Source organism: Scyliorhinus torazame, chromosome 18 (genome assembly GCF_047496885.1).
Source record: "Scyliorhinus torazame isolate Kashiwa2021f chromosome 18, sScyTor2.1, whole genome shotgun sequence".
In the NCBI taxonomy this organism is placed as follows: Eukaryota; Metazoa; Chordata; class Chondrichthyes; order Carcharhiniformes; family Scyliorhinidae; genus Scyliorhinus; species Scyliorhinus torazame.
The window spans coordinates 100,390,274-100,462,362 of record NC_092724.1 but is presented as its reverse complement, the minus strand read 5'-3'; the positions used below and the strand labels follow the sequence as shown (position 1 = coordinate 100,462,362).

Below are 72,089 nucleotides of genomic sequence, written 5' to 3'. Positions count from 1 at the left end.
ATTTTGGCGGCCCAGGCGATTCTCCCAACCGGCGTGGGAGTGGAGAATCGCGCCCTGTGGCGGCCCAGGCAATTCTCCCAACCGGCGTGGGAATGGAGAATCGTGCCCCCGATCTCGGGTTTGACGCCCATTCTCCGCCCCCGCGCCGATCGTGGGGCGAAATTCTCCTACCCGCCCCTCCACATTTCTGCCCCGACCGGCCGGCGGGAGTCTCCGTAACACCGGCCGGTCAATGGGGTTTCCCATTGTGGGGCATCCCCACGCCGTCGGGAAACCCCCGGGCGCTGGCAAAACGGAGACTCCCGCCGGCGGAGAATGACGCCCGTGATTTCGGCACGGAGGCTCGGAGAATCCTGCCCAGGGTCTTGGAGGAGGTCCAAGCCATATTACCAATTACAATATTCAAAACTTGTGATCTTTCCTTTTGATCTTTAGCTACATTCAAGAGGCCAAAGTGTACATTTTGCTTGTGCTAAAGTAGATAGTGGGGTCATAAATTTCATTGAAAAATCAACTTGTGAATTATTGTTTTTCCAACAGCAGTCAATTAATATACGGGGTAATGCATATTGTATACTGCACCACAGAGCAAAGTTATGTCTTATGGAAATGTATGAGATAAATCTCAACAACATACAATGAATTTCTCTGCAGAATTTCTGTTGCAAATGCAGATTCTGGGAGAAGGTGGATATCAATATTTCCCTCATAATCATGGACATAAATCCATGTAGGATGTACATGGACATGGGGTGGCACGGTATCACAGTGGTTAGCACTGTTGCTTCACAGCGCCAGGGACCTGGGTTTGATTCCCGGCTTGGGTGACTGCCTGTGCAGAGTCTGCACGTTCTCCCAGTGTCTGCATGGGTTTCTTCCATGTGCTCCGGTTTCCTCCCACAATTCCCGAAAGACATCCTGTTAGGTGAATTGGACATTCTGAATTCTCCCTCGGTATACCCGAACAGGCACTGTAGTGTGGCGACAATAGAATTTTCACGGTAACTTCATTGCAGTGTTAATGTATGCCTACTTGTGACACTAATAAAGATTATTATTTTAAAAATCAGTCAGTATAAAACCTACTCACAATAAGTCAAATGAGGTTTATTTGACAGTGATGGCATCAAGGCAAAGTGTTTTCAACAGTCAACTGAAGGAATCTTCCAATCAGCAATTCCTTCTTTCAAACAATCTTAAAGCTGTTCGACGTAAATCAGCATGTCGTCAAAGTTGAGTGAAGTGTTCTGCTGCAGTGAAGTCAGTCCCGTCATTTTCAAAAGAAGCATAACCTCATGGTGCTGTGGCATTTAGGCCGGGAATTCTCTCTGACAGGCTCCCTCTCCAGTGTGGTTCCCTCTCCAGTGCCCAACCTTCACTAAAAGAACATCGAAAACTTGGGCCTGGATCTTCCAAGCAGCAGTAATGATTGCCAGATTGACACCACGATTAAATATTCCCTGACTTGATGCTGCTGGGCATTTTAACTGGGGTCTTAGGAATCTGATTTAAATGCACAACGCAATGGCCTTTGAGGATCTCTGTCAGAGCAGAGTAGAGTTGGGGAAAGATAGGACACACCCTCTTATGGCACTTGCTGCCATATGGTGTGTTTAAAGGACCAGTTTGAATGTAAGTGAACATATGATTATTTGAATGTTGAATGAATGGATGTGCGAGTGAATGAATGGGTGAATGACTGAGTGAGTGAATGGTTAGGTAGTTGAGGTGGCAAGTGAGTAAATGCGTAGAGATACGGGTGGGTTAGGTGGTAAGTGTGGAGGAGTAGGTGAATGAGGTGGCTAGGGGTTGAGGTGAGCAAGTGGGTAAAGTGGGTTAGTGAGTGAACTGGATAAATGAGGTAGGTGAGGTGGGTAAGTGTGTAAGGTGTATGTGGATACGGTGGGTAAGTGGGTGAAGTGTGTAGATGAGGTGGATAGCTGGGTAAGGTGTGTAGGAGTTTGAAGTGCGTAAGCAGGCGGGTGAGGTGGTTGGTGGGTGAGGTGGGTTGGGGGTGATTAGGTAGCCGGGTCGAGGAGGTAATTGGGTGATGGTTGGGTCGGGGGCAGTCGGATGGTCAAGGATAGTTCGGTTAGGAGGATAGTCGGATGTTGATTTGGATCTGGAGGGTGTTGGGTCTGTTCCAGTGGGTTACTGAGATTGTTGGGGGGGCTAGGCCGGTTGCGGGGAGAAGGTGCATCATTAAGAGTAGCTGCATTAAGTTGGGAGGAATAGTCGGGTAAGGTTGGGTGGGTAGGTGGGTCAGGTGGGGGCAGTCGGTCATGTTAGGGAGGTAATCGTGTGGTATGGATGGGGAGCTTGCCGGCGGGGGTGGGGGGGGGGGTGGGGGGGCGGGGGTGCAGTGGATGGGGTAGCTGACTGGGGGTTAATGGTGCAGTTACCTAGATATTAGACTAGAATTTACTTTGTCTACATTTCTTGGGTAATATCCAGGTAACTACCACGGAACTGTCCGAATTCTCTGGGTTAGTATCAGAGATATTCTCGGAGGGTTCCGGGAATAGAGGACTTGACCATCAGAAGTGGAAAACTCTGACAATTCCTATATTGGGAACACCACCCAGACTTTGATGATCCAGAGAACTGGAAGATTTGCCCAATGCCATTTTCAGTCAACTGGTGGCACCTGATGGGGCAACAGTTCCCAGGAAAGTCCAATCCTTGGTTTGCGTAAGCTTCGTGTAGAAGTCAGTGTGCGATTCACCACAACATTTGTGAGATATAGGACATAATTCCACCCAAAAATTCATAAATGCGGTCTCTGGCAGGAAACGAGGTGCAATCCCTGCCAGGTGGGTTGGCACGGTCTACATCACACGCACACTTAGAAATTCTTTGGAGTCAGAGTTGGTTCGTGCTGTAGGACTTGAAGAATTTGGCATGGCCAGATTATCAGCGATTGGGCTTAGTTTTAAAGGGCATCCCTATCTCAGAATAAGCCTACAGCCCTCTTCAATCATTGGTAAGTCACCCCACAAGTGAGGGACACCCTTCTATGGATTAACCAAAAGCCCTCGCCTTTCAGGACACCCATTCCAGGCCCCCCCATCAGATCCCCCATTAGGCCCTGCCCCTTTGCAGTGTCATATTGGCACTACCAGGATGCCCTACAGGGGCCCGTGCAGAATGAAGAAGTGCCCCCATGAAATAGGCCCACCCGCAGATCGGTGGACCCTGATTGCGGGCCAGGCCACCGTGAGGGTTGCCCCGGGGTTGGATCCCCCCGCGCCCCCCCCCCGAGGACCTCCCCCGCCGACTACCTGCCAGGTCCCGCCGTGTGGGACCATGCGTAACCCATGCCAGCGGGACTGGCAAAAATGGACGGGCGCTCGGCCCATGGGGCCCGGTGAATCACCGGGGGGGGCCACTGCCAACGGCCCCCGACCAGCGTGGCGTGGATCCCGCCCCCACCCAAAAAACGCATGGGGGAATACGGCGGCCGGCATCGGGGCAGCGGGGCGGGATTCGCACCACCCCCCGGGAATTCTCTGACCCGACGGGGGAAATCAGAGAATCCCGCCGGGTCAGAAGGACTTCAGAACAAAGAAAAAGCCTCTATGAAAAAATTGTTGTTGGCCACACTTAGTCAAAAGAGAAATTATTTCGGAGGCAATGGATTGTGAAGAGCTATAAAAACCAACAAAGCTAATATTCTTCTTTTAAAAAGCCTGGAGCAGTAAATCAAGAGGATTGGAAAAGGTAATGGACTGTGAAATTGAATGTGAACAATGCAGTTCAAAGCTTTTAGGCTTCTCAGCAGACTCAGAGTCTTGAAAAGGTTAAAGGTGAATGACATTGACTGTGAAAATAGCTCTTCATATTTTCCCCACACATCAGAGGGAAGATTTTTACCTTCACCTGACAGGTCTTTGAACTTAACATGTTCGGAAAGACATAAAAGGTTTTCAAGACTACAGATGGAAGACTTAGATCTTAGATCTCAAAATGGTAGAATATCTGCCCAACATTTTGAGTCTGCATGACTCTTCCAAAAGAAGAGTTAGGTTAAGTGGATTGGCCATGATAAATTGCCCTTAGTGACCAAAAAGGTTAGGAGGGATTATTGGGTTACGGGGATAGGTTGGAATTGAGGGCTTAAGTAGGCCGGTTCAGACTCAATGGGTCGAATGGCCTCCTTCTGCACTGTATGCTCTTTGTTTGTTCAGAACCAAAACTTTGCATTCTTGCTGCAGTTCAGACTCCTCTTAATTAGATGCACAGCATCTTCGCTAATCTACCTTGAGCACAAAGTTGAATGTGCAGTCATCTGTGAAATATGAAACTCACTTTAATTACAATTCACCTTGATTCTCACATGGTCACTGCAAATGTGCAACACTTTGTTGGTCAAAAATAGAGTTCAACCATTCTCTAATTAGCAAACGTATAATGGCAGTGGTGCACATGAACATTATGAACATCCCTATATTAGTGCATCAGCCATCTTATTATTCCACAGCTGTGGCCTCAACCTTACTGGCATTTTTTAATAAGAGAATATGGCAATTGTTCATATTGAATTTGCCAAATTTTGCCTTGTGGACACTGTCAATGGGATTTGGTTTCCTAAAAGCAGTCACTTTAGTTCCTCAACCACATGGCCATTTTTTATAAGTGAGACTATATTGTGATTATCAACATGAATTTCACTTTTGTGAGGTTAAGGTTGACCATGTCACCAGCAGCACAGTGGCTCAGTGGTTAGCACTGTTATCTCACAGCGCTAGGGACCCGGGGTTTATTCCAGCCTTGGGTGGCTGTGTGGAGTTTGCACCTTCTCCCCGTGTCTGTGTGGGTTTCCTCCGGGTGCTCCGGTTTCCTCCCACAGGTCCAAATATGTGCAAATTAGGTGGATTGGCCATGCTAAATTACTCCTTAATGTAAAGGATGTGCAAGTTAGGTAGGGTTATGAGGATAGGGTGAGGGAGTGGACCTAGGTAGGGTCCTCTTTTGGCGGGTCAGTGCAGACTCGATTGGCCAAATGCCCACACTGATTCTAATAAAAAAACATGTCCTCTCTCTACATCTATACATAGGCCCTTCCCAGCATATGTCATGGGATAGAGATTGGAAACAGGAATTGAAACAATGGCCCAATTTCCCTATCCTTTTTTTCTAGCTTGAGCAATTTGTAGCCTCATTGCATTGCGCTAAATCAATCCAGACTTTGGATTGAAGCTGCATCCTCCTGATCTCACATGAGAATCACAATTGGCAATATATTTATTTGCTAGCCACCTTTGCATGCACAATGAAGAATCAGACCTACATACTACAGTGGACCGTGAAATGTCTTGCTGTGGGAAATAATTGAGATAGCATCATGGTAACTCTGAACAGGAAGAAAGAAACACTTAATGCAAAGGGAGATACTGGTCTTTGAGGGGTAAGGCTGGACAATTTGATTTTTAAAACATTGGTCCAACCAGATGCCAGCTGAAATGATTTGAGCAGCCCCTTTCTATGAAATAAAAATCCATGGTTCACTGCATTCCACAGTGTTCTCAACTAGCTTGCACTGTTCTTTGTGAAATAGAAATCAACCCTCTCTTAAAAACATTAATTTGAAATGTACTTCATATCATTCTCAATTGCAGCATGTGATCGCTTACTTTTAAATGGAAACCTAAAAGCTAATGACGCCTGTCTGCAAATTTACTAAAGTGTACCCACTGAGAATGATGTTTGGAAATACTGCCTGCCTTTCATAGAAAAACTAATTTGTGTCCTCAGTACTAAAATTTAAAAAGAAAATTCCTTGCCGCAAGACTATTTGTTTTTAAATGAACGAGGCTTTGGATTGGCTGCATATTTCTGATTGCTTTCTGAAACACAAAAGGGCAAAAACTAACATTTGTTCTTCTTCCAAGCTAGCAGCATGGATTTGGAGGTACATTAGAGAACCAGCCGCAACTATTTTTTCTAAAAGGTCCATCCGTTTTGAAGAGAATCCAACCCTTTGTTGAACAAAATATCCAACTGTTCACCAAAGATGGACTAAAATATCCAGCCCCATTATCACTGGGGAGACAGCAAGCTCTCAATCTCTCTCTCTCGCTGTATCAAAAGCTGATGGTTTTGTTCATGTGGTGATTTTCTCTAATCTATGTATGGTTCCTGTAGTGCAGACGATAAAATATTCACTGACCTTTGTTCTCATATGAACACGTTCTACTATCTTACCTTTATGCCACTATAAACAGTTCTTCAGTCCATAATGCCACCGTTAACAATTCCTTTATCTTGTGCCCATGACATCTTTGTCAATCTCTCCTCAGTCCTGCCCTATCCCTGACCTTCTATTTTGCCCCACCTCCTCCACCCCCTTCCTCGACTACACAATTCATCACATTTCTACCCCTCTTCAGTTCTGAAGAAGAATCATATGGACTCGAAATGTTAACTCTGTTTCTCTCTCTACAGAAGCTGCCAGACCTGTTGAGTTTAACCAGAATTTTCTGCTTTTATACAAGTATCCATAATGGAAGAGGCGAAAAGGGAATCGCTACTTTATTCAGTACGGAGATACTACACAAATAAAAAGATGCATTACTTAACTGAGGGTTTTTCAAAATGCAGGTCGTGGGTGGGTGTTGGGACAGTCACGGAGCAATCAGTTGCACCGTTCCTTTGGTGGTCCCAATCGCGGGCAATGCGCCCAACAGCTGCCATCAACTTTTACATCGAGAACGATGGGCGCTGCCGCCTATAAATGGAAATAGATGAGGCTGTGTGTAGTCTTCTGACAAGAAGCAGCAGCAGAGAGCAGGCCATGCACCCTGCACACACACTTGACGTCAAGTGCCCTCCAGGTATGTGCACCAAATTAAATGACTATGCTGCTGTAGCTGACCTGTAACCACATTAAAAACATGCCAAAAGCCCTTGAGGCTGTTAGCATTCTGATATAGCATCTTGCAGAAGTATCCAGTGCTGAGTAAAACAGGCACTTTGCATCAGTATTCACCAAAGAGAAGGACTTGGTGGACGGTGAGTCTGGGGAAGGGTGCAGAGATAGTCTGAGTCAAATCAGGATCATCTTGAAAAATATTAAGGTAGATAAGTCCCCAGGGCCTGATGAGATCTACCCCAGAATACTGAGGGAGAAAAGAGAGGGAATTGCTGGGGCCTTGACAGAAATCTTTGAATCCTCATTGGCTGAAGCTGAGGTTCCAGAGGACTGGAGAATAGCTAATGTTGTTCCTTTGTTTAAGAAGCATAATCTAGGAAATTGCAGGCCGGTGAGCCTTACGTCATGGTAGGGAAACTATTGGAGAGGATTCTTCGAGACAGAATTTTTTCCCATTTGGAAGCAAATGGACGTATTAGCGAGAGGCAGCAAGGTTTTGTGAAGGGGAGGTCGTGTCTCACTAACTTGATCGAGTTTTTCAAGGAAGTGATGAAAATGATTAATGAAGGTAGGGCAGTGGATGTTGTCTTCATGGACTTCCACCTTTGACAAGGTCCCTCATGGCAGATTGGTACAGAAGGTGAAGTCACACAGGATCCAAGATGAGCTGGCAGGATGGATACAGAAGTAACTCAGTTATAGGCCCTTATGACAGCGGACGACGTCAAATCGTGCAGGCATATGACCTCTGGGTAGTTGGAGAAGCAGTCAACGACGATGACATAGTCCCTGCCGAGCGCGTGAAAGAGGTCCACACCCACCTTCGCCCAGGGGGACGTCACCAGCTCATGGGGCAGAAGCGTTTCAGGACGTTGCGCCGGCTGAAACCTTTGGCAGGTTGGGCAGTTGGCACCATATTGGCAATATCATCACTGATGCCTGGCCAGTATACCGCCTCTCGGGTCCTCCTTCTGCACTTCTCGACCCCAGGTGGTGTTCGTGTAGTTGGTCGAGAACCAGCTTGTGCATGTTGTGCGGAATCACAATCCGGTCCAGCTTCAGAAGGACACCATGAATGACGGCCAAGTCGTCTCGGACATTGTAGAACTGCGGGCACTGCCCTTTGAGTCACCCTCCCGTCATGTGGCGCATCACATGTTGTAGAAGGGGGTCGGCCGCAGTCTCTCGGCGAATATGGGCCAGACTGAAGTCGTCCGCTGGCAGATTTGCCGATGTGAAGGCCACCTGCGCCTCGACCTGACATACGAACCCCTCCGAATCTGGCGGCGTGCTCACTGCTCTCGATAGGGCATCCGCAATGATAAGGTCCTTCCCTGGGGTGTAAACCAGTTGGAGGTCATACCTCCTGAGTTTAAGTAGGATGCGCTGGCGGCGAGGGGTCATCTCGTTCAGGTCCTTGTTTATGATGCTGACCAGGGGGCGGTGGTCAGTGTCAACAGTGAACCGGGGAAGACCATACACATTATCATGGAACTTGTCTAAACCGGTTAGCAAGCCCAGGCACTCCTTTTCGATCTGCGCGTAGCACTGCTCTGTGGGGGTCATGGCCCGCGAGGCATTGGTGACCGGGGCCCATGACGCAGTGTCATCCCGCTGCAGGAGCACTGCCCCAATGCCGGACTGGTTGGCATCAGTCGAGATTTTAGTGGCCCGAGACGTGTCGAAAAACGCCAGTACCGGTGCAGTGGTGAGCTTGAGTTTGAGCTCCTCCCATTCCAGCTGGTGTGTGTGTTCTGCCACTGGAACTCCGTGGACTTTTTGACGAAGTGGGGCAGAGCTGTCGTGTGGGAGGCAAGGTTGGGAATGAACTTCCCCAGGAAGTTGACCATGCCTAGGAAGCGTAGCACTGCTTTCTTGTCTGCCGGCTGCGGCATGGCTGTGATGGCGCTCACCTTGTCTGCATCCGGACGGACCCCTGACCGGGAAATGTGGTCCCCCAGGAACTTCAGCTCGGTTTGGCCGAAAGAACACTTGGCTCGGTTGAGGCGCAAGCCGTTTTCACGTATGCGTGCAAAGACGCATTGGAGACGATAGATGTGCTCCTGTGGTGTGGTGGACCAGATGATGACGTCGTCCACGTAGACGCGCGTCCCTTCGATGCCTTCCATATTTGCTCCATGATCCTATGAAAGACCTCGGATGCCGAGATGATGCCAAATGGCATTCGGTTGTAGTAGAACCTGCCGAAAGGGGTGTTGAAGGTGCACAGCTTTCGGCTGGACGGATCCACTTGGATCTGCCAAAAGCCTTTAGAGCATCCAGTTTGGTAAATATGTTCGCCTGGGCCGTTTCACTCGTGATCTCTTCCCGTTTGGGTATGGGGTAATGTTCCCTCATAATATTGTTATTGAGGTCTTTTGGATCAATACAGATCCGGAGCTCGCCGGAGGGCTTCTTGACACACACCATGGAGCTGACCCACGACGTGGGCTCCGTGACCCTGGATAGCACCCCTTGGTCCTGGAGATCCTGTAGCTGCTGCTTGAGGCGGTCTTTGAGTGGCGCAGGGACCCTGCGAGGTGCGTGAATGACCGGGGTGGCGTCCGGTTTGAGCCGAATTCTATAGGTGTATGGCAGTGTTCCCATGCCCTCGAATGCCTCCTGGTTGTGGGCGAGGAGCGATTGGAGCTGTGCGTTAAACTCTGCATCCAGGAAGTCAGACGTTTCATCTGGAGAGAGAGAGTGGACTCGTTGCACGAGGTGGAGAGCCTTGCATGCCTGTGCGCCTAGCAGGGAGTCCTTCGATGAGCCGACTATCTCGAATGAGAGTGTGGTCGTGTGTGTGTTGTGTGTCACCTGGAGCTGGCAGGATCCCATAGCCGGGATAACATTCCCGTTGTCGTCGACCATCCTGCACCGGGACGGCCGAATTGGTGGTCTGACCTTCATGGCGTAGAAGGCTGACCATGCTATGAGGTTGGCGGAGGTGCCAGTGTCCAGGCGGAAAGTTATCGGCGATCGGTTGACCATCAGGGTGGCACACCATTCATCACCCGGATTGATCGTGTTAACTCGGTTCCCATCAATGACCGCAACACGGAAGGCGTCTCGGTCATCTGTATCACCGGTCTGGATGTCGTCTGGGCAAGATTCGTAATGGGGAGGCTGAATGGTCCGCACGTCCCTGCGAGGTTGTCGGAGTTGTGGAAGATTGACAGGTTGAGCTGCTCGACAGTAAGCAGCGAGTGGCCCACCTTGCCACAGCGTAGGCATTGTCAGGTTCTTGCGGGACATTGCCGCTTTAAATGTGCAGCTCCACAGTTGCCGCACGTCGTGATGTCATGACGTTCGTTGCGCCACTGCGCATGCGCAGTTCGGTCTTGCGTCGAGCGTGCCTGCGCATCACGTCCGTCAGTGTTGCCGTAGGCTTTGGCGCGCACAAGCGCGGGAGGCCCCGAAAAGCGCACGAAATGGCCGACGTCGTTCGGGCCGCGGGCCGGGAGGAACTCGATCGCCTGGACCCGTTCGGCCTCGTGGGGTACCTGGCTCGCCGATCCGGCCGCGTAGGACCCCCGCCGCACCGAGTCGGTCGCCTGAAATTGTGCATAGCGGCTAGTCGCGTTTTCGTGCAGGACACAGGCTTCGATTGAGGAGGCTAAGGTGAGGCCTTTTATTTTTAAAAGCTGCTGGCGTAGGGTGCCCGAGGCGACCCCAGAAATGATTTGGTCCCGATTCATGGAGTCTGAGGTGGTGTTGTAACCGCAGGACTGCGCGAGGATGCGGAGATGGGTAAGGAATGACTGAAAGGGTTCATCCTTACCTTGCAGGCGCTGCTGGAAGCCATACCTCTCGAAGCTCTCGTTGACCTCGACGTTGAAGTGTTGGTCGAGCTTGAGAAGGACCGTCTTGTATTTGGATTTGTCCTCGCCTTCCGCAAACACCAGGGAGTTGTAGACATGGATGGCGTGCTGCCCTGCGGTGGTGAGGAGGATGGCGATCTTTCTGGTGTCCGAGGCGCTCCCTCTTTCATGGCTTCCAGAAAGAGCTGGAAGCGCTGCTTGAACAACTTCCAATTTACGCCGAGGTTCCCAGCGACTTGCAGCGGCTGCGGTGTGTTGACGGTGTCCATGGCGCAGGATGGCAGATTTGTGGGTAGGTGTCAAATCACTCCTGGTATCATGAAGTGTTGGGTACTCTGACACACAGACGAACCAACACGGTTGCGAATGGTACAATGCAGTTTTATTTCAATTAACTATTAACATATTAAACTCTGGTATTCAGCACATGGTGAACCTCTGAGTGGCTGGCAATGAGGTCTGTGCCCTGAGCCCTCTCCTGCTCGAGTGTCCAGGAAGTGTAGTGTTCCCTGCTTTGTACTGTGTATGCTCTTGTCCGTGATTGGCTGTCGTGTTATGTGTGTTGATTGGTCCGTTGATCTGTCCATCATTATGTGTGTATGTATGTGCTGTGATGTTCACCTGAATATCATGACAGTGGGTGCCTGGAACTCACTGCCGGAGGAGGTGGTGGAAGCAGGGACGATAGTGACGTTTAAGGGCATCTTATCAAATCCACGAATAGGGTGGGAATAGAAGGATATGGACACCAGAAGTATAGAAGGTTTTAAGTTAGACGGGCAGCATGGTCAGCGCAGCCTTGGAGGGCCAAAGGGCCTGTTCCTGTGCTGTACTATTCTTTGTTATTTGTTTATTGCTATTGTCCTTCATGACGACCTACATGTGCGAGATTGGATTTCTGTTTTCACAAAAACAAAGACGGCACAAACGAATTGGCTGAAGTTTGCACCTGATATGCGCATTACCCTCTCCTCCTTTGAACCTGATTCAAGTGAGATCCTGAGGACCAAGCAGGCTTCCCTTTCACTTTAAAGATAAGCAAAGGTGGCGTGTGAAGGTAGGTCAGTGTGGCCTGCGAAACTTGGCCAGCGAGGGTCCCAAAATTTGGCTGCTTGGCAAAAGTGGGTCCTGGGAAAAAATGTTTACGAAACATTGACTTAACTCATTGCAGTAATTTTCTACCAAAAACTGCAAGATTTTTATTATTTAGCTGCACTATGAAGTGGTCATTCATGTAATATGCTTTTAAATGATAGCAGCGAGCCATTGTAGCATAAGGGTGTTCAGCAGAGCGAGGGTTAATGTGTGACTGGAAAAAAGTGCCATTCATGGTGCGATGTAGAGAATCATGTGATCATAGACTGTATATTGTTGAGTCTGGAAGGAACCTGCATAGAAAGAGTACCCATGCATGGTAGTAACTTGGATAAGTACATGGTATGGGTTACTGATAAACCAAACGATCCTAACAACAGTAATTATCAACAATTTAATGGCATTTCCTATACAGTCTTAGACAAGTCACTTCTTCAAGAAAATTAGCAATGGCCCATGTCTACCGACCCAGATTTGAATGATCAAAGTCAGCACTTGTCAGTTTTTCATGATCCAAATCAATCAAACCACATTGGAACTTGACCAGGGATCAAATTCAACCGTAGTTCAGAATATACAATGCTATTTCTTTGGGTTTGGTATTGAATGTGTTTTAATAGTGAATGTCAATGATTTATTGGTTGATTCAAAATGAAGGGGCCAATGTGATAATACTTGATTGAAAGAACTGCACAGCTTCATTCTCAATTGAACAAATTTAATGCCCCACCCAGTGGTGGGCTGGGATGTGCGGGGGAGAGGTGAGTGGGAGTGGTATTTAATTAGGCAGGAAAATGTGGGGTGAGAGTCTATCACCTTCCCAACTCCATCTGATTACGGGCAGAGATCCCTAGGTCCCCGAGCCACTCCTTGGACAATTAAGGGCCGCTGAGGGAGGGGAGAATGCACATGCCAGGTGGTGAGGCTGCCAGGCATTAGCAGGCCCGCCTGCAGGCTAGGTTTGGGCAGCTCTCCTGTTTGGATACACTTTGCCCAACAGTGGGCTTTGCCAATGGCATTGGCAATGGTCGACCCTGAGACAAAACTCTCCTCCACAATGATCCCACTGTCCCCAATATGCCACCAATAACATAATGTATGCGCAGTGATCAGTATAACAAAATACATTATTTAGCCTGTATCTATTTGACATTATTGTACTGGGCTTTGTGGCAGCTACTGAGTCAGAAGTTTGTGTATTCAAGCACTACTCTTCAAAGGCTGATCCTTTGAACTAATGATTAACTTTTACCAGTCCAGCAAACTGAAGCCGTGTTTATGTGTTCATGGTCAACGTGTAAAGTCCCATGGTGTTACCTGAACAGCATAAAAGCAGAAGTAGGCACATCAGGCATTCAAACTGTTCTGTAACCCAATTAGATCAGAAATGATCCCCACTTCAACTACATCCAGCTGTCTTGCCTGGCAGTATTAGGAGCAGAAATTCTTCACAGCATCACTGCTCAGAACTGTGGGCTGCGGATTTCTACTGAATAATTATTTCAGGTACATGAATGGAGTTGTCTTTCCCTTATGTCGCTGCACAAGTGTTTGGAACAGATGATATTGCCACTATATTATAAATTTCTGAAAAGAACTGGGGCCCCTAAGACTAATGAATGCACAGATAGCATAATAAGGATTGAATAAGAGTGGGATTACATTTTTACCTCTTTTCAAAGATCGTTGACTTATTATTGAATTTTCCAATGATTTTCACAGCAGTGTGAATGGTTGAATTTATGAAAATGGAATCTGTACAATTCAAAATGAATGAAGAATATCTCTAATTCCTTTTCAAATTTCTGAAGTTAATTAAATCTTATTTTAATCTTATTTTTTAAAGAAGTTAGAAAATCTGATTAATTTAGCAAAGTCTATGAATTTATGAGCCATTGACCTCAAGGCCAGCAAAAGTACTCCTTTCAGTGAGGTGGAAAACACCAGCTCCCGGTTACTCAGTTCATCCCCTGCACTCTGGTCAGAATGGGAAATATTTGCAACTTCAAAAGAATTCAGTCTCTATTTCACTCAAGAAATTCTTTAACATTACTACTCATTCAAAAACCAACACAGTGATACATAAATCGAGGCGATGACAGCAGACCTGATGGACCGAATGGCCTCCTCTGCAGTGTGGGAATTATGTGGTTCGATGGACAGCGACTCTGGGATGAATCGAGAAAGATTGGTCCTGTTGTCCTCTTTCCCGAGGGAAAGCCACACCCGGAGGAAGTAAGAACAGAGAACTGGAGCTACATCCAAGTCACACTTCCAGAAAGCGGGAATGTACCCGTTTGAAACGTGAGGTTACAAAATAACATCTCTAATGTTGTTAAAATGCTTATGCTCCAATTACAGAGTTATTAGTATTGATATGTTAGCCAGAATACTTCCAATATGCATTCACATAAATGCTTATCCATTTATTCTAGCAGACTGTTACTTTGACTTTAACTTACGGAGACAGATTTACATGTAGGGTCGTAAGGTTTCTGGATTCTGAAACGTGAGCCCACCTCTGAATGCCATCCTCTCCATAATTTTGTCTCTGATTGGGAGGGGAGTGGTCGGGTTTTGGGGACGCTAGATGCAGTGTAGAAAGGATGTGGGTATGGAGTAGGCTGGTTAGAAGGCCTGTCTCAATTCTTGAGCAAAGCAGCTCCCAATATCTTATACGCCTAAATCTCACCCCTCACCCCCCACCCACCCCTATGCCCCCTCTATGCCTCTTCATACGCCCCATTCTGCCTCCATGCTCCCAATTAGATCCAATGACCCCCTCCATGACCAACCATACCACCATAACCCCACTATGCCCCTATGCCAACTCATACTCATGCCCCTACATGTTACCCATGTATCCTCCATAGCCATTCACCCAGTATCCAATATGGGCAGAATTTAGATTGTCTTTGAAGTGAAAATTAAAATAAAATAACCTTCGAACAATCTATTAAAGCTTTCATTCAACCATACGTCATAATGAAAAAGAAACTAATTCATAAAACAAAAATCATAAATGAATTCCTCTCAGGTAGTCAATAAAACAAACATTTATTCACTCACCACATCAAAACAAATAGTTCTTTAATAATCTCTTAAAACAGTCAATCAAAATGTAGACATAAGCCCCTATTGTTAGAAGTGGTTCTATAGCTTTTGAAACCCAGGGATATTTACAGTATCTTTATCTATCAGATCAGTCCCAAGCAGTGTTCTCAGTTTTAAATACATAGAGAGCACTCTCCAGGGGACAAGTACTCAAATTCATGTCAACACTGTAATACAGTGACCAGAACTGTGTGTAATTTTCTCGCTGTGATTTAACTTATGCTTTACTGGATTAGCATCTCTGTTGTTATATTCTGTGGGGGCGATTTTGCTCTCCTTTTCTTTTGAGATGACTTTGGCAACGGGAGAGCAATGTCTCGGGTTAGGCACAAATCGCATTTCACGCTGAGGTTAAAGCGTGACGCAATTGCCACCGCCCCCACCCTCTGCCAGTGACGCCACGGGATAATTCTTTGCCTTGAAAGACCAACAATTTTCGGACAGGCCAAAGAGCGTATTTCACCCAGTTGATGATAAATACTACCACATGTCTTCTTAATCAGTTTATCTCCCTGTCCTGTTACATTCAGAGATCTGGGGCGTCATTCTCCGACCCCCCAGAGGGTCGGAGAATGACCGTTGGCCGCCGTGAATCCCGCCCCCGCCCCCGCCGAAGTCTCCGAAGGGAGAAAAGTCGGCGGGGCGTTAATGGCGCCGCTGCCGCGGACAATGTCACGGGTCTGCGCAAGGCAGCCGATTTTCGGCCTGCCGATATTCTCCCTCCCGGATGGGCCGAAGTCCCGTCGACGTGATGACCATTCACGTCGACGTGAATCAAACCTCCTTTTCATCGGCGTGACCCGGTGCTCCAGGCTCACGCCGACCAGCGAGGAGGTGAGTGACGGCCTGGGGGGTTGGCTCTGGGCAGGAAATGGCGTGGCCGCAGACTGATTGCGTGAGGAGAGGTGTGTCTCGGCTTGTGTGTGTGTGTGCGGCGGGGGGGGGGGGGGGTGGTTAGAGTAGGCTGGGCTCCGGGGGAGTGCCGGGAGGGGGTCCGTGCCAGGGTGGAGGTTGGGGGTTGGGGGGGGGTCCGTGCCGGGGTGGAGGTTGGGGGTTGGGGGGGGTCCGTGCTGGGGTGGAGGTTGGGGGTTGGGGGGGGTCCGTGCTGGGGTGGAGGTTGGGGTGGGGGTCCGTGCTGGGGTGGAGGTTGGGGAGGGAGTCCGTGCCGAGGAGGGTGATGGGAGGGCAAATGAGTTGGTCCACCTGGCCAGGTGCCAGCCTCCAACAGTTGGACCCATGCGGTCCATGCCACCTGGCTGGGGGGAGGAGGGGATATGGGCAATGATGACATGTCGTCGTTCCCCTCCCCCCCACCAGGCCGTCATGTTTTCAGATCATCCAGCGATGTTGGCCGCCGTGGTGGCAGCCGCTCATGTCTATGTTGCCCTGGAGGAGGAGGAGGAGGAGGAGGAGGAGGAGGAGCATGCCAGAGAGGCGGCGCAGGCTGCCGCAGAGGGGCAGGCGGCAGCCGCCCAGGCTGGAGGGACACCTGACCAACAGGACGAGGAGGGGGAGGAGGACGTCGCGGCCCCACGGCAACGGAGGCACCCGAGGGCTCCCCGTGTGTACCGGCCCCGGCAGTCATACCAGGACCTCACGGACCGGGAATGCAGGAGGAGACTCCGGATGAGCCGGGAAACCGTGGCACACATCTGCCACCTGCTGGCACACCTGTCACCGCGTGGCACTGGCGGGGGACACCCTCTCCCCGTGTCCGTCAAGGTTACGGTGGCCCTGAACTTTTATGCAACGGGGTCATTCCAGGCACCGAGTGGGGACCTGTCCGGCATATCGCAGACATCGGTGCACCGGTGCATCCGGGCAGTGATAGATGCCCTTTATGCCATGGCGCACCGCTACATCCGCTTTACCGTGGACCGGGCCAGCCAAGATGCCCGGGCCGTGGGCTTCTCTGCCGTGGCCGGGTTCCCCATGGTCCAGGGCGCGATCGATGGGATGCACGTCGCCGTGCGGCCACCTGCAGATAACAGGGCCGTGTTCACTAATAGGAAGGGGACCTATTCGATGAACGTACAGGTGGTCTGCGACCACCGCATGATGATCCTGCAAGTCTGCGCCCGTCACCCAGGCAATGTACACGACTCATTCGTGTTGTCGCGGTCATCCATCCCCGGCATGTACGAGGGACGCCATCCCGGGCTGAGGGGCTGGTTGCTGGGCGACAGGGGCTACCCATTGCGATCGTGGCTGATGATGCCTATACGGAGGCCACGCAATGAGGCGGAGAACCGCTACAATGATGCCCATGTAGCGACAAGGGGAGTGATCGAGAGGTGCTTTGGCGTGCTGAAGATGCGTTTCAGGTGCCTGGACCTCTCTGGGGGCGCCCTCCAGTATCGGTCAGGTCGGGTCGGCCGCATCATTGTGGTGTGCTGCGTCCTGCACAACATAGCCCAGCAGAGGGGCGATGTGCCGCAGGCAGAGGAGGGCGGAGTGGAGGAGCAGCAGGAAGAGGCACAGTCCTCCCCAGATGAGGGGGATGGGGGCAATGGTCAGGGCAGACGGGGTAGACACAGGCGGGTGGCTGTCCACCGTTACTGGCTGGCCCAGCGGGCACGGGACAGACTGATAGACGCTGGGCGTGAGATGGGCGTGGGAATCGGGTAGTATGGCCACAGACCACACACCATGGCAACAGCCGACCACCCACACCCTACACCCATCCACCCACCCAGCACCCTCACCCCCCTCCCCAACCCCACACACCCCACCCGCATGCACACCACCACCCCACCCCCCCATTGCCGATCCACCGGCGGCACAACGGGCCGGGCTCACACAGTTGCGGGTGGACGCGTGTCTATCGCAGGCCATGGAGGATGATGACAACCCGCCCTGCGATGAGCTCCTGGCTCTACATCGTTGGACTATGTCTGACCCATGGCCACAGTACCACCATCCACCCGGACCATCCCTGCATGCGGCTGTGACACTGCAGCGCACGGTCCCGTCCTCTGCCCGGGGGATGTTGATGGCGGCCCAGGGGGAAGGGGGCAGACTCACCTGGGGCTGAGGTAAGACCACCCGTCACACACACACTTGCGCTCAATGTACATGACACGCCCGCACACTTTGGACAGAGCACAAAGGCAGCTTCGGAAGGTGTAACATTGACTTTAATAACCAAAGGAGTTCATGCACGTGCCCTAGCCCCTAAAACTCATCGGTGCCCTGCACCTGTGCCAACTTACTCAGTGTCTAATTGTTTGGCCTTACGGGCCCTTTGACTACGTCTAAGTGGTTCCCCAGACGGTACAGCAGAACTGGAGGTGGACTCCTGTGATTCCTGCCCTCTGACACTGGATCCCTTTGGCGGCCGTTTCCTGGGGCGTCCTGGCCTAGATGGGCCAGGCTGCGGCCCGGGCGACTGGGATGGCGAGCTGCCAGCCTGTCCTGCCCGTTGCCCACCCGATGCACCTGGGACGGAAGGGGGGGAGTCCGAGGTGTCGCGGTGTACCGGGTCCTCCCCTACAGAGGGAGCCGGGACGGACCACACCACCTCCTCCTCCCTCGGGGTGCCCGATGGCCCCCAGGCCTCTACATGGGTGGGGGATGCGAACGGACTAGCCATCCGACGCCCCCCCGACATCTGGCGCTGCCAGTCCTGGAGGCCCGTGCTGGTATCGACAGGGGTCTGCAGGTTTGCAGCCATGGAGCCCAGGGTGTTGGCCAACCCTGTCTGTGACAGTGCGACGCCGGCTCGCACATGGCCACTGGCGCCGATGCCCTCAGCGATGGCCTGCTGAGACTGGGCCATGGCCTGCAGAGACTGGGCCATGGCCTGCTGAGACTTGGCCATGGCCTGCAGAGACTGGGCTATGGCGTTGAGCGCCTCTGCCATCTGGCGCTGGCACTGGCTCATGGCCTCCTGTGAGAGGGCAGCCATTTCCTGGGCCACAGACGCCGCCTGCACGGAATGCCCCAGGCCTCGCAAACCGTTCCCCATGTCTGACACCGTCGCAACCATTGCCTCCACCGCGGACGCCACCCGTGCGGTGTCAGCCTGGGTGGCACGCATGACCGGGACCACTCCCAGCTCTTGGACGCGGGTGGACTCCTCCATCTGCGACCGCAGCCGCCCGTCACCCTCTTCGCTCGTCTCCGGGTCGGTGATTGCATCGGATCTATGTGTGGGTGTGGTAACTGCAGGAACCCGGGATCCATCTGGACGGCAGATGTTCGCTTGGCCTGGGCTGCCCTCCGACCGCCCGGTCCCTCTGCTGCTCCTACCTCCACCTGCTGTACCGGGACGGCTGTGTTGTGCGCACCAGTGAGTGTACCAGGCGCCTCATCACTAAAGTGCCCAACCGTGGTGAGTGTTTCTGCGATGGTGGAGGGTGTTGGTGACAGCAGTGGCGTTGTGTCGTGCTCTTCTCCCACTCTGACTCCATGGCACTTTGGGGTGGGGGTTCGTCTCCACCCATCCACTCTGAGTCACTGTCCGGTATTTCGTCTTCCCGGGTAGGGGTGTCCTGGGTAGTGCTGTCCCGGGTAGGGGTGTCCTGGGTAGTGCTGTCCCGGGTAGGGGTGTCCTGGGTAGTGGTGTCCCGGGTAGGGGTGTCCTGGGTAGTGGTGTCCTGGGTAGTGGTGTCCTGGGTAGTGGTGTCCTGGGTAGTGGTGTCCTGGCTCGGATGTGACGGGGGCCTGTGGCTGCCCCCCTCATCGCTGGGTGGTCGCTCCCGCACGTGACGGGGGTGTCGTCTCCCTTTTGCTCCAGGTCTCTCCGTCTCCCGTGGTGTGCGAGGGGCATCCTGCGGGCGTCGCATGCTGGAGGGTCCGGGTCTCTCCGTCTCCCGTGGTCTCCGAGGGGCATCCTGCGGGCGTCGCGTGCTGGAGGGTCCGGGTCTCTCCGTCTCCCGTGGTCTCCGAGGGGCATCTTGCGGGCGTCGCATGCTGGAGGGTCCGGGTCTCTCCGTCTCCCGTGGTGTGCGAGGGGCATCCTGCGGGCGTCGCATGCTGGAGGGTCCAGGTATCTTCGTCTCCCGTGGTCTCCGAGGGGCATCCTGCGGGCGTCGCATGCTGGAGGGTCCGGGTCTCTCCGTCTCCCGTGGTGTGCGAGGGGCATCCTGCGGGCGTCGCATGCTGGAGGGTCCGGGTCTCTCCGTCTCCCGTAGTCTCCGAGGGGCATCCTGCGGGCGTCGCATGCTGGAGGGTGCGGGTTTCTCCGTCTCCTGTGGTCTCCGAGGGACATCCTGCGGGCGGTGTGTTTCTGCGGGGATGGGTGCCTGGACGTTTGGTCCTGCGATACACAATGAAGCATGCATGGTTAGACATCAGGCAGTGATCAGGTGATACAGGGGAGGGGGATATAGGGGAGGGGGGATATGGGGACGGGCTGTCGGTGGCTCACTTGCTGGTGGGCCCCCGACCTCTGCATCAGCAACCTCCCGGTCCTCAGGTCCGCCAGCCAGTTCCAGGGCCCTTTCCTCGTGTATGGTCAGTAGCCTCTCATCAGCGGGCCCTCCTCCAGTCCTCACATGCTCCCTATTGTTGTGTGCGCGCTTCTCCTGTGGGGCGGGGGGGGTGGTGGCAGGGGTAAAAGGCAACAGTGTTAGGCAGGTATATGAATGCACGCCATCGGTTGCGCGTGCATTGCAGAGGTTAAGGTTAGGGCTGGATTCACCTGGGGATATGGGGATATGGGGGAGGGTGGATATGGGGGATATGGGGGAGGGGGGATATGGGGGAGGGGGATATGGGAGATATGGGGGAGAGGGGATATGGGGGATATGGGGGAGGGGGGATATGGGGGATATGGGGGATATGGGAGAGGGGGGATATGGGGAGGGGGGATATGGGGGAGGGGGGATATGGGGGATATGGGGGAGGGGGGATATGGGGGATATGGGGGATATGGGGAGGTGGGATATGGGGGATATGGGGGATATGGGGAGGGGGGATATGGGGGATATGGGGGAGGGGGGATATGGGGGATATGGGGGAGGGGGATATGGGGGATATGGGGGAGGGGGATATGGGGGAGGGGGGATATGGGGAGGGGGAATATGGGGATATGGGGGAGGGGGGATATGGGGGAGGGGGGATATGAGGATATGGGGATATGGGGGAGGGGGGATATGGGGATATGGGGGAGGGGGGATATGGGGGAGGGGGAGATGGGGGATATGGGGAGGGGTGGATATGGTGGAGGGGGGATATGGGGGATATGGGGGAGGGGGGATATGGGGGAGGGGGGATATGGGGAGGGGTGATATGGGGGAAGGGGGGATATGGGGGAGGGGGGTATGGGGGCGGGGGGGATATGGGGGAGGGGGGGATATGGGGGAGGGGGGATATGGGGGATATGGGGGAGGGGGGATATGGGGAGGGGGGATATGGGGGAGGGGGGATATGGGTTTAGGGGGGGATATGGAGAGGGGGGATATGGGGAGGGGGGGATATGGGGAGGGAGGATATGGGGAGGCTCACCCTGCCTGCTCTGATGAGGTTGTTCACCTTCTTGTGGCACTGGGTGCCTGTCCGTGGTGTCAGGGCCACAGCGGTGACGGCCTCTGCCACTTCCCTCCACAGACGCCGGCTGTGGCGTGGGCCAACTCTGCGGCCGTGCCCGGGATACAGGGCGTCCCTCCTCTGCTCCACCGCGTCCAGGAGCGCCTCCACATCGCGTGACTCGAACCTCAGGGCTGAGCGACGGCCAGCCATCCAGTCGGGTGTTGCGGTCGGGTGTTCCGGTCGGGTGGGGGGGAGCTGCGCGGCCTTATGAGCCGTCACGCCGTGCAGCGCGTATGACGCTGCACGGCGTGAACCACTGCGCAAGCGCGGATCCCGTTACGTCGCTGCTAGCCCATTTCGGGCCGGAGACTATCGTCCCATTTTTATGACGTGACGCAAGTGGGATTTGCGCCCTTTTTGGCGCCGATCGGCGAACTTTCCGCCGATAACGGAGAATTTCGCCCCTGTTCTCTCCAAGGTCCCTCCATGCCTCGACACATCTCAATATGTAGGGAATTCTCTTTGTCACTTAGAAACCCGCTACACTGAAGTTCGTGATGCCAGAAAAACAAATGAGTGATTTGGACAAATGACCAACTGGACAAGTTACGATCACTTCATTGAACGATCCGCAATATCTAATTACATTCAGCAATCACAAGTTGCAGTTGAGCTACAATTATGTCACCCAGGACCCTGTCCTGTTAGACCGCCCCTTCCCCCCACTATTCCTAACTTAACTTCCTAATTTAATACTTACAGTCACCCATTCAGATCTTCCTGCAGTCTACTGCTTTATTCAACATTCAATCACACGGTCAATCTTCCAATGGTGTCTATCGATCACTCAGTGGAGCTGACCAAGCTTTACCGTCTTCCTTAACTGTCTGCGGGGACCACAATGTACTCTGATTTCAATTTGTGTTTGTACAATTTCTTTCCACTGGTTTGGCCATCTTTGTCTCCAGATTTGGTAATGTTCCAAACGTTTAGTTCTGATTGGCAAGTTATGTCCTCATTATTGATATCCATTTATTTTTAGATCTTCTGCAAAAGGCACGATAATCGCCTATCTTTTGCTGATGATTGATTTCAGGAAGGCTGGTCTTTCACAATTCTCCTGTAGTTAACATAGTACTTGAGCAAATCTCCTCCCATTGTCCGGCAGCAACTGTGGAGAGAGAAACAGAGTTAACATTACGGATCCAAATGACCCTTCTTCAAAAAATGCCTTCAAAAATGCTGGGTGGGAGGGTGCATAAAATCGAGCTTGATGTGTTCTTCAAACCCTTTTATTATTGAGCTGAATGACATCTTGTGGGGTAATGTGATTAGGTGAAACATGTGTAATAGCAAAACTTCAACAGGTAAATATCAGTATTACGGATAATTCATAAGATGTGTTGTTACCAAGTCTGTCAACCAATTGTTTACTAGATAATCAAAGCATTAGTAAAGGGTGATTACCATTTTTTGAAAGAGCTGCTTTGGGCTGGGTGGTGTCAAACTTCAAGTATTGTTGGAGCTGCACTCACCTCGGGAAGTGGAGCATATTCCATCACACCCCTGACTTGTGCCTTGGGGGAGGGGAGGGCGTTAGGAGGTGCTTTATTCATCACAGAATGCTCAGATTCTGACCTAATTTTGTAGCCACAGTATTTTTATGGATGGTGAAGTTAGATTTCTGGTCGATTGTGACCCCCAGGATTTTGATGATGGGGGCTTCCATGATGGTCTTCCATTGAATGTTAAGATATGGTGATTAGGCTCTCTCTTGTCAGAGATGGTCACTCCCTGGAACATAAGTGCCATAAATGTTACATGTTCCTTAGCCACCAAAGTCTTGATACCTATAGATGAGGACTTCATCATTATCTGTAGAGTTACTAGTGAATACTGTCCAATTATCAATGATCATCCCAACTCCTGGCCTTATGATGGAAGGAAGGCCATTAATGAAGCAGCTGAAGATGGTTGGACCTCGGAAGCTACCCTGAGGAACTCCTGCAACAGTGTCCTCAGGCTGAGATGATTTGGCCTCCAACAACCACTGCCCAATTCCTTTGTTCTGGGTATGATTCAAGTCTGTGGAGGGTTTCCCCCTGATTTCCCTCAGATTTTCTCCTCTTGGCTCTGATATCAGCAATATACAATCTAAACTTGAATATTTATATGGGCCAGTAGGTTCCACAAAGCTGCCTCTGCTCCACTGATATAATTTTACCATAAGTGCAGAAACCCCAGCTGGAAACTTCCAGCCTTTGGGATTCGCTTTTCCCGTTGGCTGTGCCACCCCGCCCAAGGATTTCCTGGCGACGAGGGGTGGCTTCAATGGGTAATCCCATTGACAAGCAGCGGCAGTAGAGAATCCCGCCACGTGGCTGAGGGACTGGAGAATCCCGCCCCCACCCCCCCCTTCTCCCACTTACACCAGAGCTGCAATGCTGGTGGGAGTCATAATTAATGTGAACATTTTACTTAGGCAACGTTTGTTACAGGCATGGATTTAGAAATCTATGAAAGCTGGCATAAGAGTTGGGTCAGAAATATGAGTTTTCATATCTTACAGATGACACACTGTATTATGTGGAATTGTGTGCATCTCCGCTTCTCTATATAGAAGTAAAACATCTGGATATAGTACAGTGACTTTCACCTCCCCAAAGCATGATGACCAACACTAACTAGCTGCGTCTGGTATAATTTTTAAATTCATCTTCATTAGTGAGCTGATTTGCATATTGGTATTCTGTCTGTGAGACGAAGAGTCGGTGTAAAGTTCAGTGCACGCCTTACCATAATGGGAATTAATTAGACTCGGGCAGTGTTATCTCTGCCAGAGCAACATTTATAAAAGAAAGTGCACTTCTCGATGGCAGCAGACACAATCCCAGCACATGGGGATGACTGTCTGAGGGTAATGATCTCAGAACACAACATGATTTCTGGACATACTTCTCTCTAACCAGCCAGTCATGATGTGTTGGGTGTTCTGGATCACATACAGGTCACCAACACTTGAAGTAGTGCAACACTATTTTATTAAAAGGTTAACTATTTAAACATACATGAACTGTGGGTAAATACGATACCAGCTTTAACTAAAGACCTTTGCCTTGTCCTAACCAGTTGATGCACTCAGCACATGGTGAATGTCTGTGTTGCAGGCTGTGAGCTCTGTGCTCCTAGCTAGCTGCTACTCGAATCAGCGGGAACTCTGATGTCCCCTGTCTTTGTAGTGCGTGTGCTCTCACTGGTGATTGGCTGCGGTGTTGTGTATGCTGATTGGTCCCACTGTGTGTCCATCAGTGTGTGTCTGCACCATGATATACTGGTGTATATTATGACAAGTCACTCTAATGAATAGAAAATTAAAATATTGTACCAGAGACAGTCTGTGAACTATTCCTCTTCATTTCGGACAGAGCCCTTTCTAATTTACTAAATCCTCATACTTCTGGCCTCTGGACCTTCTTGCACATTTGAAATAACAAAGTGTTGAAATCGCTGCACTATTAGTTTAAAGATTATAACCTAGTTTTTGTGGACACAAAACTTCATTGTCACAGTGAAAGTCTAGCAAGATCCCAATATTGTAGATGGATGACCCTTTGAGCTCGGGATAACATGCCTTCCAGTTTACACTAAGTGACAATAAGATGGGTTTTAAAAATCCATGATAAACCGCAAATTATATCATGAACAAATGCAATCTTCATCAATTATTAACTATGGCAATATAGGATAAGGTCATTCAGCACATCCACATGCAATACAAATCCTGCATAACATACTGCTTGTCATATGAGGAGCGGGTGAGGACTCTGCGCCTGTACTCGATGGACTTTAGAAGGATGAGGGGTCTTATTGAAACTTACAGGATACTGAAGACCTAGATAGAGTGGATGTGGCGAAGACATGGGTGACGGCTTTGGTCACTGTCTGTGCGGAGTCTGTACGTTCTCCCCGTGTCTGCATGGGTTTCCTCCGGGTGCTCCGGTTTCTCCTACAGTCCAAAGATGTGCAGGTTAGGTGGATTGGCCATGATAAATTGCCCTTAGTGTTCAAAAAAAAAGGTTAGGTGGGGTTACGGGGATGGAGTGGAGGCGTGGGCTTAAGTAGGGTGCTCTTTCCAAGGGCCGGTGCAGACTCGATGGGTCAAATAACCTTTTGCACTATAAAATTCTATGATTCTATGACATGGGGGCACAGTGGTTAGCACTGCTGCCTCACAGCACTAGAGACCGGGGTTCAATTCCAGCCCTGAGTCACTGTCTGTGTGGAGTTTGCACACTCACCCCATGTCTGCATTGGTTTCCTTGGTTCCCTTTCACAGTCCAAAGATGTTCAGGTTAGGTGGATTGGCCATGATAAATTACCCCTTAGTGTCCAAAATGATTGGGTGGGGTTATTGGGTTACAGGGATAGGGGTGGGGGCATGAACTTAGGTAGGGTGCTCTTGCAGAGGGTCGGTGCAGACTCCTTTTGCACTGTAGTGATTCTATGATTCGCTGATTCTAAGATCTTTCCACTCATGGCAGAGACTAGAACATGGACTCAGACTGAAGAGACGATACATTAAAACTGAGATGAGGAGGAATTTCTTCAGCCAGAGGGTGGTGAATCTGTGGAACTCTTTTCGCAGAAGGCTGTGGAGGCCATATCACTGAGTGTCGTTAATACAGCAATAGATAGGTTCTTGATTAATAAGGGAATCAGGAATTATGGGGAGAAGGCAGGAGAATGAGGATGAGAACCATATCAGCCATGGTAAATGGTGGAGCAGCCTCGTTGGGCCAAATGGCCTAATTCTGCTCTTATAGTTTATGGTCTTATATGAACATTGTCTCATATAATAATTTTACAGTAGAGAGGACAACAATATTATACACAGGGGACAATATTACTCAGTCTTCTTATTGTACATTGAATTTATTGTACAAATAATCAATAGAGCTAAGCTATGAAAAAAGATCCTACATCTCAGAGTTCGGCTTCCCCTTATAAATAATGGGCAACATCTTGTGCTGTATTTATGAGTCAATTTACTAATTGACATTGTGGAAGTAAAATACTGCACCAGCATTGTGAACAAAAAAAAAGAAAGGTCTGCTCTGAACTTTATTCCTTCAGTGTATATAGAATCTAGATGCTTTACTGTGCCTTAAGTACTGAATGCAAACTCACAAGCCTCCAGCAAGGTTACACATTATTATTTTTTAGCCCCCAGAAAAAAAGTTTGGACAGAAGAAACTCCCAAAAGAAGGTATTTTTCCCAGGGTCAAAGAGAAGAATTAAAACCAAAATTCAAGTGAAAGGTCAGTGACTGCATTGGAAGTCTAATCCAAGCAGTAGGGGGGGCGCAGAGGTGAGGGAGGACGTACAGCTTAAAACGAGCGTACTCGGCGCCCTGCATCACGAGGTTAGCAATACAGTACCCCGGATCTGAACCGAATGGGATCCGGAGGCAAGGGAGATTGTTTGGGATGCGGGGTAGATGTGAAGGGAGCAGCGCCTTACCGTGTCAGGGTGAACAAAGCTCTCCGTGCTCCCGGAGTCGAAAAGACAGGGGGTCTCATGCCCGTTGACCCGGACGACCATCGTGGAATTTTTCAGGTGCTTTGGCTGCAACTGGTCGAGGGTGACTGCGCCAAGCTGCAGGTAGCCTGTGTGGTCGGCGGTATCACAAAATTGCGGCCCCCATGAGTTGCACGTGTCGGGCTGGGTCGAAGATGGTGACCAAGATGGCTTCCCCCATCGGTCGCACGTGTTGGCCGGTGCCGGAGCCGTCAGCCAAGATGGCGGCCCCCATGAGTCGCATGTGTTGGTCGGTGTTGGAGCCGGCGGCCAAGATAGCGGCCCCACGAGTCGCACGAGACTGATGACGGGTCTGAAGGGGGCGTTCCCGGCTGGCACTTAGCCACATTGCGGGGTCTGCGGGCCTGTGAGTCCATGGATCGGGCCTGGTGAGTTTTCGACTTCTGGGCTTTAGGTCGGCCCAGACAGACTCTGCGAAGCGGCCCTTTTTCCCACAGTCGCTGCACGTCGCTGTGTGGGCTGGGCAACGCTGCCGGGTGTGTTGACCCTGGCCGCAGAAGTAGCACTGTCAGGTCCAATGGGGGCCACGACGATGGTGAGAAGTAAGATTGAGATGTGACGGAAATACTTTTGTGTTTTTTTAAAGGGAAGATCAACGAACGCCTTCAGGCTAAACGGGTCATTGAATAGGAACCGCAGATCAGAACCTGGACTACAATGCTCCATGGGAACAGATGATTAACCCTGTAATACTTTATAAGGTAAGGCATCAACTGGTGGTTTGAAAGCATGTCCATGAAAAAATAAACATACAATGGCTCCAAACTGGTGGAGCAGCATGGCTGGATGACATTTATTTGTTAACTTCTCCTTTGAGGAAAAGAGCACTAAATTAATATTAATTTGATTATTTAAATATATCTCTAGTGTGTTATAAATCAGCATGATTTTGCAGTTTTTCCCATTTGTCAAGAGGCAGCTTCATGGCTGAGAGCATTGCCCTTGAGTGGCACTTGACAATTTCACGGGCCGTTTCCTTCACAGTCAAAATAAAAATAAATGCTTATTGCATTTGGGCTGGTAGGCAATGTCGTGTTGGGTGTTCCGATACACAAACGAATCAACACGGTTGTAGATGGTACAACTCTGTTTTATTATTCTGTACAATAATAACTATTAACTTCTGGCTGTGGTTCGTACTTCACCAGCTAACCTGTGGACCCAGCCCTAGCACTATCTGTGAGGCACTCAGAACATGGTGTATGTCTGAGTGGCACGCTGTGAGCTCTGTGCTCTGAGCTATCTCCTGGTAGAATGAGCGGGAACTGTGATGTTCCCTATTTTATAGTGCGTGCGCTCTCACTGGTGATTGGTTGTGATCTTGTGTGTGTGTTGGTTAGTCCATCTACCTGTCCATCAGTGTGTGTGTGTGATTGCACCATGATATGTTAATGTGGATATCATGACATCCCCCCTTTTCACAAGGATATGTGCCTACATGCTAATAAATATTGGTGTGTACTGAATGCATCTGAGTATGTGTGTGTCATATTTACAACATGTACATGAGGCTAAAGTATATACATTGGAAGGTGTCAGGTGCAACAGAGCAACGAGGTTGTGCCACAAACAAAACAAGTGCAATCATCAAATATCGAAAGAGAACCCCTGGAACGACAAGAAAGAAACATGTTAACAGTATTGCAAAACAATTCAGTGAGTCCAATGTGCAAACAGGCTCATAAGTCCAGTCTATTAGGTGGGCGACAAATTTGGGTTGAGTTAGGGTGGCACACCAGTCATCGCCCGGATTAATGCCATGCACTGGCATCGGCTGGTGGGTCCTACTTGGGGACATCTGGTTCCTGTCTATTACCGCAACGCGGAAGGGTTCCCAGTCATCGGTATCACCGGTCTGCACGTCGTCAGGTTATGACTCGGTGTATGGGGGCTGAATGGCCCGCACGTCCCTGCGAGGCTGGCAGAATTGCGGAGAGTTGGCAGGTTGAGCTGCTCGACAGCAGGCAGCGTAGTGGCTCATCCTGCCACAGCGGAGGCATTGTCGCGTTTTGGCTGGACATTGCCGTTTTAAGTGTGCGGATCCACAGTTGCCGCACGTCGTGACGTCATGGCGTTCGTTGCGCCACCGCGCATGCGCGGTGCGGTCCTGCGTAGAGCGCACCTGCGCATCACGTCCCTCTGCGTCGATGTCCCCTCTTTTGGCGCGTACAAGCGCGGGAGGCCTCAGAAAGCGCGCGAAATGGCCCCCCTTGTCCGGGCCGCGGGCCGAGAGGAACTCGATCGACTGGACCTGCTTGGACTCGTAGGACCCCTGCTGTGCCGATTCGGCCGCCTGGAATTGGGAGTACCGGCTGGTCGCGTTTTCGTGGAGGACGCATGTTTCGATGGCAGTCGCTAGGGTGAGGCGCTTTAGTTTGAGGAGCTGCTGGCGTAGGGTGTCCGAGGTAACCCCAAAAACTATCTGATCCCGAATCATGGAGTCGGACGTGGCCTCATAGCACGACTGCACGAGGATACGGAGGTGTGTCAAATAAGATTGAAAAGGCTCATCCTTACACTGCAGGCGCTGCTGGAAGAGGTACCTCTCGAAACTCTCATTAACTTCCACGCTGAATTGTTCCTCAATTTTTAGAAGGACCGTCTTGTACTTCGTCTTGTCCTCACCTTCCGCGAACGCCAGGGAGTTGTATATGTGGATGGCGTGTTGCCCCGCCGTGGAGAGGAGGAGGGCAATCTTTCTGGTGTCCGATGCATTCTCCCTGTCTGTGGCTTCTAGGAAGAGCTGGAAGCGCTGTTTAAACAGCTTCCAGTTGACGCCGAGAGTTCCAGCGATTTGGAGTGGCTGCGGCGGGCTGATGGTGTCCATGGCGCAGGATAGCGGATCTCTGAAGAGGTGCAGGTAGGTCTCAGGACTCAGGCGAGTTTCCAGGACTGGTATCATGTCGTGTTGGGTGTTCCGATACACAAACGAACCAACACGGTTGTAGATGGTGCAACTCTGATTTATTATTCTGTACGATAATAACTGTTAACTTCTGGCTGTGGTTCGTACTTCACCAGCTAACCTGTGGACCCAGCCCTAGCACTATCTTAGTGAGGCACTCAGCACATGGTCTATGTCTGAGTAGCAGGCTGTGAGCCATCTCCTGGTAGAATGAGCAGGAACTGTGGTGTTCCCTGTTTTATAGTGCATGTGCTCTCACTGGTGATTGGCTGTGATGTTGTGTGTATGTTGGTTGGTCCATCTACCTGTCCATCAGTGTGTGTGTGTGATTGCACCATGATATGTTAATGTGGATATCATGACAGGCAAGTTAGATTTTTATGAAGGAGTATGAAAGGGCAAAGTTATTCTAACTTAATTTTGCTTTGCTCTTCCATACAGCATTAGAATTGCATCACATTAACAAGTGTACATGAGCACATTAATACAATTAACTTCAGAGAGCACTAGATAAATGCCACGGGAGAATGAAGTGGCAAAGGTGTTGCTGGATAAGGACACCTGAATTTGTAAAGTTTAAAACATTATTTCATGGGATGTGGGCGCCGCTGACTTGAGTCCACATTTACTGGACCATTCTTCATTGCCCTTCATTGAACCACATTGCTGTGGAACATGCAGGCCAGACCTCGTAAGTGTTCCTTATGAAATGAAAATTGCTTATTGTCACAAGTAGGCTTCAAATGAAGTTACTGTGAAAAGCCCCTAGTTGCCACATTCCGGTGCCTGTTCGGGGAGGCTGTTACGGGAGGCCTTACCTGAAGGACATGAGTGAACCAGATAATAATAATCTTTATTGTCACAAGTAGGCTTACATTAACACTGCAAAGAAGTTACTGTGAAAAGCCCCTAGTCGCCACATTCCGGCGCCTGTTCTGATACACAGAGGGAGAATTCAGAATGCCCAAATTACTTAACAGCACGTCTTTCGGTACTTGTGGGAGGAAACCGGAGCACCCGGAGGAAACCCACACAGACACAGGGAGAACATGCAGACTCTGCACAGAACAGTGACCCAAGCTGGCAATCGAACCTGGGACCCCGGAGCTGTGAAGCAACAGTGCGAACCACTGTGCTACCGTGCTTTTACGACAGTCATTTCATGGTCATCATTAAACTTCAATTCCAGTTTTTTATTCAATTCAAATGTCACCTTCTGCTGTGGTGGGATTTAAACCTGGGTCCCCAAAGCGTGACCCTGGGTCTCTGGATTGCTAGCCCAGTGACACTACCACGACGTCACCGGCTCCCCTGCTGCGTGCTTATTTGTGGCCACATTAGATAAGAATGAACTGTGTCCGCCTCAGCTTAATGGTATCTCTCTCACCTAAGACAGTAAATCCAGGTACTGAGCCCCATTCTATTGCATTGCATCTGAGTGAAGTTAACTTTGAACTGCAGTAGGAATAGAAAACTGGCTGATAAGCCACCCTAGTTGTTTCACACACCAGCTCAAAGAAGTTCCCGTTTTTATGTATTATTCTTTCTGTCCTGATGAATTTCTTGCATCCCATGAAGCTCATTGTGGGCGAAGATTCAAACTATTTTCACGTTTGTACATTGTGCTTCATCTTAAGAGCTGAATTCCCTCCCCTCTCGCAACCATACATGTGATTTCCATTTATATAGCCCCTCAACATGTCTCCCAGAAACATTATAACGTGTTTCACATTCAAATGCACAGACTATCATCCATGGTCGCCATTTTGTGCAGAGCAACCTTCCAGAAATAGCCAGAAGGTGAATGACTGGAATGACTGCTTAATCTATTTTCTTTGAGGGAAGCAGTTGTGCAGGTCATCAGAATTGTTTCTGGTTCTTATATTTGTTACCACGAGAAAAATAAAGAACCTATTTTGATTTTGATGCAAACATTAAGCAGGGTAAAACTCTATTATATCAATCGTGGAAGATAGAACTAAAAATCATTGAGCACATTGAGTTACATAGAACAGTGCAGTACAGGTCCTTTGGCCCACGATGTTGTGCCGACAATTTATTCGAATCTAAGATCAACCTAATATACACCATGATGTGTTGGGTGTTCTGGATCACAAACAGGTTACCAACACTGGAGGTGGTGTAACTCTATTTTATTATAAGGTTAACTATATTAACATACTTGAACTGTGGGTAAATGCAATACCAGCTTTAACTGTTGACTCTTGCCTCGTCCAAACCAGGTGATGCACTCAGCACATGGTGAATGTCTGTGTTGCAGGCTGTGAGCTCTGTGCTCCGAGCTGGCTGCTACTAGAATGAGCGGGAACTCTCCTGTTCCCTGTCTTTATAGTGCGTGTGCTCTCACTGGTGATTGGCTGCGGTGTTGTGTATGCTGATTGGTCCCACTGCATGCCCATCAGTGTGTGTGTGTATCTGCACCATGATATACTGGTGTATATTATGACACACCCCATCAATTTATTGCTGTCCATGTGCCTGTCCAAGAGTCGCTTAAATGTTCCTAATGACTCTGACTCAACCACCTCCGCTGGCAGTGCATTGTGTAAAGAACCAACCTCTGACATCACCCCTATACCTTCTTCCAATCACATTAAAATTATCCCCTCGTGAAAGCCATTTCCGCCCTGGGGAAAAGTCTCTGGCTATCCACTCTATCATAGAATTTACAATGCAGAAGGAGGCCATTCGGTCCATCGAGTCTGCACTGGCTCTTGGAAAGAGCACCCTACCCTCGACCTATCCCACTCCATCCCCATAACCCAGTAACCCCACCCAACACTAAGGGCAATTTTGGACACTAAGGGCAATTTATCATGGCCAATCCACCTAACCTGCACATCTTTGGACTGTGGGAGGAAACCAGAGCACCCGGAGGAAACCCACGCACACACGGGGAGGATGTGCAGACTCCACACAGACAGTGACCCAAGCCGGAATCGAACCTGGGACCCTGGAGCTGTGAAGCAATTGTGCTACCCACAATGCTACTGTGCAGCCCCAATCCATGCCTCTCATCACCTTGTACACCTCTATCAAGTCACCTCTCTTCCTTCTTCGCTTCAGTGTGAAAAGCCCTAGCTCCCTCAACCTTTCTTCATAAGACATGCCTTCCAGTCCAGGCAGCATTCTGGTGAATCTCCTCTGCACCCTCTCCAAAGCATCCACCTCCTTCCTATAATGAGGCAACCAGAAGTGGACACAATATTCCAAGTGCGGTTTAATCAGAGTTTTATAAAGCTGCAGCAAAACCTTGTGGCTCTTCAACTCAAACCCCACATCAGTTCACATCAGTCAGCAAATTAGAAGGAGTGAATTTACCTCAGACAGAATGCTGCACTAAACATAGTAAGATTATACTATACACACCATACGCCTTCTTAACAACCCTATCAACCTGGGTGGCAACTTTGAGGGATCCATATATGAGGACCCCAAGATCCCTTTGTTCCTCCACACTTCCAAGAATCAGGGTCGGGATTCTGTGATCCTGAGGCTAAGTATTGCCACCGTCGGGAACACCATCGCATTTCTTGACGGCGTCAACACGGCCTCAGGATAACTCTGGCCCGGACAGGGGCTCCCTTCAACGCGCCAGCCCCGACGCAACATGGCACAGGGCTACAGGGGCCGACGCAGAAGAAAGGAGGCCCCCAGCCAGAGAGGCCGGCCCGCCGATCGGCGGGCCCCAATCGCGGGCCAGGCCACATCGGAGGCCCCCCCCGGAGTCGGACCCTCGGACCCCCTCCTCCCCCCCACCCCATCACAGGCCGCCTCCCGTCCCTTCCACGCCGAGTTCGCGCCGGCTGAGAGCTGGTGTGGACGGCGCCGGTGGGATACCCGGGTCTTCCAACACTCCAAAAATCGCTACCCCTGAACTAATTTCTACACTTGGCCGGGATTCTCCACTACCCGGCGGGGCGGGAACCACTCCGGCGTCGGGCCGCTCCAAAGGTGCAGATTTCTCCACACCTTTAGGGGCCAAGCCCGCACCTTGAGGGGCTAGGCCCGCGTGGAGTGGTTGGCACGCCGCCAGCCGGCGGGAGAGGCCTTTGGCGCCACGCCAGCCGGGGCCGAAAGGACTTCGCTGGCCGGCGGAAGTCCACACATGCGCGGGAGCATCAGCGACTGCTGACGTCATCCCCGCCCATGCGCAGGGGGGCGTGTCTCTTACACGTCGGCCATGGTGAAGGCTGTGGCCGAGGCGAAGGGAAAAGAGTGCCCCCACGGCACAGGCCCACCCATGGATCGGTGGCCTGGCCCGCGATCGGGACCCACCGATCCATGGGTGGGTCTGAGCCGTGGGGGCACCCCCCGGGGCCAGATCGCCCCACGCCCGCCCAGGACCCTGCCCGGGCCGCCTAGTCCCGCCTGTAAGGGAGGTGGTTTGATTCTCGCTGGTGACACAGGCATTCCAGCAGCGGGACTTCGGCCCATCGCGGGCCGGAGAATCGCTGGGGGGGGGGGGGCGGGGAGGAGGGGGCGCCGACCGGCATGGCGCGATTCCCGCTCCCGCCGAATATCCGGTGCCAGAGAATTTGGCAACCGGCGGGGGCGGGATTCATGCCAGCCCCGGAGATTCTCCGAACCGGCGGGGGGTCGGAGAATCCCGCCCCTTGTCTTCAATACCCTGGACATGACATCCGCAAACCCCTGCCAGTAACCCCTAAGTTTTGGGCATGCCCAGAGCATGTGAACATGGTTCGCTGGTCCACCCGTACATCTGACACACTTGTCTTCCACCCCAAAAAATCTGCTCATCTGGGCCACTGTCATGTGCGCCCGGTGCACCACCTTAAATTGGATCAAGCTAAGCCTTGCGCATGTAGCGGTCGCGTTGACCCTGCTCAATGCCTCTGCCCATAGGCCGTCCTCCATCTCACCCCCCAGTTCCCTCTCCCACTTACGCTTCAGCTCCTCTTTCTGCATCTCCTCCGCCCACATTAATTCTTTGTAGATGTCCGTGACGCTCCCCTCCCCCACCCAGCCCCTAAACACTACCCAATCTTGAATCGCTCTTAGTGGCAGGAGTGGGAAAGATGGTACCTGCCTGGGCAGAAAGTCCCCACCTGTAGATATCTGAAGTCATTCCCTGCTGCCAGCCCGAACTTCTCCTCCAGCGCCCTCAAGCTAGGGAAGCTCCCTTCCAGAAACAGGTCCCCCATCTTCTCAATTCCCGCCCTTTGCAATACTCGAAACCCCCCATCTAAACTCCCCGGAGTAAACCGATGGTTGTCACATATTGGGGACCAAACCGATGCACCCACTGCACCAACGTATCCACCACCCACTTCCTTACTATCGCATTATTGGCCGCCCAGTAATAATTACTAAAATCTGGCAGGGCAAGCTCCCTCTCCCCCCCGATTCCTCTCGAGCATCACCTTTTTCACCCGTGGGGACTTACCCGCCCAAACAAAGCCCAAAATGACTTTGTTGATCCTCTTAAAAAAGGACTGCGGGATGAAAATCGGGAGGCATTGGAACACAAATAAAAATCTCGGCAGTTCCGTCATCTTAACCGTCTGCACCCTCCCCACCAATGACAGCAGAAGCGCATTCCATCTCCGAAACTCGCCCCTCATCTGCTCAACCAACCGGGACAAGTTCAACTTGTGTAACCGGCCCCAGTTGCGCGCCATTTGTATCCCCAGATAATTGTCCCCCACTAACCTGAACGGGAACTCCCCCGGCCGACCCTGCTGACCTCTTGCCTGGACTACAAACATCTCACTCTTTGTCATATTCAGTTTGTATCCCGAAAAACGGCCAAATTCCCCCAGAATCGCCATAATCTCCCCCATCCCTGACCCTGGATCTGCTACATATAGGAATAGGTCATCCACGTACAGCAATACCCTATGCTCCACTCCCCCCTAACCAGCCCTTTCAACGTCCCTCTCGCCTTTCTAAGCTGCTCCACTGCCTTGCCCGTGGACAGCACCCCAAACTCAGCCTGCAGCCTCCGGCGTTCCCTTAACAGTTCCACCCCCGGAGTCACCGCATACCTCATATCTATCCGTAAGATCGCCTTGATCAGTCGGTCCGCCTCTGCCCGATCCGTCCTGTCCGTATGAGCTCGCATTGAGATCAGCTCCCCTCTCACCACTGCCTTCAGCGCCTCCCAGACCACTGCTGCTCAGACATCCCCCATGTCATTGACCTGCAGGTAATTCTGCGTGCACTTCCTTACTCTCTCGCACACCACCTTGCCGCCAACAAGCCCACGTCCAATCACCACTGCGGGCACTGGAACCTCTCCTCACTATCCTGCAGTTCAACCCAATGTGGGGCATGATCTGAGATAGTGATGACCGAGCACCCCGTGTCCACCACCCCCGCCAGCAGATCCCTACTCAAAATGGAAAAGTCAATCCGGGAATACACTTTATGTACATGCGAGTAGAAAGAGAACTCCCCAACCGTCGGCTGCCTAAACCTCCATGGGTCGACCCCTCCCATCTGCTCCATGAACCCTATCAGCTCCTTTGCCATCACTGGCACCCGCCCCGTTTTCGAGCACGACCGGTCCAGGCCGGGGTCGATGACTGTATTAAAATCCCCTCCCATCACCAGCACCCTCTTGATGAATTCAACATCGTCCCAATTCGGTGCATACATGTTAACCAATACCACCTTCCTCCCCTCCAGCTAATCGCTCACCATGACATAACGGCCCACCCCGTCCAAGACTATACTACCTGCCTGGAATTGCACCCGCTTATTAATTAAAATCGCCACCCCTCTCGTCTTGGTATCCAGCCCCGAATGGAAGACCTGACTGACCCAACCCTTCCTCAGCCTAACTTGATCCGCTACTTTCAGGTGTGTCTCTTGCAACATCACCACGTCCACCTTCAGAGCCCTCAGGTGCGCGAACACACGGGCCCTCTTGAAAGGCCCATTCAATCCTCTAACATTCCAGGTGATCATCCTGGTTGGGGGGCACCACGTCCCCACCCATCCCCGCCGATCAGCCACCCCCTTCCTGGGCCCGCCTCCAGCCCATGTGCCGCGCCTCCATCTGCCCACCTCCAGGTAGCCCCCAACCTCCTCTCTGTCCCCGAACCTAGGTCCCTCCCTCGTCAGCAGAGTAACTCCCCCCTCCCCCCACTAGCAACGTCACCCTATAACCCAACCCCTGCCCTGTATTGAACCAATACCCCCCCCCCCCCACTTTGCTTCCGTAGACTAGCTCACCCAGCTAGCCTGGTGACCCTCGCCTCCGGCGCCAAAAAGTCTCCCACCTATTGCTCCTTACTCCCCTCCCCCCTCATCAAACCAAAACTGAACAATCTCCGAATTACCATAGGAGACAGCCCAAAACAGACAGAGAGCCTCACAAAGACCCCCCTCAATAGTGCAAATTAAAGTAATACAAAATAAAAAGCCCACGCCAACCACCCCCATCAAAACACCGAAAAACCCAAATAACTTTTACTCCCCAATCTTCACCCAAACTTCAAAAACAGAAAAAAGGCAACAATCAAACCATACATACATCGTTCAAGAAAAGAGAAAGATACTGCCACTTAAGCCCGAAAAGTTCTCAGTTCTGCGCCAGACCCTTCTTCTTGGCCAAGTCCATCGCCTCTTTGGGTGACTCAGAATATTGGTGCTGGTCCTCATGTGAAACCCAAAGGCGTGCCGGGTAGAGGAGCCCGAATTTCACCTTCTTCTTAAACAGGATCTCCGTCACTTGCCTGAAGCCTGCTCTCCTTCTGGCCACCTCCACGCTCAGGTCCTGATAGACGTGCAATATGCTATTGTCCCACTTGCAGATCCAGTTTGGCCGACTGGAGGACACACTCTTTATCTAAAAATCTGTGGAACTGAACCACCATCGCCCTTGGGGGGTCCCCCTACCGTGGCTTCCTCGCCATTGCCCTGTACGCCCTGTCCACCTCCAACGGTCGGGGAAAAGCCCCCTCCTCCGGAAGCTTCTGGAACATATCTACCACAAAAGCGCCCGCATCAGCCCCCTCAGCCCCTTCAGGGAGACCGACAATTCTTAAGTTCTGCCGGCGCTCTCTGTTCTCCAGATCTTCCACCTTTTCTAACAGCCTTTTCTGCTGATCCTCCAGCATCCCCACCTCCAGCTCGACCACCGCTTGGTGCTCCTCCTGGTCCGCCAGTGCTTTCTCCAACTTCTGGATCGTCCGATCCTGGACATCCAGCCTGCGTTCCAGCCGATCAATCAACTCCTTTATCGGGTCGAGACAATCTCGTTTCGGTCTGGCAAAGCCCTCTTGGATGACCTGCATCAGCTCCTTCATCGATGGCTGGGCCGTCGCAGCAGGGGTCCGAACCTTGGCCATGTTATCTTCAGCAGCCACTTATCTTTCTATTTCTTCCTTTACGGTCCCTTGGGGTTTTCCGACCCATGCACCACTGTGTGGATCCAGTGCCTAAATGTCCGCACATGCAAAACCTAAACTCAAAAAAAACACTTTGGGGTTCTCTAAACCCTGGCCCATAACAATTGATATTGCTTTGCTTATAACAAAGTTTTTCAATTTTAATCTTGTTGAAATAACATCTGGGTGGGATTCTTCGCAATCGACGCGATGTCCACTGACCGGCGCCAAAACGGCGCGAAACAGTCCGGCATCACGCCGCCCCAAAGGTGCGGAATTCTCCGCATCTTGAGGGGCCGAGCCCTCACCTTGAGGGGCTAGGTCCGCGCCGCTACTGATTTCCGCCCCGCCAGCTGGCGGGAAAGGCCTTTGGTGCCCCGCCAGCTGGCACGGAGCTGACTTTGCCGTGCAGCGCATGCACGGGAGTGTCAGCGGCCGCTCATGGCATCCCCGCGCATGCGCAGTGGAAGGGGTCTCTTCCGCCTCCGCCATAGTGGAGACCATTGCGAAGGCGGAAGGAAAAGAGTGCCCCCATGGCACAGGCCCGCCCGTGGATCGGTGGGCCCCGATCGCGGGCCAGGCCACCGTGGGGGCACCCCCCGGGGCCAGATCGCCTCACGCACCCCCCCAGGACCCCAGAGCCCGCCCGTGCCGCCTTGTCCCGCCGGTAAGAGAGGTGGTTTGATTCTCGCCGGCGGGACAGGCATTCCAGCAGTGGGACTTCGGCCCATCGCGGGCCGGAGAATCGCCGGGGGTGGGCCCGCCAACTGGCCCGGCGCGATTCCCACCCCCGCCGAATATCCGGTGCCGGAGAATTCGGCAACCGGCAGGGGCGGGATTCACGCCAGCCCCAGGCGATTCTCCGACCCGGCGGGGGGTCGGAGAATCCCGCCCCTGGTCACCGAGCCAGCACCATGACCCACTCTAACACTCTGTAAAGTCTTTTGACTCTCCATTCTTGTTACAAAAATATTATTGCCATGTATGGATGTGTTTCTGGGAATACTGGCCACAAAATACTGGCTTCAATCCATATATTTGATTGGTCATTTTACTGCACCAGTCTGCGTCTCCTCCGACCCCATAAGCTCCTTATAAATGCCCGAGACGCTCCCTTCTCCTACCCACCCTCTGGAAACTACCCTGTCCTGAATCCCCCTTAGCAATAGGAGTGGGAAGGTTGACACCTGTTTACGAAGGAAGTCCCGCACCTGCAGATATCTGAATTTGTTTCCCCTCGCCAACCCAACCTTTTCCTCCAACGCCCTCGTACTCGGAAAGCTCCCCTTGATGAACATATCCCCCATTCTCTCAATCCCCGCTCTCCGCCATAACAGGAAACCCCCCGTCCATACTCCCCGGGGCAAACCGGTGATTATCACGAATTGGGGCCCAGACCGATGCTCCCTCTGCTCCCACATGCCGCCTCCACTGTCCCCAAACTCTCAGGGCCACCACCACCACTGGACTGGTGGAGTACCGTGCTGGCGGAGGCGCAGTTACCAACGTCCCCAAACTGGTGCCCTTACATGAAGCCGCCTCCATACGCACCCAGGCTGACCCCTCTCCCACCACCCACTTCCTGATCATGGCTATATTCGCCGCCCAGTAATAGTTGCTAAAATTTGGCAGCACCTGCCCACCCCCCCCCCCCCACCCCCCCACTCAACTCAAGCATTACCTTCCTTACTCACGGGGTCTTGCCCGCCCAGACGATGCCCGTGATCACTCTGTTGACCCACTCAAAAAAGGACCGCTGAATAAAGATGGGGAGACATTGGAATACAAATAGGAATCTCGGGAGGACCATCATCTTCACCGTTTGCACCCTCCCAGCCAGAGACAACGGAAGCATGTCCCATCTCCGAAAATCGTCCTTCATTTGGTCCATCAGCCGGGCCAGATTCAATTTATGGAGCCAGTCCCATTCCCGCGCCACCTGGATGCCTAGGTACCTAAAGCTTCCCTCTACTAACCTAAACAGCAGCTCTTCCAGTCGCCTCTCTTGTGCCCTCGCCTGGACCACAAACATCTCACTCTTTCCCATATTAAGCTTATACCCCGAAAACCAGCCAAGTTCCCCTAGAGTCCTCTTGATTACTTCCATCCCCTCTATTGGGTCCGAAACGTACAGAAGCAGGTCATCCGCATAGAGCGAAACCCTGTGCTCCACCCCCCCCCCCCCCCACCCCCCCCCCACCCCCCCCCACCGGACCAGTTCTCTCCAGCCCCTCGAGGCTCTCAGAGCAATTGCCAATGGCTCTGTAGCCAGCGCAAACAACATTGGGGAGAGGGGGCATCCCTGTCTCGTCCCCCGATGCAGTCTAAAATAGTCCGATGTTGTCCTATTCATCCATACACTTGCCACAGGAGCCTGATACAGTAACCTGACCAAGCCAATAAAGCCCCGCCCGAATCCGAACCGTCCCGGTATCTCCCACAGATAGTCCCATTCTACCAAATCAAAAACCTTTTCTGCATCCATTGCGATCACTACCCCCACCTCCCTATCTTCCGGGGGCATCATGATCACATTGAACAGCCTTCTTACATTGGCCACCAACTGCTTGCCCTGAACAAACCCCGTCTGGTCCTCCCCAATAACGTCCGGAATACAATCCTCGATCCTAGAGGACAAGATTTTGGCCAGCAACTTGGCATCGACATTCAACAGGCAGATCGGCCTGCAGGACACACAAAGCTCTGGGTTCTTGTCCCGCTTAAGAATTAGCAAAATCATTGCCTGTGACATCGTCGGGGGCACCACCCCTCTTTCCCTTGCCTCATTGAACATCCTCAACAACACCGGCCCCAATATCCCCGAGAACGTTTTATAAAACTCCACTGGGTACCCGTCCGGACCCGGGGCCTTACCCACCTGCATGGCCTTCAAGCCCTCCACTATCTCCTCCAGCCCGATTGGGGCCCCCAGCCGTTCTACCCGCTCTCTGTCCACTTTTGGGAAATTCAGCCCCTCCAAGAAGTGCCTCATCCCCTCCAGCCCCGTAGGGGATTCCGACCTGTACAACCTGCTGTAAAAATCCCTAAACGCCTTATTCACCCCTAGTGAATCACCAACCAGGTTCCCATCTCCGTCCTTTACTTTCCCTATCTCCCTAGCTGCCTCCCTCTTCCTAAGCTGCTGTGCAAGCATTCTGCTGGCCATCTCTCCATGTTCATAGATCGCCCCCCTCGCCTTTCTCAGCTGCTCCACCGCCCACCCTGTGGTCAGCAAGCTAAACTCTGCCTGTAACCTCTGCCGTTCCCTTAAAAGCCCTGCCTCTGGGGTCTCAGCATACCTCCTATCAATCTGTAGTATCTTCTTTACCAGTCGGTCCGTCTCTGCCCTGTCCACCTTCTCCCTATGGGCCCGGATTGAGATCAGCTCCCACCCGACCACCGCCTTCAGTGCTTCCCAAACCACCGCTGCTGAAATTTCCCCCGTGTCATTGACCTGCAGGTAGCTCTGAATACATTTCCTCAGCCGCTCGCACACCCCTTCATCCGCCAAAAGTCCCACATCCAACATGCAGTGCGGGCGCTGGCTACTGTCATTACTAACCCGCAGGTCAACCCAGTGCGGAGCATGGTCTGAGATTGTGATCGCCGAGTACCCCGTGTCCACCACCCCAGCCAGCAAGGTCCTGCTCAAAATAAAGAAATCAATCCGGGAATATAATTTATGCACGTATGAGTAGAAGGAGAACTCCTTCACCCTCGGCTGCCCAAATCTCCATGGATCCAACCCCCCCCTCCCCCCTCCCCCGCACCCCCATCAGCTCCATGAACCCTCTTAGTTCCTTTGCCATTGCTGGCACCCTGCCCGTTTTCAAGCTTGACCGTGTCATGATATTCAAACACACACATCATGATAGACACACCAACAGACAAATCAGAACACACACCACCACAACCAATCACAGAAAGATATAAAAGCACAAACACGACACCTGGTGGTCAGTATTAGCTGGAGAGGAGGACCAGGACAGACCTGCTACACGACACACTCAGGTAGACAGCACGTGCAGAGTATCCAGAACGAACTGTATTATAAGAGTTAAAATAAAATAGAGTTGTACCACATACAACTGTGTTGGCTCATCTGTGCACCAGAGCACCCAACACCACATGGTACAGGAGTGGATCGATACCTGCCGGCATACCTCGGTGTACACAGACAACCAGCAGTGCCCAGGCAAAATGATAGAGCCCCCGGTTCCGCAGCCGCTCCAGTGCCACGGCGATCTCCGCGAAAACTGGCGGCGATTCCGGCAAGTGTTCGAATTGTTCCTGGTGGCAGCTGAACTCCAAGACCTGGATGATAGTGAAAACATTGAATTTCTCCTCACCATCGCCGGTGCAAGGGCAAGAGAAATATTCACAAGGTTCAGGTTCTTCAGGAGGCAGCAAAGGTACGATTACCAGGCAGTCCTGGACAAATTCTCCAAGTACTGTGAAGAAAACGCAATCCAATCGGCAAGTAAAGGTAAGAAAAGCTGCAGTACTCACCTCGTGGCTGGGATCCCGGAGCCCGAATTCCCAGAGGCCGAAATCCCGGGCCTGAGAGAGGGCTGGGTCGAGGTCAGCGGCCATCTTGCTAAAGGTATCACGCTAGCACAGTTGCGCGAGCAGTGCGCAGAACCGGAAGTTTCGTTTGCGCATGCGCGAGATGCTGCGCATGCGCAGTCAAGAAAACGGCCATCGGTAAAGGAACAGCGATCTGAGCATGCGCAGTCGCTTCCTACGTGCTACATACCGAGCGTCAGGATGTCAGAGGCCCCAGACCGCACCAATTTAAAGGGGAAATGTCCCCAAATCCAATTTAAAAGGGAAACGTCCCAAATCAAAAAAACAAAAATCTGTTAAAGCTGTAAAACAACCTTCCCTCACCTGGAATGACAGCACATTGCCGCAAATTGACCCAGGAGATGAATTTGACCTCCGAAGAACCCTCCGACAAGCAGTTACCTACGCACAAGCCGATGATTCCGACCTCGAATACTTTGATGACGATCTTTACAGTGTTTCCGGACCTCGCGAGCCCAATGATAGCTCCGTGGTCCTATACGACTATGACTCGGACGAACCTTTCGTGTTGCACATTGGCGGCCCCCACATTGAATCCGACGCAGATGCGGATTCATTTTTCGGATTTGAGGATCTTCAATCCAGCAGATATGACGTCCCAACTTATCAGTACCGGATGATGCTGCAGCCTGACATTAACAGACAGGGAGCGCTGCAAGCACACGGAGAGCGCCCTGCTGCCACACAGAGCGTGGTCCACGTCCCGCTCAACGTTCCCGACTCTATGAAAGAAGACATGCAAGACTCCAGAGCGCAGTCCTCGCATGAACCAGAAGTGACTCCAGTGTCACAAGCCTCCACAGCAAGCTCGTGGACAGACTCCACAATTGCAGAAACGCAAGACTCCAGAGCGCAGTCCTTGCACGAACAAGAAGTGACTCCAGTGTCACAAGCCTCCACAGAGAGCTCGTGGACAGCCTCCACGATAGAAGCAACGCAAGACTCCAGAGCGCAGTCCTTGCATGAACAAGAAGTGACTCCAGAGTCACAAGCCTCCACAGGGAGCTCGTGGACAGCCTCCACGATAGAAGCAACGCAAGACTCCAGAGCGCAGTCCTTGCACGAACAAGAAGTGACTCCAGTGTCACAAGCCTCCACAGAGAGCTCGTGGACAGCCTCCACGATAGAAGCAACGCAAGACTCCAATGTGCGGTCCTTGCAGGAACAAGACCATGAGGGTCTAGCAACCTCTCCTGACCAATCAGCGGCAGACGATGCAAGTCTGCCATGCTCACGTGAACAGCAAGAAGGCTATAACAGCCTACCATGCTCCACTACATAGCAGCATGACCATGACGGTCTCTCATGCTACAATGAAGGGCACAGCGCTGAAGACGGTTCAAGCCCAACTGAAGACAAGCCAAAGGAATCGCCTCTTCCAAGCCCGAAAAAAAAAAGGTTTATGCGCTGACCTTCAGGATCATTTTAGCCGAACAGAGATTAATAATGCTGCACGGTCACAGAAGGATGCTGAGGATTTGCTAAAGAAATTAATTGAATGTTTAACTTGCAAGGAGCAGACTGAGAATTGCCAGTGTTTTAGTACGGATCGAAAAAATGGACAAGACATTGATCCTCAGGTAATGGAAATAAAACAACCTGAATCATATCTACAGCAGGGACAAATGTCTCCCTTCAACACAACGCCGCAAAGTCCCAACATCGGAGACCAGCAGTTAGTCAGTAATGACTCTTCAAACCTTGAGGGGAACATTAATTGCATTGAACCTATACACACTCCACTGATAAATGAGCAGAACATTGGAGCAAGAATCCTGAGGACATCGACATCGAGTAGCCAGATAACGAATTTAAAACCCGCAGCAGTTTCAAGTGAACCAAGTGTGCTTTCCACTAATGGTGAAGATGCAGATAAGGTCGACCCGATTATCCATTGTACCACACTAACCCCAGTGATTAAGCAGTTATGTATGGGGAGTATAATGTGGGCAATTGAGAACAGTAAAAGAGAGACTGTGACCATGCCAGTCCCAGCAAAATCAGACCCAGAGACCATGAAGGCATGTACATTAGACAAAGATACATATGAGGTACCTGAGAAGAAAAGTGAAACGGAATGTTCTTTGGAAAATAGTACAATGTCGATAGAAACATTGGATCCTATATTCGAGACCATACATATGGGAGAATTTGGGGGTAATAAACAAGGTTCTGCAATGTCTGGGGGAAGATTTAAAATTCCAAAGAAGAAAAGCCCAAATGAAGGACAACGGCAAGACAATGACAGTCCACCGACATGGTGTGCACCACCAGATGAAAACTCTGACAATTTACCCAACCCTAGTGAACAGCAAGCTGCTAATAAGGATCTATCCACGGGATGTGAGACGAGTGACGACAGCATCCCACTTCCCATGCAAAAGGTGCAAGGTGACAGACCTCGCCTAGTGCGTACCGAGGCACTCGACGATCACGGTGGGACCACTGACGACTGCGGTGGCGGCGCACCGCTTCCACCCTCGATGGCTCGAGCCTCTCCACTGGTTGGTGCATTCCTGCATGTTCCGACTCCAGAAGTGCAGCTTCAGGGAATTTCGGCTGCCTCCTGTTGGGACTCCGGACGGGGAGCATCGACGGAAGGCAGACCGGACTCCAGATGGGGAGCAGCCAAGCGCCGACTCTGATTCGCGCACGCCAGACCTTGCTCCGGACGGGCGGTGTCGCGGCCTCGGTGATGGCATGCTCAGGGTGACAGCGGATGCCACGGCGACAGGGAATGGATCGTGTGGCAGTCCCACTGGGTCGGCAGTGGCGACCAGCACCGGCGGTCCAAGACGGACACACCAATTCGCGCCATCGCCAGACGTTGATGCGAGCACCAATTCTCTCTCCAAGGCGATATGCTTCGACGTTTCTCTGCGGAGTCGCCCTTCCGGCACAGCAGGTGGCCGGAACCAGCGTGCACGGTCTCGGCCAACTTCCACATCTGGCACAGTCATCGCCTTGCATGATATTAGTGATGGTGCTACTTCGATGGCAACGACCCATCGGCTACAAGATGCCGTCCACCACAAACATAAAAAGAAAAAAGACTCCACCTTGTTCCTGGCATGCAGGGCGGATGGATTGGTGCGTAGGCGCAATCAGCGAGCTTTGCGCCGCCTTCCACGCTCGCAACTGAACCGTACGCACACGCCGGATCCTCCACTGGTTCCCAAGGATGACTTTGTGGAGATGCCACGGATCATGCCCCTTCCATCGCCACCAGAACCAAACCACAGCCAAGGCAACACTAACAAAGATGTTGAATGTTATATTTGCACGAATGAAAAACCAAGCACTGCACGAAGTACAACAAATGGAAAAGTAGAGACTTCGGCAACAGCATCACCTCCAACAGTCCAAGGTGAACCAGTGTGAACCCAAATCTCCACAGCTGAACCGGCTTGAGGACCAGCCTATTCTTGAGGCGGTCACCCATTAGACTGGACTGATAACGCTGTTCATACGTTCAAAAAGTCAAACACTTCTGTATGATAACCTGTTGTTGTTTATCGTTCCAGATATCGTCTGACCGGACCACTGTTCAAGTTGTTTTTTTTCTCGCATTCATGTTTTGTTATGGTACAACCTTGTTAGTGTGACGCACCCGACATCGCCCCATGTAAATAGTTACGTCATATACACACGCTGTACACAACACACGCACACACTCTTAGATGCACTCACGACACGATTATATTTATAACCACGTAGGCACATATCTTTGTAAAAAGGGGGGATGTCATGATATTCAAACACACACATCATGATATACACACCAACAGACAAATCAGAACACACACTACCACAACCAATCACAGAAAGATATAAAAGCACAAACACGACACCTGGTGGTCAGTATTAGCTGGAGAGGAGGACCAGGACAGACCTGCTACATGACACACTCAGGGAGACAGCACGTGCAGAGTATCCAGAACGAACTGTATTATAAGAGTTAAAATAAAATAGAGTTGTACCACATACAACTGTGTTGGCTCATCTGTGCACCAGAGCACCCAACACCACAGACCGGTCCAAGCCAGGGCCCATAACTGTGTTGAAGTCCCCTCCCATGACCAACGTTTACGTGTCCAGGTCCGGTATCTTCCCCAGCATCCTCTTTATAAACTTCACATCAGCCCAATTTGGCGCATACACATTTAATAATACCATCTGCACCCCCTCTACCTTCCCACTGACCATAATGTACCGACCTCCCACGTCCGAGACTATTCTACTCGCCTCAAACACCACCCGCTTATTGATCAGGATCGCGACCCCTCTCGTCTTTGAATCTAGTCCCGAGTGAAAGACCTGACTGACTTAGCCTATCCTCAGTCTAACCTGGTCCGTAACTCTAAGATGCGTCTCCTGCAACATTACCACGTCCGCCTTCAATCCCCTAAGATGCGCGCACACATGTGCCCTTTTGACCATCCCATTTAACCCTCGAACATTCCAGGTAATCAGCCTAGTTGGGGGGCTCATTGCCCCACCCCCCTCCGCCGATCAGCCATCCCCCTTTTTAGGCCCGCCTCCAGCCCATGCTCCTCACCTCCACCGGTCCATCCCCAGGCAGTCCCCGTCCCCAACCTCCTCTCTGTCCCTCAGCCCAAGTCCCTCCCTCGTCCGCAGAACATTCACCCCCCCCTCCCCCACCCTAGTAACAACACCCTGTCACCCAATCCCTTTACTAAACCAACATATGCACCCCCACCCCCACTGCGCTTCCGAGAGCTAGCTCGCCCAGCTAGCTTGGTGGGCCCCATTATCGGCGCCAGATAGTCTCCCACCTATTGTTCACTCACCACCCTCCCCCTAGCCCATACAAACAAACTCCAACATCAAACAATCCCCACACAATTGCCCAACAGAAAAACACCAAGATCAAAACAAGCACCCCTCCATCCCACAACAGTGTAAATGAAAACCTTAACTCACTCAGCTCTACCGCTGGTTCCAAATCATTGCAAACGGCATCACAAACATCTTCCATGAAACACAAAACGGGAAACCTTTTACAAAAACAGAGAAACAAAAAGAAAAAACAAAAATATGAACGTTGCAGCCAAGTTCTCAATCCATCACCAGCCCTTTCTTTTTCGCAAAGTCCAACGCGTCCTCAGGCGACTCGAAGTAGAAGTGCTGATCCTCATGCATGATCCAGCGATGGGATGGGTATAACAGCCCAAACTTCACCTTTTTCTTAAAAAGGATCGACCTGATCTGGTTGAAGCCTGCTCTCCTCATGGCCACCTCTACACTCAGGTCCTGGTAAACCCGCAGGATGCGATTGTCCCATTTACAGCTCCATGTCTGCTTGGCCCACTGTAGAATGTGCTCCTTATCCAAGAACCTGTGGAATCTCACCACAATTGCCCTCGGGGGGTCTCCCATTCGCGGCTTCCTCGCGAGTGCTCTGTGAGCCCTATGCACCTCCAAGTGCCGGGAGAATGCCCCATCCCCCAGCAGCTTCTCAAACATGTCTGGGATGTATGCCCCAGTGACCGTTCCTTCGGACCCCTCCGCGAGCCGGAAGATTCTTAGGTTCTGCCGGCAGGACCTATTTTCTAGGTCCTCCACCTTCTCCAGGAGCTTCTTCTGCTAGTCCCTCAGCATCCCCAACTCCAGCTCCACAGCAGTCTGATGTTTCTCCTGCTCAGTCAGCGCCTTCTCCACCTTCTGGATCACCCCATCCTGGACGTCCAATCTATGCTCCAACCGCTCAATCGACTCTTTTATCGCGTCCAAGCAGTCCCGTTTCTGCATAATAAAGCCCTCCTGAATGACTTGCATCAGCTACTCCATAGATTGCTGGGTCAACAAGCCAGAGGTCCGAACATCCGCCATGCTGTCTTCTGTTGCAGCTACAGCCCAAGCCTTCTCTGTCTTTTGTTTCTGCCCTTACAAACACTTCTAGTCCTTCTCTCCATACACCGAAGTGGGAATTCAGTAAACAATTGCCACTAACATCCGTTTTACTATTCAAGTACAGCAGAAAAACGGGGAAAGGTCCAAAAGTCCGACAAGAGTGAGAGCCACCAAATGTGCGACTTACTTCTTCATAGCCGTCACCGGAAGTCGTTGGTGCAGACTTGATGGGCTGAATGGCCTCCTTCTGCACTGTTGAAATTCTATAGTTCTATTCCATAGTTACCGGAAACCCATGCATTCACAGGGGGAATATACAAACACCACACAGTCATCCAAGGTCCGAACTGAACACGGGCCCCTGGTGTTGAAAGGCAGCAGTGTTAACTAGTGTGCCATCATGTTATATATGTTTCTGCCTTGCTTACTTCTATTTTCTTATTCATTTATAATTATCTCAATTAAATGTTGTGTTCTGATGTTCATTTTCCGAAGCTTGTAAAGTTTAATGTAAAACACTTAGTGACAAAAATCATTTTAAAAGTAGAAAACTTTGAAACCAGTTAACATTATCAACTGAACAATGTGTTATGGGCGAGGCGTTTTCAGAACCCCAAAATGTATCATGGAGTTCCAACCAACCTCTCCCTTTAATGTATTTGTTGCTTTTCCTAGCACACGGCTTTTTCCCTAGGTGTGGGATTACAATTATGGACACGTAGGTTTTTAAACACAAAACACTGTTTATTCCATGAACTCAACTTAACATCTTCAATAAACATTGGATCTCTTAACACCCCTTACTTCAAAGATAACTCAGAAAATATTGCAACAGTAAATTCTTCCTTAAAATGTTCCTTCAAACTTCCAAGAGACTTAACACCTTTAAACAATATCACATCAGGTTAAAGGATATATATTTTTTCTGTAGAATGGCAGAGATATATTAGCTTGGGTGACATCAGCTCCAGCACCTTGCTTTCTTCATGCAGCTCTCTGGAAACACACAGACACACACGCTGCTTTCTCAAATCTGGCTTTCTCCCTTCTAAGCAGATCACAGCAAACCAGAACTTCTCAAGCTGCTGTCTCAAACTGGGTTTCTACTTTTAAACTGCTCTCAGCAAAACCAGCCAGGCACTTTTTAAACTGCTCTCAGCAAAACCAGCCAGGCACTTTTTAAACTGCTCTCAGCAAAACCAGCCAGGCACTTTTCAAACTGCAAAACCAAAAACTGCCAAAATGGCTGATCTGAGCTGAGCTCCACTCTATGACATCACTGTTTCTGAAAGGTACATTGCTTAAACATCCAGTTCTTAAAGGTGCTCTCGCATGATAAATGACATAAAGCTACCTCAAATTTTACAAATTTCTTGCAGTAAAATATATTTTCTCACCTAAATACAGCAGTCCCATCTATTTGTAGAGGGGCGGGAAGGAAGATGGGAGGAAGAGAAGAGGAGGGAGGGTGGGAAGGCGGTGAATTGGAGGGAGGGAAGAGGGGATGGAGGGGAGACAGGGGATGGGGAGGGAGGGAAGAGGGGACAGAGAGAATAGAGGGGAATGGGAGGGTTTTGACAATTGTTAATTGACAAGCTCAATGTCCGAAAGCAGCAGCTGCTGAAGTGCGGTGTCCTGGCACACCCCTCCTCTGACATCATTTTGGGATGTCCTTTGGCAAGATCCAAATCTACATTCGCTCTGAATCAGCTGGGAGGACAGGCATGCAACCATCAGTGTCCTTGAAGGAGTCAATAGCACCAGTATAAGGGCAGCACGGTGGCGCAGTGGGTTAGCCCTGCTGCCTTACGGCGCCGAGGTCTCAGGTTCGATCCCGGCGCTGGGTCACTGTCCGTGTGGAGTTTGCATATTCACCCCGTGTTTGTGTGGGTTTCACCCCCACAACTCAAAGATGTGCAGGGTAGGTGGATTGGCCACGCTAAATTGCCCCTTAATTGGAAAAAATGAATTGGGTACTCTAAATTTAAAAAACAAATAGCACCAGTATCAAGTCCATGATCATCTGAAACCAACTCCGCTGCTGAGGATATCAGAGTCCCGACTGCCAAAGCAAATCTTCTTCACCCAGCTCGAGGAAAAATCCCGAACAAGAGTAGGACAAAGCAAACTCTTCAAAGACACCTTGTAGGCTTACCTCAAGAAATAGAACATAGACATCAATGTCTGGGAGACCATTTCTCAGAAGAGACCTACTTCGAGGAGCCTCCTGATTGAAGGGTCACAATTCTTCGAGAAGACCCGACGGCAAGAGGAGGCCTGGAAAAGGACTTAGCATGCAAGGACTGATTCCACCTTTTGGAAACCCTGCCAAGTGAGTGATCGAAGATGCAGCTTGAAGATTGGGCTCATCAACCATGCATGGACCCACAGAACTCATGGACAATAACACGGAGTATCTTAGACCCGTCAGCGATTGATCACTGTGTTCTATCCATTATAGTTCCTTTAATGGGATTAAAATTACCATGATAAACAAAAGTTTAAAACAATATATCTTTCTTTCATTTTATTTGCATTTTAAACATATTTATAAAGCTAAGGACTAATAATTTTAAACTTTAACCTATCAAAAGAAATCTCCCGATGTCCCTGCCTCTGCTAGACTGAAAACCTTCCGTGTATAAACTCACCAAAAATCCGGCAGGTTGCCCAAGTTAGTGCTGGTTTTTCATTCAGCAGAGCAGGGCTTTAAGCAGGGGGATAAAAACGGCCAGGAATTTGAACCCCACGTGCTTTCAGTGCGCACGTCTGCATGCCTGCACTTCCAGTTCGGCACCACCGCACATGTGCAGTGCACCAGTGACTTAAATCCCGAATCCTGCAGGAATTTACGGGCCAATATGTTTTATGCTACTATTTATAGGTCGGTAAACATATTGGTAATCTTTGTCTGTATCTCTGTGTGCTAACGTGACCATTTCCAAGGAACTTCAATGGTGCCATGTGATTCTCTGTAAAATCCACGGAGTGCATTACCCCAAGTGGATGAGTATTGCTCCAAGGTTGGTTGTTTCATTCATTGCGCACATCAACTGGAATGGCTGTTGAACCAATGGAGAGGAAACAGTTCTACAAAATCCCCAAATCAATCACGCTACGAAAAAAGATGCATCTATGACTTGTTCCTGGGGCAAAATGAAAGAGTGGGGAGAAACACAGTTACATTAATAATAATAATCTTTAATAATAATCTTTAATGTCACAAGTAGGTTACATTCAAGTAGGTTACATTAACACTGCAATGAAGTTATTGTGAAAAGTCCCCAGTCGCCACACTCCAGCGCCTGTTCGGGTACACAGAGGGAGAATTCAGAATGTCCAATTCACCTAAATGCACATCTTTCGGGACTTGTGGGAGGAAACTGGAGCACCCGGAGGAAACTCACGTAGATGCAGGGAGAACATTCAGACTCCGCACTGACAGTGACCCAAACCGGGAATCACACCTGTGACCCTGGAGTTGTGATGCAACAGTGCTAACCACTGTGCTACCTTGCCGTCCATGATGATCAGGGGAAAGGGAGATGATCAGTCACCTCATCTACCAACAAGACCCGATTTCAATATTTCCGGTAAAATGTTTCAATGTGAAATCACATGATCCCCATCCCGTCCGTGGCGATCTTGGGGTGGGCTCGGCTTAAATATCCAGCCCATAGGGTGCAGTTCTCCCAAAAGATTTCTAAGTGTGGTCTCCAGCGGGAAATGTGGTGTGATTCCCATTGGGTGGGTTGGCACGAGCCAGATCACAATCCACCCAAACTTTGACATTTTTTGAGGTATTTGCGCCGTGAAAGAGTTGTGTGGGACCCTTTGACATTGCCAACCTGACATTTCCCCTGGCAGTGCCAACATGGTAGTACCAAGTTCTCATTGTCAGGTTGGCTCTGCCAGGGGGCATTGCCAAGGCAATTTCCAGACATTTCCTTGACTACCCAAGGGCTTTAATGGCCTCCAAGCACCTCCCCCCACCCTCCAACCCTGCCATGATCATCACATTTGGTCTCTGTTTTTGGAGAGAAGTTGTGATTCCCGCCAGCCTCAAGTTGCACCGGCCAGTGGAAGAATTGAAGGGTCCCAGTGAATTTGCCTGAAAGTCGAAGCTGAATATGTTGATGAAGGCTCTATTATGCTAATCTGCTTCACGCCCTCACTTGGCATGAACCAGATTATGACACCAACCAAGGGCAGGGAGCATCTCACAAAGGGTCTCACATGGGTAGTCCCCAGCACAAATGGCATTATGGCCCTCTCTGCGCAAACGGGGCAAGAGAATGGCGCTCATAGAGTCATAGTTTTACAGCAAAAAAGGAGGCCCTCTGGCCCATCCTGGAGCATATAAAATCCTGAGGGGTCTTGACAGGATTGAAGGGGGAGATTCACTCCTCCTGTGGGAGAATCTAGTACAAGGGGCGAATGGCCTTATCCTGTTCCTAATTCAAATGATTCTACAAGCGCGATTCTCCGGAATCAGCGCGATGGCCCGACGCCGGCGTCAAAAACGGCGCGAACCACTCCGGCGTTGGGCCGACCGGAAGTAGCGGAATTCTCCGCACTTCTGGGGGCTAGGTGGACGGCGGCAGGGTTGGCGCCGTTCAAGCCAGCGCCGAAGCAACTGCGCGAGTCCGCGCATGCGCGAAAGGGCTGGTGTGATCCTGCGCATGAGCGGAACCACCGGCATACTCTGGCGCATGCACAGGGGGGTGTCTTCTCCGCGCCGGCCATGGCGGAGCCCTACAGGGGCCAAGGCAGAAGGAAGAAGTACCCCCACGGCACAGGCTCGCCCACAGATCGGTGGGCCCCGACCGCGGGCCAGGTCACAGTGTGGGCCCCCCTGGGGTCGTACCCCCCACGCCCCCCCCGAGGACCGCCCCAGCCGACTTACCTGCCAGGTACCGCCGTGTGGGACCATGTCTAATCCACACCGATGGGACTGGCCAGAAACCGACAGCCGCTCGGCCCATCGGGGCCCGGAGAAATGCCGGGGGGGCCGCTGCCACTGGCCCCCGACCGGCGTGGCGGGAACCCTGTCCCCGCCTGAAAACCGGCGCCGGGGAATACGGCAGCTGGTGTCGGAGCTGGATTCGCCCGTACATGTCTAAACAACAGCAATTGAACTTCAACATTAATTATGAGAATCAGTTTGAAGTTTCAATTCAATAAGACACTTGTAAGTCCAAGAATTGTTTATTACAAAATGAGTGCCAGTGTATAAGTTTCTAAAATTTTGGTAATTAAGTGCTTGACTGATGTAATGAAATAAAACATGCCCCATCTTCACCTCTTGAACCTGCTGAAAGATAACAACTACACTATGCTCCCGGGTCCTTTAATGGCATCAATCAAAATTATCCTTCCATCTCCATTGTTCAATCCTCAATAATTGTCCTCCAGATAACACCTTCTCCTCAATTATCAGCACAGGTATCTCATGGAGAATCTGACTGATTCAGCCTGTACCTAACCCCACAAAAATCCCATTCCCAATTGGATATTTCTCCGGGTGCTTTTTCAAACGATTAATTGAGTCAGGTACCATTGCTTTTGACACCTTGCTCTGCAACTCCTTTTGGGGAGGTGTTTCGGCTTTTAGCAAGCAACAAACTGGCTGGGACAGACTCAAGCAATTAATCATTTGAGCAGAATGTTTTAAATAATTGACAAAAGGAACCACTGTTAGCGTACATCTGTAAAACATTGCGCTCACTTTGCCAACTGCTTGTGCAAGTGTTTAAATCAATACCACAAGTTCAAGTGGATGGCTTATCTAAAGCTATACCATGTTCAAAAATGCATAGACTTTTCAAAATAAATAGCTTACTTTCAAAAGGACTAGACCCAGAGACATAAGCTTGATTTTTAGCCAGTTGCGATAGCATGAGGGAATTGCTTTCATTTATTTCCTACTATTACAAAGGATTAGTCACACTGTCAGCTCATTGTCCTATTCAGTACTGCTTATCTCGAGCTTCTCTGTCTCATTGTTCTCTTCAGCAATGCTATGTCTTCTACTTTTTAACCCCGTGAGTGCAACAGGGATCCTCATAGCCAAACACTTTTTCGGATAACCTCTGATCCTCTTTCTTCAATATTGAGTTCTGACTTGAGCGTTGAAATCAATTGGGTGAAGCAAAGCGAAGCAGTTCTCCTGTGCCTACTGGGAAACCGATGGACTAAGTTGAGATACCCCAATCTCTTGAAAAAGGATCACGATCTCACCGCCGCACCTAAACTGTACCCAGAATTTCTCACTGGTAACCTAATAAGTTTGTGGGTGGAATTTAACTCCCCCCCCCCCCCCCACCGAGGTGGGTTGGTACCGGTTTGGGGGTGGGGCATTTAATCAGGCGGAAGGGTGGCTGGTGGGAATACTTTCACCTTCCCGCCTCTGACCAAATTAAGTCCAGGGTGGAGAGCTTGTGGATGGTCTTCCCACCCCATTGCGAATTGAGGCCCTTAACTGGGCAATTTATACTCATTTTGGGGCTTCATTCCATAAGCACTGAGACTCACCCAGCAACAGGCAGGGACATGCCACGCAGGAAGCCCGAAAACCAAGCCATGTCAGGGTTGCTTCCAGAGGGGGCCCTTCATTTACCTGACCAAAAGGATCAGCTGAGGATCATAGAATCCCTACAGTGCAGAAGGAGGCCATTCGGCCAATCGAGTCTGCAACGACCCTCTAAAAGAGCACCCTTCCCAGCCCCACATTGCTGTCCCATCCATGTAATGTCTGCAATGGCAGCTGCTGGACTCAGGGGGGGGGATTTCCACTACTGGGCTCCTTGACCCAGGGTAGGCTGGAGGCTTCCCAATTTAGCACCTGAGAAACAATCAAAACAAGAAATATGGTGGACCTTCCCGCACAGGCTTTTGCCGACTCTTCAGCTGGCAGGCAAGACCCCCATCACATCCATTAAATAGCACTCTCTATTTCCAGCCCATGGTATTTGTAGAAATCATGACTGATTTTTGCAAACATGTTAACAATTTAATTCTGGGAAATAATTTCTCAGGGATTAACTCAGTAGTATTGGTTACACTTTTCTGCAGCCATATGATTACAGCAATTAAGCATGCCTGGCCGCGCGGGCCAAAAAGTCCGGAGTAATTCCCATCCGTTTTCCGGCGGGCGTGGGGACTTAGTCCCCAGAAGGGAGAATCCCGCCCGGAAGCTCCTCAGCACTGTAATGGAAAATCAGCCCAGATAAGTGTTCAAACCCAGAGTACAGCTTTAATCCATGACATTGCGAATCAGAGAAAATAGTGCTGGCAATTGAAACATCTCAAAGGTGAAACTGCTAAATCTAATTCAGTGCCCGACTGGAAGAGATCCTTGGAGGCTGTTGATTTGGATTATCAGTGGAATGCCACAGACCATGTAGATAGGCTTGCATCTCTCAAATGGTTAATAAACTCCGGCTTTCAGTGGGCAGCAGCACGGTAGCACAGTGGGTAACAATGTTGCTTCACAGCTCCAGAGCCCTAGGTTCGATTCCCGGCTTGGGTCACTGTCTGTGTGGAGTCTGCACGTTCTCCCTGTGTCTGCAAGGTTTCCTCCGGGTGCTCCTGTTTCCTCCCACAAGTCCCGAAAGACGTGCTGTTAGGTAATTTGGACATTCTGGATTCTCCCTCCGTGTACCTGAGCAGGCGCCGGAATGTGGCGACTGGGGGATTTTCACAGTAACTTCATTGCAGTGTTAATGTAAACCTACTTGTGACAATAAAGATTATTTAAAAAAAAGAGAAGAATAAGAAGAATGACGAAGGTCAACTGAATACAGCCAGAGACAGCGCTGCAGTTAATTGGAGCATCTCAGGCCAGTGTTCCAGAATGAACTGATTGCTACCATTACCATTTTAAATATTTTGTTTGTCCTTACCATAAATAACCTAATAAATGTAACCTATTTTATTTGTACCTGGAATGGTCTGTGGCTAGACCTAAGCAAGTGTCTCCAAGGACGTCTTACACAACTATACAATGGGATAGTTGAATTTACACTGAACTACTATAGCAAGGGTACAGCCTGTCCAGAATCTCAATAACATGGAAATAAAGCTGTGTCAGTGGGAATGAATCTGGAAAGAAACACTCGGGCCTGCTCCAAAAGTCAAACAGGTTATTGATTACGCCAGTGGGAAGTAAGTCCCTGGGCACACCATGCGCTTCTTCACTGAACAAAGGCAAATCATCAATACTTATACATTTTCAAACAGTTACTCAGCCCACCTCGGCTGGACACGAGCCAATCGTACAGATTATAGATTAGGTATAGATCCAACAAAATTAGTTATTAGACATGATGGGGCTGCATGATCAGCTCATGGACAGACAACGATGTGATCCAGACCATTTATCAACCGTCCCTCGGCCTTCATAATAATTCACAAGCTTAAGACTTCCTCATCTTGGCTTTGTTAGCTGGTTCCATTCTTCAGAGACAACTGCTTGTCTTAACCTTGTCTAGTTGCTGAATGAGTTATTGTGTGTGCTTGAGTGAGAGCTGACCTGCTCCAAGAATGTGGCCAAGTAAACACCATGATGCCTCTGAAAATTGTTATTTTCCATTTTAGCTAGGATTTATACATTCTTGGTGGAATAGCAAATAATGTGCATTTCGTATAAATATAACATATAATGTAGGTGCTTCTGCCTGGGAACTCACCCCAACAGCTGTCTTTTACGAAAAACTTGGTTGCCAAGCATACTTCACATCAAATTGTCAGGTGTTTAGTACACAAGTACTCCACCAAATGTCCACTGAGGATTGTTCAGAAATGCCTCTTCCCTTCCTGTCCCCACACACATACACAATACACCAATGACATATGCAAATCTACACTGGCTGAACCATTCAAAATTATTATTTTTTTCCCCTCATGGACCAGCACATCGAAGAGCTAATTTAAGAATTTCTGGATCACTGTTTCAATCCTTGGGGCTGCCACAAGGGCATGCACATCATGCAAAACAGCTCGTCAAAAAAAAAAAATGTGCTGGAAAACTAACAGCCTGAAGGGTCCAATGTCAATTTCATTGCAATGAAATTTTACATACAGTACATGTTGATTTACATTCACTTTATTTTGATGTGCTCATAAATGAATAAATGTTTGGCCAAGCAGTTTTTCCATGAACCTGAGAAAGAAACATTTCGAAATAAGAAAGGCTTGCATCTCTATGGGGCCTATCACATCTTCAGGATGTCCCAAGGTGGTTTACTGCCAATGAAGTGCATTCCTGAAGTGTACTCACTGTTGTAATTGATTTGTGAAGCTCATTTTGAACATGATAAATAAACCAAATGAAAGGGAGCTGTAATCCTTCAGCTAGGAAAAGGGTTCTGAGATAAAGGCGGTCTGGAAGCAGAGTACTTTTAACATTTTGGTTTCAATTTCCAGCTATGCTGCCACAGGGTGTTCCTTTTAATCTGCTGCCATGCTCATTATTATGCAATATTGACATGAGGGTGCAAGCACTAATTGCAACTATAATAGGATCATTTGGATATCATTAATGATTGCGAGACCTGTTTTACAAAGGAGAAAATCTAGGAGTTATGAGCTCCTGGGTTTAAAGATCTCCATAGCCTTCCTGCCATGAGGACATTGCGACAAGAAAAGTTCCCTCACACCTGAATAACTGGTGCCTGCCTTGGCTCAGTAGTGGCAGTCTTGTCTCTGGATCAGAAGGATGCGAGTTCATAGCCCAACATCAGAATGCACATTTCAGTACACTTTTAAAGGACGATCTGCATTGCTGAAGCTGCCATCTTTTGGTTGAGTCATCTCAGGTGGGCGTAAGACATATCCATGGCACTTTTCAAAGATTGTGAGGTGGCCTGAACGATGTTAATCCTTTATCCACCAGAAATGCATTAGTTGGTCATTTAGATCATTGCTGTTTGTGGGGCTTCACTGTACCCAAATTGGCTGACACATTCCCCTATATTGCATAGTCATTACAATCTGAGGTACTTCCATCGGCTACAATGGCCTCTGGAATATTCCGACATTGTGAAAGAGGCTGCATAAATTTATCTTCTTTCTTTATTAACTATTCACAGTAGTCATTCCTCAATCTTTGCTGTATTTCTCCTGTACCAGATCTTTCAACAGCCTGGTGGATGCAGCGTCCAATAGTTAAATGTATCTTTGTTTGATTATGTGAGTCTGGGAATTGATCTATGCTTGATTGGTTAAGTCTGGGTGTGAATTCCAAGCAAAGTAAACAGACACCACATAAGCTACTAGAGCAGAGTTTTAAAAGCATGAATGCAGGCATTTTGTGATTTTAGATGTATTTTTGAATGCTTGTAAGTTTACTCTGAAATATGTAAAAAATAAAACAGAAACTGACGCTAATTGCAACTTCAGAGTTATGAGACAAAGGAAGTTTCATTTATCCAACACTGTTCATGTCCTTGGGAGGTTCCAAAGTACTTCACTGTCATGATATTCATATAACCATATCATGGTGCAATCACACACACACTGATGGACAGATCAACGGACCAATCAACACACACGCAACATCACAGCCAATCACCAGTGAGAGTACACGCACTATAAAACAGGGAACACCACAGTTCCCGCTCATTCCAGCAGGAGATAGCTCAGAGCACAGAGCTCACAGCGTGCCACTCAGACATACACCATGTGCTGAGTGCCTCTCTAAGATAGTGTTAGGGCTGGGTCCACAGGTTAACAGGTCAAGTACGAACCACAGCCATGAGTTAACAGATGTTGTTATGAAGAGTAATAAAACAGAGTTGTACCATCTACAACCGTGTTGGTTCGTTTGTGTAGCGGAACACCCAACACAACATTCACAATGAATTACTTTTGATTTTTAGTCTTTGTTGTTAATTAGGGAAGCATTTCTGTTTTGATGGACTTGGTTGAAGGATAAATGTCCACACTTGTGGGAGAACGTTCTGGTTTTTCTTTGAGTAGGACCATTTAGGTTCACATGAACAGACAATCAGGGCTTTGGTTTGACATTCATCCAAAAGACAACGGACTGGATTCTCCGTCGGCTGGATCCTCCGTTTTGCCGGCAACTCACTAACCCCCGCGGATGTCCTGACGACGTGGGGGTGCCCATTATTGGCCGGCTGCCGGGACGGAGGATTCTGCTGCCGACAGAGGTGCACCACAGCAGACAACGGGTGCGGCTGGACAGAGAATCCCGCCCAACACCTCCAACAATGTAGCACTGCCCTGGCACAGCACTGCAATGCAGTGTAGCCTAGGTTATGTGCTCAGGCCTTTGGCACGGTGCTTGAATCCACAAAATTCTCCATCAGAGGCAACAGTTCAATCACAGTGCCAAGCTGGCAGCACCAAGCTGTGCCAGGGGTGGGCCCAAGTGTGTGACCCATTGTGGGGGGTTCATTTAAGTGGGGCGGGGGTGAGAATGGGCACTGGCACCCTGATCTCTATGCAGCCGGTTCTGGCTCTAATCAGCCCTGCCCAATCATTTCTCTTCTTTAAAGAGCCTTGAGATCTTGAAAGAAAACTAATCTGTGCAACTGGAGAGTTACACCTCAGTCTTCAGTCTGAATCTGACCGTTGCCAAATTCTGATAAGATTCCGCCCTTAGTCTGTTGCCCTCCACTGACAACATAATAGAGAGATAGACCTTTAATATTAATATCGTTTTAAGCAGGTGACCCGCGTTCCAACAGTTTGCAAGTGAGCAATTTTGGTCTGATTTGAACATCGATGCTCTTACTTGTCTTGTCAGCATAATTAGGCCCATTGACACTTAAGATGCAAAAGCTCTGCAAGGAAACTTAATTTATTAACAGTTAAAGTACAATTAGTGTCTGATCGTGAGATAATGTCCCTTTCCATTTAAGGCTCAGTATTTCAATGGAATTTAAGTGGCTGATTAATTGCAGGCAATGAGATCGTGCCATTCATTTACCTCTTGTTATTCAGTTTTGGCCAAGTGTGAAATTCATTTCTTCACCTACTTGGGCAGCTCACCTTGATTGACAGCCTCAGTGGCAATGGGCCAAGAATGGGCAGTTAGACTGGTGGACAACTCTCTGCTTTGTGTTGAAGGATTTTTCTTGTCAGTCTGTTAATTGTATAAATAGTAAACACTGCAAGGCTTTGGATTCCCAAAGTCACGTTCTTCAAACATGATAATGTCACTGGACTAGTAATTCCTGGCTAATGCTCTGGGGACATGGGTTCAAATCTCATCACTGCACCTGGTGGAATTTGAATTAAATTTTAAAAATCTAGAATTAAATAACTTGTCTATTGGCGACCATGAAACCATTGCTCATTGTCATAAACCTCTATCAGGTTCACGAACACGTCATGGTGGCACAGTTAACGCGAGGGGGCGAGACCAAAAACGAGAACTGTGCCGGGCACCGATCCATTCATGATCTAACCTGCCCGCTTCCCTTGGTGAAATCCACATCTCACCTTAGCGTGGCAAGAAGCCAATAATCATCATTAAGGCCGAACTTCATACAATTAACGGGAGCTATCCCCTATCTAAACACCTCCCCAGCACGTGGTCACGCGGACACCGATTAGTACACCTTTTAAAAATGTGAAACTGATGGGGAGGTGAATAGCCATCTACGCTCACAGGCAAAAAGGTCAGGGCATGGGCTTAAGTAGGATGCTCTTTCCAAGGGCTGGTGCAGACTCGATGGGCCAAATGGCCCCCTTCTGCACTGTAGGGATTCTATGATGCTTTCTATTTATACATATTCTGCACGCCTCTTTTGCCTTGCACACTTTTCGACATCTCAACTCTCCTGCCTTCCACCCTTTGATGGATATCCCAGTTTGTTCTTCCCCACTACCCAGTCAGACCTTGGGGAGGGTGCTCTTTCCAAGAGCCGGTGCAGACTCGATGGGCCGAATGGCCTCCTTCTGCACTGTAAATTCTATGATAATCTATGATTACCCCCTTCCCCGCCTCTGTGCCTACTTAAAACATAGTTACATTTTTAACCTTTTCCAGTTCTGATAAAAGGCCATTGACCTGAAATCATGGGCTGGATTCTCCGTTTGGGAGACTAAGGGTGGGATTCTCCGGTCCACCAGCCACACGTTTCTCGGTGGCATGCCATTCACTAGCAGCGGGATTCTCAACTCCCACCGCTTGTCAATGGGATTTCCCTTTGAGCTGGGCAGGGGTGCACTAACGACAGGAACAGAGAACCCCAATGGCTGCAGAATTCTAGCCTACGCGTTTCCGCTGGAACGGAATCCTGTGCAATACACGTTCCCACTGGGGACGCTGTTTGAACAAAATTCAAAAGTTGCAAATGGGCCAACGTGAATTGCGAGAAATTCCCAGCTCCGCAGGCGTTGGATTCGCTGGGGCCAGAATTTGTGTTGAAGAGTCTGACAAGCTGGAGCTGCTCATAAGTGCTCCACTCACCACGCAAGAAGCTGGCTCAGAGAAGACCTGATCCCAATATACGGAGTCCGAAGTCGATCGAATGCTCGATGCCATTGAGGAGAGGAGGAAAAGCTTCCTCCCTGGGGTCAGGTGGAGACTCAAGCCCACCTTCCTAAACAGCACCTGGGAGGAGGTGGCAGAGGCAGTCAGGCATCAACACGAGGTCCGGCATGCAATGTCAGAAGAAGATGAATGACACCCCTAGGCTGGGCATCCTGGTAGGCCTGGTCCAGATTTCCGTGGGGTATTGGGCAACTGACACAGCGCAGATGCATCTGTATGTGGATGTTTGCGAGATCCCACACAGGTTCCTGCTCAAGCCCTGGAATGAGGCAGAGGCATAAAAGTTCAGGACGACTGTCACCTTGATGGCCACGGAGAGCAGGTGTCCTCCTCCAAACCCCTGTGGTGCCAGGTGCACCACCATATGGAACAGGTGGCACATGGTCTTCCTTGTGAGCTGGCATTGGATTTGGCATAGGTGGTCCAGAAGCTCCTCGAAGGACAGGCACCAGCAGCATCCGCATGCCCTGATGCAGTGCCTCCTTTTCACCTTGACCATCCATAGCCACCAGGTTACATGATCACCCTGGGTTGTGCTGCTGTGCCACCCTCTGCATGTTTCCCCCCTTCTCCAGCTTCTTCAAGCTGATGTAACCAGCACTGCTCCCCTGGGCCCACTTAGCCTGTGATATGGGGAGCCTCTATTCTCACCACCCATCCCTGCCAACAGGGGTACTGGCGACTCCCACAACCCATGTCAGCGATAGGCTCCTGTCCTGTGTCCCCCAGTGGAGTGTCCTGTGGGTGTCCTCACTGGATGGGCCATGTGTTATCCGGCCAGCAGGGTGGCAACTGGTTGTGTGGTGGAGGCAGTCAACATGTGCTGCCCGTTGCCTCTGTGTTTGGAGGCTTGTGTGGGGGCAGGTCCTAGAGATGGGGGTGAGTAAGGAAAATGTGCATTTTCTGGGGCATTACCTGCAGTGTGCTGTGGAGCTTTGATGCAAGACACAGGTTGTGACAGTGAGCTGGTTAGGTTTCCTGGTCAGGAGCAGGATGGATGGGAGCAGGGGTGCAGTGGACAAGCAGCACTTTCAGACAGCTTGTGGTCCTGAGGTATGGGCTAGCTGATCGCATCACTGGTTAGTCTTCTACTCTAAGAGGGGTTGTATGGCAGGGAGGGTGCCAAAGGCCATGGTGCCTGTCTCCATTGTTTGGGGTTTCTCGTTGCTGACGTCGGGCAGTGGAGAATCCAGACCAATATCTATATTTCTCTCTTCGCAGATGCTGCCTGACCTGCTGATTATTTTCACTATTCCTGTTTTTTATTTAATATTTTCAGCATCTGCAGTATTTTGCTTTCATGAGTTTTGAAAAATGGCGTTGGCTACCATTTTCCAGAAATGATTTCCAGTGTTAATTCGATAAATCATTCCATTGTCCTATTAGAATTTCCAACAAGTGTAACAATAATAATTTTTAAAAGAACTTAATGTTTAAAAACTCAGCACAGCCAGATACAATCCAGGTCTGTGTGACTCCCTTTCATATCACACAACAACCCTTGAGGGAGTTAAATCAAAAACAAATATCAGATAACGACCGACAGACCATTAGAGGTCTTCAAAAATCTCACTGTAGGCAAATGTCGTAACTTCAGGTGATTCTTTTCTCCCAAAGTTTCCTTTGTTCTGACGATTGATCGGTTGTGCATTGTCCACATAGATTTTAATCAGAAGCCGGTCACAAGATCCCATTGCTCGGCAGAAAGGAGTATTGATCAAATGGAAATTATTCCGCTGCTTCTAACGTCGTTGTGTCAGAGTCTAAGTCAAACCAATCTACCAGAAGGGAAATTTATAATAGCTGGGAAGTTGAGATATTGAGACATGGAGCTGAGTTTTACCGGGGGGGGGGGCGCATATTACTCGCACCCTAAAACCTGTTGGAAAGTCAGTCGCAAGCTGACCCACTTTAAAAACGGCCACCCCGCAGCAATGTCACGCTACAGGTGGCCCAAACTTGCAGAGAGAGGCACTTCCACCCCTCAATGGAAGAAAGACCCATCTTTTTCTTTGTTCTTTACTGAGTAAGGGCAGAAGGTTTTATTTAGTTAAGGCATCATGATTGACACAGGCTTGGAGGGCCGAAGGGCCTGTTCCTGTGCTGTCCTGTTCTTTGTTCTGATTGGCCATCTGCTCCAGAAATCCCAGCAGAATCAGAAATATGTAGTGAGTGCTGCCTCGACTGCAACCAATCACATGATGAAGAGAGAACTGATCCCAGACACAGATAAGCCTGGGGTTTTGGGCTGAGAGGGATTTGGCAGCCTGGGGGGTCCGGGGTCACAAAGCGGGTTGGGATTCTCCTGATATGTACAGGCCAACCTTCCCAGAAGGTGTACCCCACTTTCTTTTCCAGTTTTTCCATCTTGGCTGGTGAAATAATGGATTCCCAATTCTTGCCCACTTGCCCATGCCAAGCGCATTATGGTGAAGCCAATGTGATATTCGTCACAGTTTGCTTGTTAACAAACACAATTGCTGCTTAATTGGCTAGGGAAGGCAGTGGCGTAGTGGTATTAGAACATAGAATATAGAACAGTACAGCACAATACAGGCCCTTCAGTCCACGATGTTGTGCCAACCATTTATCCTAATCTAAGATCAACCTAACCTACACCCCTTCAATTTACTGCTGTCCATGTGCCTGTCCAAGAGTCACTTAAATGTCCCTAAAGAGTCTGACTCCACCACCTCTGCTGGCAGTGCATTCCACGCACCCACCACTCTCTGTGTAAAGAACCTACCTCTGACATCTCCCCTATACCTTCCTCCAATCACCTTAAAATTATGTCCCCTGGTGACAGCCATTTCCGCCCTGGGGAAGTCTCTGGCTAGCCACTCTATCCATGCCTCTCATCACCTTGTACACCTCTATCAAGTCACCTCTCTTCCTTGTTTGCTCCAGTGAGAAAAGCCCTAGCTCCCCTCAACCTTTCTTCATAAGACATGCCCTCAAGCCAAGGCAGCATCCTGGTAAATCTCCTCTGCACCCTCTCCAAAGCATCCACATCCTTCCTATAATGAGGCGACAAGAACTGGACACAATGGGCGGGATTCTCCGACCCCCGCCCGGCCCCCCAAAAATCCCATTGTCGTGAATCGGGCCGCGCACCTCGGAGATTGTCGAGGACTGGCGTGACGCAACGGGCCCCGGTGCCACCCCAATTCTCTGGGCCGGATGGGCCGAAATCCCGCCGGCGTAAATCAAACCACCTATTTAACGGCGTTAACCAGTCGTGATGGTTGAGGCCGGCAAGCGCGGAGGTGGGGGGCAGCGTGGGGCGGCCGCCGGAGAAGTGACGGCATGACCGCAAGTGGTGGGGAGGGGTCGCAGGACCCATTGGAGTGTGCATGCCAGGGGGGTGAGGGGCAGGGAGGAGGGAGGGACTGGGTGGGAGGGACGGGGAGGAGCTGGGGGGAGGAAGGGGCAGGCTGGGGGAGAGGGAGGGGCCAGGGGGGAGAGAGGTGCTGGGGGACAGGGAGGGGCTGGGGGCAGGGGGGGGGGGTTGGAGAGGGTGTGTGATGGAGAGGGTGCTTGCCGGGGAGGAGGGGGGGGGGCGGGAAGGGCGAGTGATGGAGAGGGTGCTTGCCGGGGATGGGGGGGGTGGGGGGGGGGGGGGGCCGGGAAGGGCGAGTGATGGAGAGGGTGCGTGTCGGAGAGGAGGGGGGGGGTTGGGGAGGGCGAGTGATGGAGAGGGTGCTTGCCGGGGAGGAGGGGTGGGGGGGGGCGGGGAGGGCGAGTGATGGAGAGGGTGCTTGCCGGGGAGGAGGGGCGGTGGGGGCGGGGAGGGCGAGTGATGGAGAGGGTGCTTGCCGGAGAGGAGGGGGGTGGTGGGGGGTGGGGGGGGTTGGGGTTGGGGAGGGTGCTTGCCGGGGAGGAGGTGGGGGTGCTGCGGAGGGCGTGTGATGGAGAGGGTGCTTGCCGGGGAGGAGGTCACTGTCTCCGAAATGCTTTCCCACTGAGACATTTGACACCTGGCCTGGTTTGTTGTGGAGCACCAAGTCCAATATGGCGCCCCCCTTGTTGGCCTATCTACATATTGAGTCAGGAATCCTTCCTGTACACACCTGACAAAATCTGCTCCATCCAAACCATTTGCACTAAGGGGGTTCCAGTCAATATTAGGGAAGTTGACGTCACCCATGACAACAACTCAGTTATTTCTGCACTTTTCCTAGATCTGCCACCCAATCTGTTCTTCTATCTCTCTGCTGCTATTGGGGGTCTATAGAACACTCCCAATAAAGTGACTGCTCCTTTCTTGTTTCTGACTTCCACCCATACTGACACAGTAGAGAGACCCTCCTCAACTAGTTCCTTTTCTGCAGCTGTGGTGCACTCCCTAATTAACAGTGCCACTCCCCCTCCTCTTTTACCTCCTTCCCTATTCTTCTGAAAACATCTAAACCTTGGAACATCTCACAACCATTCCTGCCCCTGTGAAATCCATGTCTCCGTAACAGCCACAACATCGTTGTTCCAAGTACTGAACCATGCTCTAAGTTCATCTCCCTCATTCCTGACACTCCTTGCATTGAAACAGACAAACTTTAACCCATTCCACTGAGTGCAACTTTGCCCTATCAATTGTCTATCGTTCCTCACAGACTTGCTGCATACTATTTCTTTTTTTTTTTTTTAAAAAGCTTTTTAATGGCTTTTCTCATATTTATAAACAGTTGTTGCATATATACATTACATTTTTCTTGCCCGCGCTAATTTGCTTTATTTTACAGAGTGGTTTGTTTTGTCCTTCATTTGACTAACTGTACGTATATTTTGCTGCCCTCGGGATCGGTCTATGATATCCCCCCTTCCGCCTCTCCCACCCCCCCCCATTGGTTTCAGCACCCTTCCACTTCTCTTGTGGTTTCCCCATTTTTCTCCACTCCCCCCCCCCCCCCCCCCCCCCCTCCCCCCCCGGTTGCGCAATCCTTTGGTTCTTCTTTTTTTTTTCTCCCCTGGCTTACTCCTCGTTGCTGGCCTCGAACAGGTTTTGGAACAGGCCGCCGAACTGCCCCCAAGTATCCAGGAAGCCTTCCTCTGACCCTTGGATGGCGTACTTAATTTTGTCCAGGTGGAGAAATTCAATGAGCCAGTCTGCAGCTGTGGGTGGTGCTGCCGATCGCCAGCCGAGCAGGATTCTCCGGCGTGCGAAGCGAAAGCGAGGGCGTTGGCCCCCTTCCCCTTGTGTAGCTCTGGCTGCTCCGATACCCCGAAGATTGCCGCTATTGGGCATGGGCTTCACCCTCACCCCCACAACCTTGGACATTTCCTCGGAGAAGGCTGCCCAGAACCCAGCAAGCTTGGGACAAGCCCAAAACATGTGGGTGTGGTTGGCCGTGCCCCTCTGGCACCGCTCATATTTGTCCTCCACCTCCGAGGAGAACCTGCTCATTTGGGTTCTGGTCAGGTGCGCTCTGTGCGCCACTTTAAGCTGCATTCGGCTTAGGCTTAACCTTGCGCAGGAGGAGGTGGAGCTCACCCTGCTCAGTGCTTCGCTCCAGAGTCCCCATCCTACCTCTGTCCCCAGTTCGTCCTCCCATTTTTGTCTGGTCCCGTCCAGTGGTGTTCGGGCTCTGACCAGTAGCTGTCCGTTTATTTTCCCACAGAGGCCCCCCTTCTCGCTGCTTGTGCCTATCAGGTCCTCTAGTAATGTACTTTCTGGGGCCCCGGGGTACCTAACTGTCTCTTTGCGGAGGAAGTGCTTTATTTGGAGGTGTTACAATTCCTGTCCTCTTGCTAGTTTCCACTTCCTCGCCAGTTCGTCCAATGTCGCCAGTCTGCGCCCTACGTAGAAGTCCCCGACCGCCAGTGTGCCCCCGTCCCACCTCCATCTTTTCAAGATTGTATCTAGCATGGCTGGGGGGTATCTGTGATTGCCGCAGATGGGGGCCATAAGGGACATTTTGGTTATCCCGAAGTGCTGTCTCAACTAGGTCCACGTTCTCAGCGTGGCCGCTACTACATGGCTCGTTGTGTATCTTGTTGAGGAGGATGGGAGTGCTGCTGTGGCCAGGGCCCGGAGGGTTGTTCCTTTACAGGATGCCTCCTCCATTTGTACCCACCTATGTCGGGTTCTTGTACCCATCCCCTCACTTTTTCTGCCGTTGCTGCCCAGTGGTAGTATTGTAGGTTCGGTAGAGCCAGGCCCCCTCTGACTTTCCCTCCTTGCAGTGTCGGTTTGGGAACACTCGGGTTCTTGACCCCCCACACAAACGCCATGATTAGCCTGTCTATGTTTTGGAAAAAGGCCTTGGGGATGAAGATCGGGATGGATCTAAACAGGAAGAGAAACCTTGGCAGTACGTTCATCTTGATCGTCTGCACGCTTCCCGCCAGGGAGAGTGGGAGTGAGCCCTACTGTTGAAGGTCTTTTCTTACTTCTTCTACCAGGGTGGTCAGGTTCCACTTGTGGATCTGTGTCCAGTCTCTGGCTATTTGGATCCTCAGGTAGCGGAATCTGTGCTGGGCCGTTTTGAACATGAGCCCCTTCAGTTCTGTCCCTCCCCCTTTTGGGTTCAATGGGAATGTCTCGCTTTTGCCCAGGTTAAGTTTGTAGCCTGAGAAGGTTCAAACTCTTTCAGTATTTGCAGTATTGCCTTCAGTCCCTCCTGTGGCTTTGAGGCATAGAGGAGCAGGTCATCTGCATAGAGTGAGACTCTGTGCTCTCTGTCTCCTCTCCGGATTCCCTTCCAGCTTTTTGCGTCCTGCAGGGCTAGTGCCAGGGTTTCGATCACTAGTGCGAACAAGAGTGGGGACAGGGGGCAGCCCTGTCTTGTTCCTCTAGTTGGTGTTAATTCGGCCACTCACTTTGGGAGCTTTGTACAGGAGCCTCACTCAGGCGGTGAATCCCGCTCCTAGCCCAAACCGTTCCTCTAGTTGGTGTTAGTTCGGCCACTCACTTTGGGAGCTTTGTACAGGAGCCTCACCCAGGCGGTGAATCCCGCTCCTAGCCAAAACCGTTCCAGTACCTCGAGGAGGTAACTCCATTCGACTCTGTCAAAGGCCTTTTCTGCGTCCAGGGAGACGATCACCTCTGGTGTTCCCTCCCTGTGAGGCGGGGGGGGGGGGGGGGGGGGGGGGGAGGGGGGGGGTCATTATCACGTTCAGCAGCCGCCTGATGTTCGCTGTGAGCTGCCTAGCCTTGACAAAGCCCATTTGGTCCTCTGTGACCACCTCTGGTACGCAGTCCTCCAGCTTTTTGGCCAGGACCTTTGCGAGTATTTTTGCATCCACTTTCAGCAGTGAAATGGGTCTGTATGATCCACATTCTGTCAGGTCTTTATCTTTTTTGGGTATTAGTGAGATTTTGGCCTGTGCTAGAGTTGGGGGCAGGGTGCCCCCTGCCAGTGAGTCCGTGAACATGTCCCTTAGGTGTGGGGCCCTGTATCCTCTAATGTTTCTCTCAGACCAGATATTGCCAGACGTCCATGTTTCAAATGACACATCTTTCCATATTTTCAATAACACTAACGGGGTCTCGGTCTTCCAAAGGGAGATGGACCGAATGGTCGACCGGTACAGTTTGCGGGCCACGTTTCCGTAGCTAGACAATGTCACCATTGTCGGCCATGATCAGCAGGACCACGATGCCAACCTTGCTAAATTCCTCCGCACTGTCACTCTCCTTAACCTTACTTATAATAATAAGAAGTGTGTGTTCAGCATGACCCTCTTAGCCATCATCGGCTATGTAGTCCAGAACTAGGTTCTGGGGCCCGATCCCGACTGCATGCGCCCTATCATGGAGCTTCCCCTCCCCCACTGCCCCAAGGCCCTCAAACGCTGCCTAGGGTTCTTTTCGTACTACGCTCAGTGGGTCCCAAACTATGCAGACAGGGCCCGCCCACTCATACAGACCGCCCAATTTCCCCTTACAGCCGAGGCACAACAGGCCTTCGCCCGGAACAGAGCAGCCATAGCCAAGGCCGGAATGCACGCAGTAGACGAGACACTGCCCTTCCAAGTAGAAAGCGACACATCAGACGTCGCCCTTGCCGCCACCCTCAATCAAGCAGGCAGGCCCATGACATTCTTTTCCCGCACCCTCATGCCTCAGAAATTTGGCATTCGTCCGTCGAAAAAGAGGCCCAAGCTATCGTTGAAGCTGTGCGGCATTGGAGGCATTACCTGGCCGGCAGGAGATTCACTCTCCTCACTGGCCAAAGGTCGGTAGCCTTCATGTTCAACAACATGCAGCGGGGCAAGATCAAAAATGATAAAATCTTGCAGTGGAGAATCAAGCTCTCCACCTACAATTACGAGATCTTGTATCGCCCCGGCAAACTCAACGACCTCTCAGACGCCCTATCCCGAGGTACATGTGCCAGCGCACAAGTGGACCAATTCCGGGCCCTACACGACAGCACTACCTTGTCAAGGCTCGCAATCTGCCCTACTCCGTCGAGGAAGTACGGACAGTCACCAGGGACTGCCAGGTCTGCGCGGAGTGCAAGCCGCACTTCTACAGGCTGGACCGTGCGTGCCTGGTGAAGGCCTCCCGCCCCTTTGAACGCTTCAGCATGAATTTCAAAGGGCCCCTCTGCTCCACCGACCATTACACGTATATTCTCAGTGTGGTCGATGGGTACTCCAGGTTCCCCTTCGCCATCCCATGTCCCGACATGAAGGCCCTCAGCACCATCTTCGCTCTGTTTGGTTTACCCGCCTACATCCATAGCAACAGGGGATCCTCATTCATAAGTGATGAGCTGCGTCAGTTCCTGCTTCGCAGGGGCATCACCTCCTGCAGAACTACCAGCTACAACCGCCGGGGAAACGGGCAAGTAGAGCGGGAGAACGGGACAGTTTGGAGGGCCGTCCAGCTGGCCCTACGGTCCAGGAACCACCTAGCCTCTCGCTTGTACGAGGTCCTCCCTGATGCACTACACTCCATTTGGTCACTGCAGTGCACCGCTACGAATAACACACCCCATGAACATCTCTTTACCTTTCCCAGGAAGTCCACATCCGGGGTGTCGCTCCCGACTTGGCTCGCAGCTCCGGGACCGGTCCTGCTCCGCAGACACGTCCGACTCCACAAGGCGGACCCGTTGGTCGATAGGGTACACTTGCTCCATGCCAACCCCCAGTATGCCTCCCCGACGGCCGCCAAGATACTGTGTCCCTCAGTGACCTAGCACCAGCAGGTTCCACCCATAAACACTTCCCCGTCCAGGTGCCATCCTCCCCTTCCAACATTAACCCCACCAGGTCCATCCCTACTTCCCCTGCCCACGCAAGAGGACGAAGAGGACTTTGGCACGCTCCCGGAGTCATTCAACATCTAGCCGACACCAACGTCGCCATCACCGACATCGCCGCCACCTTCACATCGCTCCCAGAGGAACGTCAAGGCACCAGACCGGTTGAACCCCTAACTGGCACCGGACCTTCAAGACGACATTTTAAAAATAAAATTCTGTACATAAGTTTCAATACTGTATATAGTTCTACACCACCCCCGCCGGACTAATTTTAACAGGGGCTGAATGTGGTGAACCACTGTACACCTGTACTAGAGGATGTAAGGTAGGACATGTACTACAGGTTCGCCGGTAGCCCCTGCCTGCTGGAGGAGGAGTATAAATATGCGTGTCCTCCATTCAGCTGCCATTTTGCCAGCTGCTGTAGGAGGCCACGCATCTTACTGCAATAAAGCCACAGTTGTACCCAATCTGAGTCTTTGTACAATTGATCGTGCATCAATACACTTTCGAGTGGCTGTTTGCAGCGCCCTCTTGGTTGCTCGCCCTGCTCCATGCCCGTCGAGGCCTATGTCTGTACTGCTTCACTATCTCACCCTTCTCTTTGCTTCTCTTTTGTTCTGCGTTCTCCC

At 50.8% G+C, this 72,089-nt stretch overlaps 1 long non-coding RNA gene across 1 annotated transcript; it reads left to right on the top strand.

Annotated features, from left to right (window-relative positions):
• The first annotated feature begins 13,156 nt into the window (after positions 1-13,156).
• Positions 13,157-71,840, top strand: LOC140394831 (uncharacterized). Its single transcript, XR_011936024.1, has 3 exons — positions 13,157-13,293; positions 27,560-27,674; positions 71,211-71,840. It is a non-coding gene; the product is annotated as an uncharacterized lncRNA (long non-coding RNA).
• The last annotated feature ends 249 nt before the right edge of the window (positions 71,841-72,089 follow it).